A 72,089-nucleotide genomic window follows, 5' to 3' on the forward strand; every position below is an offset into this window, starting at 1 on the left:
CCAGGAAATAATCAAACTGAGGGCTGAAATCAATAAAATAGAAACAAAGAGAACAATACAAAGAATCAATGAAACAAAGAGTTGGTCATTGAGAAAATCAACAAGATAGACAAACCCTTACCCAAACTAAATAAAAGGCAGAAAGAGAATACTCAAGTTAGCAGAATCAGAAATAAACAGGAGGGTAAAACCACAGACACTGAGGAAATCCAAAGAATTATTAGGTCATACTTCAAAAATCTATACTCTACCAAACTGGAAAATCTAAATAAACGGACAATTTTCTCAATTGATGCCACTTACCAAAGTTAAATGAAGATAAGGTAAACAATTTAAATAGACCTATAACTCCTAAGGAATTAGAAGCAGTCATTAAAAGTCTCTCAACCAATAAAATCCCAGGGCCAGATGGTTTTAGTGCAGAATTCTACCAGACTTTCAAAGAAGAACTAATACCAACACTTCTCAAACCCTTCCACAAAATAAAAACAGAAGAAACATTGCCAAATTCATTTTTTTAAAGAATTTATTTATTTATTGTGTATACAACGTTCTGCTTCCATGTATATTGCACACCAGAAGAGGGCACCAGATTCATACGATGGGTTTGAGCCACATTTTGTGGGAATTGAACTCAGGACCTCTGGAAGAGCAGTCAGTGCTCTTAACCTCTGAGCCATCTCTCCAGCCCGCAAAATTCATTTTATGAGGTTATAGTTACCCCAATACCCAAATCACACAGACTCAACAATGAAAGGGAATTATAGACCAATTTCCCTTATGAACATTGATACAAAAATACTCAATAAAATACTCACAAACCAAATCCAAGAACACATCAAAAATATCATCTACAATGATCAATTGGGCTTCATTCCAGAGATACAGGGATAGTTCAAAATACAAAAAAACTGTCAATGTAACTCATCATATAAACAAACTGAAAGAAAAAGCACATGATCATCTCATTAGGTGCTGAAAAAAGTCTTTGACTTTGATAAAAGTCTTGGAGAGATCAAGGATAAAAGGGACATACCTAAACATAATAAAGTCAATATTCAGCAAGCCTATAGCCAGTCCCAAATTAAATGGAAGGAAACTTTAAGCAATCTGACCAAAATCAGGGACAAGAGAAGATTTTTCACTATCTCAATATTTATTTAATATAGTACATAATTTTTAGCTACAGAAATAAGACAACTAAAGTAAATCAAGGGTATACAAATTGGAAAGGAAGAAGTCAAAGTATCACTATTTGAAGATGATATGATAATATACATAAATGACCACAAAAATTTTACCAGGGAACTCCTACAGCTGTTAAACACTTTCAGCAAAATGGCTGTATATCAAATAAACTAAAAAAAAAATCAGTTGCCCTTCTATATACAAATGATAAATGGGCTGAGAAAGAAATCAGTGAAGCAACAACCTTCATAATAGCCACAAATACTATAAAATATCTTGGTGCAATCCTGGCCAAGCAAGTGAAAGATCTTTGCTACAAAAACTTTAAGTCTTTTTAGGAAGAAATTAGAGAAGATATCAGAAGATGGAACGATCTCCCATGCTCTTGGATAGGTAAGATCAACGTATCAAAAATGGCAATCTTACCAAAAACAATCTACGCTTTCAATATAATCCCCATCTAAATCTCAACACAATTCTTCATAGAACTTGAAACAATAGTATTTAACTTCATATGGAAAAACAAAAAACCCAATATAGTTAAAACAATTCTGTACAATAAAAGAACTTCTGGAGGTATCACCATCCCCGATCTCAAGCTCTACTATGGAGCAAAAGTAATAAACATTGCATGGTATTAGCATAATAACAGACAGGGTTATAAATGGAATCAAATGGAAAACCCAGAAGTAAATCCACTCACCTATGGTCACTTAATTTTTGATACAGAAGCCAAAATTATACAGTGAAAAAAAAGAAAGCATCTTCAACAAATGGTGCTAGTCTAACTGGATGTCAGCATATAGAAGAATGCAAATAGATCCATATCTATCACCCTGCATAAAACTCAAGTCCAAGTGGATCAAAGAGCTCATCATAAAATGAGATAACACTGAATCTGATAGAAGATAAAGTGGGAATTAGCCTTGAATGCACTGTTACAGGAGACTAAGATCATCAAGTAACAAATGGGAAGACCTCATAAAACTGAAAGGCTTCTGTAAAGCAATGGACATTGTCAAAAGGACAAAAATGACATCCCACAGAATGGAAAAGATCTTTACTAAACCCACATCTGACAGAGGGCTAATATCCAAAATATATAAAGTACTCAAGAAACTATACATCAAAAATTCCAAAAAAATCCAATTAAAAATGGGGTATAGATGTAAACAGAATTCTCAACAGAAGAAATTCAAATGGCTGAGAATCACTTAAATAATTGTTGAACATCCTTAGGCATCATGAAATGCATGTCAAAATGACAACTGAGATTCCATTGTATACTTGTAAGAATGGCTAAGATAAAAACACAAGTAACAGCTCATGCTGGAGAAGATGGGGAGCAAGGGAACACTCCCCTACTGGTAGGAGTGCAAAGTTATACAGTCGCTTTGCAAATCAGCATGGCAGTTTCTCAGAAAATTGGTAATCAATCTACCTCAAGACCCAGCTATACTACTCCTGGGCATATACCCAAAGGATACCCTAACATACCACAAGGATACCTACTCACTTCTGTTCATAGCACAGGGGAACTTGTTCAACTATGTTCATAACAGCTTTATTCATAGTAGCCAGGAACTGGAAATAACCTAGATGCCCCTCAACTGAAGAATGGATAAAAAAATCATGGTACATTTACACACTTGGATATTACTCAACTGCTAAAAACATTGACATCAAGAAATTTGCTGGAAAATTGATGGAGCCAGAAAAAATCATCTTGAGTGAGGTAACCCAGACCCAGAAAGACAAACATTTTTGTGGAATATTAGTTGAAGATGTGTTACATTTGTTTATGCTGTGGAACATTAGTTTAATGATGCAAAGGTGTGTGGCATTCATTTATATTGCATTTGTTTAACTCTGTGAAGCTGTGTTCCTTTGCCTGTCTAAACACCTAATTGGTCTAATAAAGATCTGAATTTCTAGTAGCTACACAGGAGAAAGGATAGGTTGGGCTGACAGGCAGTGAGAATAAAAATGTTAAATCTGGGAGGAAGAATTCGAGGAGTAAGAAGAGGAGAAGGAGAGGAGGATGCCAGGGACCAGCTACTGAGCCACACAACCAGACATGGAATAAGAAAGAAAGAAAAGATATATAGAATTAGAGAAAGGTAAAACCCAGAGGCAAAAGGTAGATGGGATAATTTAAGTTAAGGAAAGCTGGCTAGAAACAAGCCAAACTAAGACTGGGCATGCATAAGTAAGAATACATCTCATATATTTATTTGGAATCTGGTTGTTGGGCCCCCAAAAGAGAAAAGAGCAAAAACCCTACAAAACATGGTATGCACTCATAAGTGAATATTAGCCACAATATAAAGGACAACCATGCTACAACACACAGACCAAGTGAAGTTTAGTAACAAGGAGAGCTTAAGGGAGGGGGATGCATAAATCTCACTATGAATGGGAAATAGAATGGATATTTCCAGTAGACAGGAGGAGGGGCCTAGAAGGATGATGGATATGGAACAGGATGGATTAGGTTGTAGGGAGAGAGCACTGGAAGAGACAACTGGAATCTGCTGGCATCTCTGGGATGAGCTAGAAACACAGAGCAATGGAAACTCCCAGGAATCTATGAGAGTGATCCTAGCTAAGACTCCTAGCAATAGGTGATGTGGACCCTGAAGTGGTCATGTCCTGTAACCAGGCAAGACTTCTAGGGGAGGGACTGGGACAGCAACCCAGCCAAAATTTGTCCTGCCTACAAGATGTACCAGGGTAAATAAAGATGACACGTAATTGTGGGAATGACCAACCAACAACTGGTTGAGCTTGAGACCCATACCACGAGAGGGAGCCCATCCCTGAACTGCCTGGAGGGCCAGGACCCAGAGGCTGGATATGCCAGAGACCTAGGATAGAACCATATGTGGCAAAAATCAATAAAATGATGCCTAAAATATTCTGCTATACTTATAGATTGGTGCCTAGCTTAGTGGTCATCAGAGAGGCTTCATCCAACAACTGATGGAAACAGATACAGAGACCCATAGACAAACATAAGGTGAACCCCAAGAATCCTACTAAACAAGGGGATGAAAGATTGTAGGAACCTGTGCTGTCAAAGGCACCACAAGGAAAACTACAAAACCAACCAACCTGGGCTCCTAGGGCTCACAGAGACTGAACTAACAACCAGGGAACCTGCATGAGACTGACCTAGGCCTGCTGCATATATGTTACAATTGTGTAGCTTGGTCTTCATATGGGACTCCTAACAGTGAGAGCAGGGACTGTCTCTGACTCTGTTGCCTGCTTTGGGGATCCATTCCTCTTACAAGATTGCTGCATCCAGCCTTAATAGAAGAGGAGGTGCTTAGTCTTACTGCAACTTGATATATTATGGCTGGCTGATATACATAGGAGGCCTGCCTGTATCTGAAGAGAAACAATGGAGGAGGAGTAGATGGTGCAGGAGGTGGGGAGGGGAGAGGGGATGAACTGGGAAGAGGAAAGGGAGGGGAAACTTTGATTGGGATGTAAATAAAAAACAAACAAAACAAAAAAAGAAAACCTGCATCAGAAAGCACCAACAACAGACAAGAACATGTAGAAGAATTATTTTAAGGAGAGATTACAAAGTCAAGATAATAATATACTCAGAGACAGATAAACCAAAAATTAATGAATATATCTTCAACTTCCAAGTCTGAGATACATTCAAGAGACTACATCTAAGAATCATGGGGTAGGAGGAGGATCTGGGGTAAAGAAAAAAATGAATAGACAAGTTATTTAATTATGGTTAAAAATGTCTCACACTTAAAGAAGTTAACACCCAAACACAAGAGGCACTTTGAAATCCAAATAGATATGACAGGAGAAGAACTTCTCCACTATGTATCATACTCAAAATGTAAAAACTACAAAGTAAAAGAAAAGTAGTAATATATGTAAAGGAAAAACATCAGCTCCCATACGGTGGCAGGAATATCAGAGTAACCAGAGCTTGCATTAGTGGCCCCCAAAGCCAGAAATGCATGAAATGATATACTTAAAGTAAGTAACTACCAAAAAGATTTCTATAACCATCAAAGTTATCTTTCAAAATTGATGGATAAATAAGGATATTTCAACAAAAAACAAATTAAGGCAATTCACTATAACCAAGCTAACACTGCAGGAGATTATTAAAGGGATTCTATACAAAGGGAAGAAGACAGCCTCATCTTTGAGAATACATGAGAATATATATTCTATGTAAAGAACACCTGAACAAAGAAGAACTGAGGAATGATCAGTATTACTTAACACAGAAAAGAAAAACAATCCTGTATTAGTTGCCCCTTTGTCACTGTGATAAAACACCATGATTAAGGCAGCTTATAGAAGAGTTTATGTGGGATTATGGTTCAAGAGAAATAAAAATCCATCATAGTGGGGAAGCATGGCAACAAGTGGCAGGCATCATGGAAGGAGCAGGAAGATGCAACCACGAAGCAGAAAGGACATATTGAAGGTGTGTGTGTTACAATACGTCTTTACTCCAAGCCACCCGAGTCCTACTGCCACATTAGCGCTTTCCGACAGGCCATCCAAGTTCCACTCACTGCCACGTTATGGTCCCAAGTATCACACAGAGACTTATATTAGGTACAAATGCTGCTTGGCCAATGACTAGGATTTTTCATCTGCTAGCTCAGTCTTAATTATCATAAATCTATATATTTTATAAGACTTATCTTATGGAGGATGCCTTCCACTGGCGCCCTCTCTTGCTGGCAGACCACATGGCGACTCCAGAGCAGAGACCAGGAGGAAGAGAGAAGGGAACCTTCCTTCTTGCCCTTGCTTTTATATGAGTCTCCCTGCTATGTCACTTCCTGTCTCGATCACCACTTCTTTACTACATTTCCCAGAATCCTCCTTGACTCCTAGTCCCTCCTAACTTGCTGCCTCATTGGCCAAACAGTATTTTATTTGGCATCCAATAAGAAACACATACACAGAAGCACTTCCCCCATCGTGTGTGTGTGTGTGTGTGTGTGTGTGTGTGTGTGTGTGTGTGTGTGTGTGTGTTTAATCTCAAAGTTTCCTCTTTGCCTAGTGACACAGTTCCTCCAGCAAGGTTCCACCACCTAAACCTCCATAAATAGCACCACCAACTCAGAACCAAGTGTTCAAATAACTGACCTAATGGGGGACATTTCTCATTTAAATGACCACAATTCCCAAAATCAATAGGGAAGGGGAGCAGAAATACAATTCAGCCAAACAGAACATCACCAAGCAAAATCAAATCCTTTTCAGTGCTAACCTTAAATGTAAATGTCCTCAACACAATAACAGAAAGACACAGACTGGCTGGATTGGAAACAAGATAAATGGCTGGGGAGTTGGCTCAGTCAGTAAAATGTTTGCTGTGTAGGAGTGAAGATATGTGTTTGGACTTTAGCATTCATGTGAAAACACCAGGCACAGTGGTGTGTGCCTGTAATCCCAGCAAAAAACAGGCAGGTAGACTGATGGAACAGACTAGAGAGCCAGAAATGAATGCACAAAAATATGGATACCTAACATTTGACAAAGGTGTTGAAAAAAAGTACTCTGGAAAAAAACCCATCTTATTCAACAAATAGTTCTGGGAAAACTGGACATCTACCGGCGGAAGAATGAAATTAGATCCCCATTTCTTATTAGTGTGCACAAAATTCAACAAAAAATGCATCAAAGACTAATTTAAGATGAGATATGCAACAGCTAGAGGTAAATACAAGAAGTATACTTAAAGACATAGGTATAGTTAAGAACTCTCTGAACAGAGAACTTTCTGAATAGCAAAAGCAATGACTCTTAGAAGTAACAATTAGGGCAATGAAATGTTAAGTGTCTGCCCAGCAAAGGAAACTATTAGCCAGGTAAAAAGCCCACAGAATGGAAGGAAACCTTTTCCAGTTATACTTCAAGCAGGGTGATAATATCTAGAATATATAAAGAAGTACAGAAATTAACACACACACACACACACACACACACACACACACACACACACACACACACACACACCTGGCAGTTAATAAATGGGCTAATGAATTGAACGGAAAGTTCTCCAAAGAAGAAACAGAAAAGGTTAATAAGTACTTTTAAACTTGTTCAGCATTTAGTTATCAGGGAAATTAAAGTTAAAACTATTTGGAGATCTATCTCCCCTCAGTCAGAATGGCTATCCTCAAGAATTATGACAACAAATTCTGGCAAGGATTTTGGGAAAGAGGTACCCTTATTTACTGCTGGAGAGAGTGCAAGCAAGTGACACAGCAATGAAAGACAGTGTAGATATTCCTCAAAAGGCTGAACCTAGAAATATCATATGAATCAGGTATACTGCTCCTAGGCACACATAACCAAAGGACTCTGTCTTACTGCAGATACTTACTCTTCAACGTTGCATATAAGTTTTCTCTGAAAGCAAAACTTGCCATTCTGGAGACAAGCTCTTTGAGACACAGGATGTTAGAGGAGAGATAAAGCATCATGTCCTGCAGGAAACCTTATTCACATAGAAATCAAACAACTCAAAATGGCTTTAGGAAGTTCTTGAAGCAGATTCATGAGGTCCTTCCCTTCCTAAGAGTATGTAAGCAGGAAAGAGTACTGAGAGTCACTCTCAGACTAACTGAGCTGCTGATAACAGGCTTAGACCAGTGTCCCAGAAGAAACACAGAGCAGCCATGTAGCCTAGAAAAAATGAAAACTAACTGAACTGCCTGGAAGAATCTCAGAACAATTGAGCTGCAGTGTGCTCTGGGTATCCAGCTTTCATGAGCTGTCACCCATGCTGGGGGGCGGCTTTCTTTGGTGGTGTAGCTTTCTTTGAGTCATTTCCACTCCTGTAAGCAAGCCTTCACCCATATACTTATAAGTGACTCCAGTACAATTCACTGGTTTACTAAATTATGCTTTGGTAAATATACTTTGGTCCGTTAGTTTCTTATCTGGGGTGAGTAGACATTTGCTCACGTCTTCCCAGAAATGGTGTCACACAACGCATGTTCATAGCTGTTTACTCATAGCAGCTTGGAAATAGAATCAGATTAGATGTTCATCAACTGGCAAATTTATAATTAAAATACACTACACATAGAAAGTGAAGTTTTATTCAGTTGTAAATAAAAATGAAATGGAATTCTGTGGTAAATGCATAGATCTAGCAAATGTTATATCAAGCTAGGTGACCCAGATTCAGAAAGACAAATACTACATGGTATCTCCCAAATGTGGTTCCTAGCTTCTAACTGATAAATGTGTGTATGTATTGAGGTCAGAGTGTATGTGAAGGCTCCAAAACTAGAAGAAGGCTAGTAAGATGTGAGAAAGGGGCTTTAAAGGAGCATGCTGGGGAAGACAGAATAGAACTCATGAAATGTGGAAAGGGAACACTAGGGGTAGAAAGGTTCAGTGGGAAAAGGAGAACTGAAGAGACTTGGGGTTGAGGAAGTTACCTCGAACTAAGTATGTATGAAATGCTATAAGGAAGCCTGTTATTTTGTAAGACAATAAAAACTCCAAATAAAACCCTAACACAAAATCACAAACATATTTCAACAAAAAGGCAAAGCACAAAAAGAAAAAGAAATAAAAGTATAGGTTACTGCCTCCAAATGCTTCATCCATACAGAAGAAAATAGGTCTTCCTCCATACATAACTTGTTTAGAACTACTTCTATTCCCCCAATTGAGTTATTTGTCACCAGCAGTTAAAGATCTTTGCTCAAACATCATACAGACCCCTGACAGATTCTCTAGAAATAGCTCTTCCTGTGGATGCTTCACCAGAGTAGGGAAATTTTTTGTTCTGTTTTGCCTATAACATTCAGAGTAGTTTCTACCATATGCTACCTCAAGCTAAGTAAAAGTTCAAGATTCAAATTTAATATATGTTTGTTGTCTTAGGGTTTCTAAATTGCCATGAAGAGACACCATGACCACAGCAATTCTTATAAAGGAATACATTTAAGTGGGGCTGACTTGCAGTTTCAGAGGGTTAGTCCATTATCATCATGGCAGGAAGCATGGCAGCATGCAGGCAGATATGGTGCTGGAGAAGGAGCTGAGAGCTCTGCATCTGGATCTACTGGTATCAGGAAGAGAGAGACACTGGCATGAAACCTCAAAACCTGTTCCCAGTGACACACTTCCTCCAACAAAGCCCATGCCCTATGGACCAAGCACTAAGACACGTAAGTCTATGGCAGCTATTCCTGCTCAAACCACCACATTCCACTCCTGGCCTCCATAGGCATGTATCCATAACGATGCAGAAATGCATTCAGTCCAACTTCAAAAGTCCCTATTGTCTATAATAGTCTCAAACTTGTTTAAAAGTACAAAGTTCAAAGTCTCTTTTAGGAATCACGCAATCTCTTAACTGTAATTCTCTGTAAAATCAAAGGAAAAAACAGATCACATATTTCCAACATAAAATGGCACAGGCATCACTGCTCCAAAAGGGTGTAAAGGGAGCATAGCAAGGAAAACCAAACCGGCAAACTTCAAACTCTGTATCTCCATGTCTGATGCCAAACTGCTCTTCAGATCTCCAATTCCTTTCAGTTTTGTTGACTGCAACATACTTCTCTTGGGCTGTTAGCAACTCTCTTTGTCAGGTATCCCATGACTGTCATCTCCATTGTCTTAGGGTCTCCAAGGTAACCCAGGATTCAACTTCACAGGTTTATGCAATGACTGCTCTGGGCCTCCATTCAGGGACACCCCTGACACATGCCTGGCTTCAGCGACTTTCCTTAGTAGAGGAGGGAGATTCCATAACACTTTTCTTATATCCTGGACTCGAAAGCCAGAACCACATGGCCAAAGCCACCAAGTACTGCTGCTTGCTGGGGCTGGAACATCGTTCCCTTGTCCAATTATATCTTCACCCACTTTCTGTATTTCATAGTTTCCTTTACTGCCCAAATGTGGCGGTCCTGAAACTTGCTCTATAGACCAGGTTGGCCTTTAGCTCATTGATATCCTGATTCTGCCTTCTTAGTACTGGAATTAAAGGTGTGTACTACCCTGCCTGTACTTAAACTTTTCTTTAATATCTTTTTACAAGTTGGAAGATTAGCTGAGTGGAGTCTTGTTCTAAGGCCCCTATTATCTTTATTTCATCTAATATCAGGCTTTTCTTTAATCTGTTTATCTCATTAAACACAGGATTTAGCTCCTGTGTGTTCCACTTCCTGGTGCTCCTTTTCTCTTCAACTTGTACATTTTGTATTTTTCTTTTCTAAGTTTGCTCCTTTTCATTACAGCTCTTCATAAGAGTGAACACTAATAACTACACTAATAACAATACTAGGCTGCTTTGAAATTTATTATGTCAATGCAGCTGGTCCAAAACTCTTCAATTCAGCCTGAGGCAGACTTTTTGGGCAAAGACAAAAAGCAGTCACATTCCTAACCAAAATAACACAAGAATGGTCTCTAGATTTCCTGAGGCATCACCATTCCTGACTTCAAGCTCCATTATAGAGCTATAGTCCTGAAAACAGCTTGGTATTGGCACAAAAATAGACAGGTAGACCAATGGAATCAAATTGAAAACCCTGATATTAACCCACACACCTATGCACACCTGATTTTTGACAAAGAAGCTAAAATTATACAATGGAAAAAAGAAAGCATCATCAACAAATGGTGCTGGCATAACTGGATGCTGGCATGTAGAAGAATGCAGATAGCTCCATATCTATCACCATGCACAAAACTCAAGTCCAAGTGGATCAAAGACCTTAATATAAATCCAGCCACACTGAATCTCTTAGAAGAGAAAGTAGGTGGTACCCTTGAACAAATTGGTACAGGAGACCACTTCCTGAACATAACACCAGTAGCACAGACACTGAGATTGACAATTAATAAATGGGACCTCCTGAAACAAAGAAGCTTCTTTCTGTAAGGCAAAGGACACAGTCAACAAGACAAAATGGCAGCCCACATAATGGGAAAAGATATTCACCAACCCCATATCTGACAGAGGGCTGATCTCCAAAATATACAAAGAATGCAGGAAGCTAGTCAACAAAACACCAAATAATCCAATTAAAAAGTGGGGTACAGAACTAAATAGAGAATTCCCAATAGAGGAATCTAAAATGGCTGAAAGACACATAAGAAAGAGCTCAACATCATTAGCCATCAGGGAAATGTAAATCAAAACAACTCTGAAATACCATCTTGCTCCTGTCAGAATGGCTAAAATCAAAAACACCAATGACAGTCTATGCTGAATAGGATGGAGAGATAGGGGGACACTCCTCCATTGCTGGTGGGAGTGCCAACTCATACAGCCACTTTGGAAATTAGTATGGCAGTTCCTCAGGAAAATGTGAATCAGTCTACCTCAAGATCCAGCAATTCCACTTTTAGGCATATACCCAAAAGATGCACATTCATACAACAAGGATATCTATTCAACTATGTTCATAGCAGTGTTGTTTGTAATAGCCAGAACCTGGAAGCAACCTAGATGCCCCTCCACTGAAGAATGGATAGAGAAAATGTGGTACATTTATACAATGGAGTACAACTCAGTAGAAAAAAAAAAAGGAATATTGAAATTCGCATGCAAATGGATGGAACTAGAAGAAGCCATCCTGAGTGAGGTAACCCAGTCACACAAAGACAAACATGGTATGTACTCACTCATATATGGATATTAGACATAGAGCAAAGGATTACCAGCCTATAATCCACACCACCAGAGAAGCTAGGAAACAAGGAGGACCCTAAGAGAGATATACATGGTCCCCAGGAGAAGGGGAAAGGGACAAGATCTTCTGAGCTAATTGGGAGCATGGGGGGAAAGGAGAGGGAGTTAGGAGAAAGAAGGGAGAAAAGGGGAGGAGAGGAGGACATGTGGGAGCAGGAAGATCGAGTCAGGCAAAAAATAGAGGAGAGCAAGAAAAGAGACTCTTTGATAGAGGGAGCCATCATAGGTTTAAAGAGAAATCTGGCACTAGGGAAATTTCCAGAGATCCACAAGGATGACCCCCAACTAAGAATCTAAGCAATAGTGGAGAGGCTGCCTTAAATGCCCTTCCCCTATAATGAGATTGATGACTACCTTATATGCCATCCTAGTGCCTTCATTCAGTAGCTGATGTAATTAGAAGCAGACACCCACAGCTAAACACTGAGCTGAACTCCTGGAATCCAGTTCTAGAGAGGGAGGATAGATGAGCAAAAGGATCAAGACCATGATGGAGAAACCCACACAAACAGCTGACCTGAACAATGGGGAGCTCATGGAACCCAGACTGGTAGCTGAGAAACCAGCATAGGACTGACCCAGGCCCCCTGAACGTGGATGTCAGTGAGGGGACCTGGGCAATTTGTGGGGCCTCGGTAGTGGATCAGTTTCCATTGCTGTAAAGTGACACCATGTCCATGACAACTCTTATAAAAAAACATTTAATTTGGGCTAGCTTACAGTTTCAGAGGTTTAGTACATTATCATCATGGCAGGAAGAATAGAGTTCTACATCTTGATCCACAGGCAGGAGGCAGAGAACTGGGTTGAGTTTCTGAGACCTCAAGGCCCATTCCCTAGTGATGAACTTCGTCCAACAAAGCCACATGTCCTCCAACAAGGCTACACTCCCTAATAGTGCCATGCACAATGGACTAAGCATTCAAACATATGAGTCTATGGGAGCCATTCCTATTTAAATCACCATAGTTGTAATAACAATTAGAATAAGAACAACTGGTATCTTGAACATATTACAAAATTTCTTATAATCATATGAAGACCCTTTCCTAACCTTGTCCTTAAGCTTCTTTTGGACTCTATCATGAGACTTTCCTAATTTCAGAAACATCAAAAATTAATACAATCTGAGGATCAGCACTGAAATAAATCTCCATGATTGCCATCATCTAGAAAAAGGCATAACAAACTCCATACCTTGATTGTCTAATTCAGTGACGAAATACATGGGCAAGTGAAAGGCTCCACTGCAGCGGCCTTGGCTAGCAAGCCATTGAGAAGGTCAGGGTGGAGGGATGGTAAGATAAGTGATGGATCAATGTGCATGTGACTTACTGTGGTATCAGCTTGGCTAAAAGCAATGGTAACCAGTGAGAGATTCAGGCATTAATACTGACCTGCTTGTACCTCTTTAAGAGACAGACCCCACCCCCTGACAATGAGTGGGGCATGCACAGTGACATGCTATGTCATTGCCATGTCACGCGTTATGCATCACGGACCTGCATGAGGACTCTGCACATGCATGAAGCCACACTGCGCATGCTCAGCTTTCCCTTTAAAGCTCGTACCTCTCTCCCTCCCCCTCTCAGTTCATCTTCTCTTCTCTTCTCTTCTCTTCTCTTCTCTTCTCTTCTCTTCTCTTCTCTTCTCTTCTCTTCTCTTCTCTTCTCTTTTCTCTTTTCTCTTCTTCTCTGTTTCCGGTATTCAACCACTAACTCTCCTCTCTTCTTTTTACTCTCTTTTACCTCTTCCCTGCTCTCTGCTCTCTCTCTCTCCCTCTTCCTCTTCTGCATCTCTCGTCTCTCCCACTCCCACTCCTGCTCTCCTCCCCCACCTGTAATAAACTACGGTTACTATATCTCCCATTTTCATGTCTCTTCTTGTGCCTTTTTATATTTTTAAACTTAAAAAAAAAATAACGACAGTTACCCCAAGATATTTTATGTTGTTTGTGGCTATTGTAAAGGGTGATGTTTCTCTGATTTCTTTCTCAGCCCCTTTACTGTCTATATATAATAGGGCTACTAATTTTTTTGGAGTTAATCTTGTATCCTGCCATTTTGCTGAAGGTGTTTACCAGCTGTAGGAGTTCCCTGGTAAAGTTTTTTGGGTCACTTATGTAGACTATCATATCATCTGCAAATAATGAGAGTTTGACTTCTTCCTTTCTGATTTGTATTCCCTTGATCTGCTTTTGTTGTCTTATTGCTCTAGCTAGAACTTCAAGGACAATATTGAAGAGGTATGGAGAGAGTGGGCAGCCTTGTCTTGTTCCTGATTTTAGAGGAATTGCATTGAGCCTCTCTCCTTTTAATTTTATGTTGGCTGTCAGCATGCTGTATATTGTTTTTATTATGTTGAGGTATGTTCCTGTTATCCCTGATTTCTCCAAGACCTTTATCATGAAGGGGTGTTGGATTTTGTCAAAGGCTTTATCGGCATCTAGTGAGAAGATCATGTGTTTTTTTTCCTCAGTCTGTTTATATGGTGGATTACATTGATGGATTTTCATATGTTGAACCATCCTTGCATCCCTGGGATTAAGTCTACTTGATCGTGATGGATGATTTCTCTGATGTGTTCTTGGATTCGATTTGCCAGTATTTTATTGAGAATTTTTGCATCAATGTTCATGAGGGATAAGTGGGGTTTAGAACTAAATAGACAATTCCCAAGAGAGGAATCAAAAATGGCTGAAAGACACATAAGAAATTGTTCAACAACCTTAGCCATCAGGGAAATGCAAATCAAAACAACTCTGAGATACCATCTTACTCCTGTCAGAATGGCCAAAATAAAAAAACACCAATGACAGTTTATGCTGGAGAGGATGTGGAGAAAGGGGAACACTTCTCCACTGCTGGTGGGAGTGCCAACTTGTACAACCACTTTGGAAATCAGTATGGCGACTCCTCAAGAAAATGGGAATCAGTCTACCATGAGATCCAGCAATTCCACTCCTAGGCATATACCCAAAATAAGCACATTCATACAACAAAGACATCTGTTCAATGATGTTCATTGCAGTACTATTTGTAATAGCCAGAAACTGGAAGCAGCCTAGATGCCCCTCAATCTCTTGGACAAATCTGAGAAATCATCCATCGAAGACTGGATGGAGAAAATGTGGTACATTTACACAATGGAATACTACTCAGCAGAAAAAAACAATGGAATCTTGAAATTTGCAGAAAAATGGATGGAACTCAAAGAAACCATTCTGAGCAAGGTAACCCAATCACAAAAAGACAAACATTATATGTACTCACTCATATGTGGATTTTAAACATAGAGTAAAGGATTACCAGCCTACAATATACACTGCCAGAGAAACTAGTCAACAAGGAGGACCCTAAAACAGACAAACTTTGTCCCCTGGAGAAGGGGAAAGGGTCATGATCCCCTGAACAAATTGAGAGCATGGGAAGAGGGGCGAGGGAGTTATGAGAATGAGAAGGGAAGAAGAGGAAGGATGCAGAGGTCATGAGGGAGCAGAAAGGTTGAGTCAGGTATAGATTAGAAGAAAGGATATGCGATAGGTAGGGTTTTAGTTGGGGGGGCTGGTAGGGGAGGAGGGGAGGGAAAAGGGAACTGGTATTGTCATGTAATTCAATCATGTTTGTATCTCAAATAAAAAAAGAAATTGTTTTTATTTCTGGCTATTTTTCTTATGCTTTGTTTTGTCAGAAACAATTTATAGAGCATGAGAAATCAGCTTGTTGAAAGTTTGAAAGACTGAACAGAGAAGGTGGCAAGACAATCTGCTTCTCCTTGCCTAACTTTGAAGATACTTTGAAAATTCTAGTATTTATTGTTAGTGACTTATATGTGTTTTACTCTTCTCTTTCTGTATCATAAAGACTGTCAAATGCACAGGTGTATTATTCTGTTGCATATTATACTTATTTGTATTTATTTTATTATATTTTTCAGTTTTTGAGGAAATAAAAAAATCATACCACCTTCCCCATTTTTTTCACTTTTCCCATTTGATTTCTCTCCTCTACCTCCTCCAATGTATCATCTACTTTCTCTCTCAAATTCATGAACTCAGTTTCTCTAATTGGTCTTTTGTACACTCTGCCCTCTCTCTGTCTCCTGAATATTTACATGCAAAAAGTTCAGTTCACATAATATTAGTTATATATAAGTTTTCAGAGATAACCCATTTGGTACAGGACTGTGCCAATTGGTGTGCTCTTCCCTAAGGGAGACTCTTTCTCATGCTCTCTGCCCTCCTTGATTACCTATAGTTGTTTGTCTAAGGTTGAGGCCTCCTTAGGTTTCCCCTGTCCATGTTAGCATGTTTACTGTATTGTCCTCGTTCAGTTCTTGTTTAGGAAGATATAGTGTTGTAACTTCATGGGTGTGGCTCCTCTGACATTTCTAGGAGAGACAATTTTCCAGCAAACTTCTTGTTCCTCTAGCTCTTATAATCTTTCAACTTCCTTTCCACAATGATCCCTGAATCTTAGGTGCAAGAGTTATGTTTTAGATTGGTCAGTTGGGACTGGTCTCCACAACTCTGAAATTTGATTGGATGTAGTTCTCAGTAATGCTCTCCCCATTTCTAAGAGAAGTTTCCTTGATAAAGTGTAAGAACTACACTTGCCTGTGGATATAAGGCCAAATGTTTAGAATGTAGTTAGGGATTATGATTGTTTATCAAAGTGGCAGTTGTAGATTTTCTTCCAAGGTCCATGACTCCTTTATCCCTGTAGATGGCTAAGATTCCATTATCAGGTGTGAGTTTTCCCTTGTTGAGGTTGAGGTGTTCTTACGTCCAATTAGAGTGATGTTGGTTACCACCATGGTATGCGTGCCACTACCGCACCTTTTCATGACATCCTGGTCATTGTTGTGGTTCATAAGCATCATATCTGAGTAGGATTATTGGTTTCTTTCCCCATTTTTGAAGCTTGCATGACATATTCCAATACCATAAAAGCTATTCCTCATAGAGATAGCTTTCAAATAAGTTCCAGCTCTGCTTCCCTGGGTCCCGTTTCCAAAGTACTTGGTATCTTCAGCAACAGGGGCTTCTTTTTCTTCTCTGAAAGGCAACAAAGGCCAACAGAAATACCCTACAATGTTTCAGGAGTCTCTTGGACAAATCTGAAAAATCAGAAAATGGTGTTGAGGGTTTGTTAGATAGTTTATGGCTCTTGTGGGAAGAGGGCTTGCCATCTCAGACAGAGAAATTTCATTTAAGCTATGTATGCTTATGTATATGCAGACTTAAATGCATTACAGGTATTTTAGTTAGATAGTAGATAGATAAAAATATGATTCCTTATGACTTTTTCAACCATCTTTACTGTTATTTTACCCTCATTTCTCCTGTATTTATCTCATTCACTTCTCCTTAGTTAAACTGCCCCATGTATTTCCCATAGTCCCTTTAGATCACTTGTATCTTGTTTTCTCCTCTCTGTTCTTCCCCTGTGCCAGCAATAGTTCCTTTTTGCTCTCTTGGTTTCTGCAGCGACTCCAGGATTTCTCTGTGTATTTGTTGTTGGTGTATAGAAAAGTTACTGATTTTTGCAAGTTGATTCTGCATCCTGACCTATTACTGAAATTGTTTATGCTTATTAGAAGTTTTCAAGCAGAATTTTTGGGATCTTTTATATATAAAATCATGTCATCTGCAAATAGGGATAATTTGGCTTTTTCATTTCCTATTTGTATTACTTTAATTTCCTTCCCTTCTTTCTGTTCCAACTAGTGCGTTGGGCACCATATAGAAAAGGTATGGGACAGTGGACAGTCCTGTCTCATTCCTGGTTTCAGTGGAATTTCTTTTACTTTTTTCTCTATTTAGGATGATGTTGGCTGTGGTTTTCTTAGATATAGTTTTATTTTTTATTATTGTGTAGCGTTATGTTTCCTCTAACCCTACTTTCTCTAGGACTTTTTGTGATGAAGCATGTTGGATTTTGTCAAAGGCTTTCTCTGCATCTATTGAGAGGATCATGTAATTTTTGTCTTTAAATAGAAAGAGTTTGTGAGCATTCATTGTTTATACATATTTTGAATAGTTTAAAAAGGATTGGTTGTAGATCGTTGAAAGCCTGGAAAAATTCTGCTGAGAATCCATTTGGCCTTGGATTTTTCTTTAGTTGGAAGGCTTGTATTACTACTTCAATCTCCTTATTTGTTATGTTTGTTTAGGTCTTTGAATTCTTCTCTTTTTAATTTTGTTGGTTTGACTGAATCTAGAAATTTGTTGATTTCTTTTAGGTTTTTCAACTTAATGGAGTAAAGAGTATGAAATTATTCCCTTTGACATCCCAAATTTCTTTGGTATTTACGTTAATGTTTTCCTGTTCATTTCTGATTCTGTTCATTTGTGCCCTCCTTTCTTTTGGTGAGTTGGGTCAAGGGTCTGTGAAACTTGTTTATATTACCAAAGAACCAGCTCTCGATTTGTTGATTCTTGAATTGTTTTCTTTGTTTCTATTTCATTAATTTCTGCTCTCATTTTCATTATTTCTTGGACTGATGGTTTGGATTTGGTTTGCTCTTGTTTTCTCAGATTTTTCATTCCATTAGCATCATTTATTTGTGTTCCTTCTGATTTTATAAAATGTAGGCACTGAGAGCTATAAATTCCTCTTGTAGGACTGCTTTAATCTGTACTAGAGGTTTTGTTGTATTGTGTTTTTATTTTCATTTAATTCCAATAAATGTTATTTCTTTCTTCTTTAACACATTTATCCTTCAGTATCAACTGGTTTCTTCTCCATGAGTTTGTTTATTTACTAGAGATTTGTTTGCTTTTAAGTTTAAAATTTATTGCATTATGTTCACATAGGATACACAGTTATCTTTAAAGCTAAGATATGTTTCTTGTAGACAATAGATGGATGAATTTGTCTCTTGATCCATTCAGCCAGCTCGTGTCTTTTGACTGAATAAATGAGGTCATTAATAGTTTAAATTTATTACTGAGAAGTGTGTGTTCACTTCAGCAATTGTGCTGTTGACTTTTGGTGTTGTTACTATGTATCCTCAGTTGCATGTTTGTTCTAGTAATTACAGCTTCATATCTTTTCAGTCTCTTGACTACACTCATTTAACTCTTAAAATGAAATATTGTTTCCTGTATTTTCTTTAGGTTTAGTTTGTTGGATATATTTTTGTACTAACATTACATTCATTTATTATATATATATATTTATTATATATATATTATATATATTATATATATAATATATATATATGTCAAAATTATGAGCTACTTTAAGGCATAAGCAAAATGTTAGTGAACAGAACAAATGACTCATTTTCTTTATCCATACATGACACTGGAATGTGACAATTGATAGAAAGAAGAATCCAAAAGTTACATGTCACATCTTCCTGGCTACTTGCTGTTTAGAAACTACAGATTTCTTCATGTGCAGATGACACACCAAGGATATAATGTTTTTAGGGTGTTCATATTATGAAAAGTTTTTCTTTCTCCTTCAACTGTGGTGGAGAGGTTTTCTGGGTAAATTAGTCTAGATTGTCAATAGTAGTCTTATGACTTGGAATGTATTGCTCCAGGATCTTCTGGCTTTCAAAGTTTCCATTGAGAAATCAGCTGTTAATTCTGATAGGTTTCCCCCTATATGTGACTTGTGTTTTTTTTCTTTTCAATATTCTTTCTTTGTTCTGTATACTTAGTGTTTTAGTTATGATGTGGCCTGGGGATTTTCTTTCCTGCTCTTGTCTGTTTGGTATTCTGTACAGTTCTTCTATCTGTATGAGTGTGTATTTCCTTAGTTTGCAGATGTTTTCTTCTATGATCTTGTTGAAGAACTGGTCATATTTTCATATTATTTACTTATTTTGTTTAGAGCTTCTACTTTCTCTTCAAGTCCTGATGTTCTGTCTTCTGCTTGATTCATTCTATTGGTAAGTTTTGAGTTTTCTAGTTGGTTTATTGGGTTTTTCAATTCCATCTTCATTTCAGTTTGAGTCTTCTTCAATGTTTCTATTTATTTTTAATAATTTTTATTTAAATTAGAAACAAGATTGTTTTACATGTCCCTCTCCCTCCTCCCCTGCCTCCCACTAGCACCCTATCTATCCAATACCATTTCTTCTCCCCAGGGAAGGTGAGGCCTTCCATGGGGGTGTCTTCAGAGTCTGTCATATCCTTTGGGATAGGGCCTAGGCCCTCCCCCATGTGTCTAGGCTGAGGGAGTATCCCTCTATGTGAAATGGGCTCCCAAAGTCTATTCCTATGCTAAAGATAAGTACTGATCTACTACAAGAGGCCCCATAGATTTCTGAGGCCTCCTTTCTGACACCCACATTCATGGGGTCTGGATCAGTTCCATGCTCGTTTCCCAGTGATCAGTCTGGGGGACAAAATCTCCCTCTTGTTCAGGTCAGCTGTTTCTGTGCGTTTCACCAGTGTGGTCTTGACCTCTTTGGTCATCACTCCTCCTTCTATGCAACTGGATTCCAGTTCAGTTCAGTGTTTAGCTGTGGGTGTCTGCTTCTTCTTCCATCAGCTGCTGGATGAAGGCTCTAAGATGGTACATAAGTTAGTCATCAATCTCGTTATCAGGGGAGGGCATTTTCCTTATTGAGCATCGATTTGGCATTTATCCTTTTAAGTGCATTCTGTCTTTGTTTATTGATCTGGCGTGTGTGTGTGTGTGTGTGTGTGTGTGTGTGTGTGTGTGTGTGTGTGTGTGTGTGTTCTTTTTTTGTTAACAGAGTACACAATTTAAAGTTTATTTATATATTTCCATGACTTTTTAGTATGCCTCCTTGGAGAGATTTAAAAGCTAAGATATAATGTATTTACATTTGCACTTCAATAGACAGATCAATCTTTAAAGGCACAAGTTACCATTGTTCTTTTTTAAATTTATAAAACAAAGTCTCTCTATGTAGCACTGACTGTCTTGGACCTCACTACACAGACCAGATATTCTCAAGGTTCCTCATTTTGAAGTCCTTTTATAAAGTTTTTTTATGTTGGGGTGATCCACAACCATAAAACACTTTGCTGGTTTTTTTATAACTGTAATTTCTCTACTGATATGAATCATAATGTAAATATCTGACATGCAGGGGAGGTTCCTGCTGCATCAGACAGGCTTGCAGGTCACTGAGCTGCTGGTGGAGACCAGTGCCGAATGTGTCTAAGAGAGCTGTCTCCCAAGCAGCAGATGTGTCCTTTGAGCTGAAGAAGATCAGGACCTGCTGGGTCAGTTCCTGCAGGACAGAGATGGCTTGAACCTTATGGGTGTGCTGGGCATCCACCTCCTCCAGAGTGTATGCACAGTCACTTCTGTCATTCAGGCAGGAGAGAGGGGAGAGTCTCCTTATTTGTGCCAGGAGTGTCAAGGTTCTCTTGCTCCTGAGGTTGTGAGTCTGAGTCAGGTCACAACCTAGAGAGCAGGTTGATAACTCATCCACACCATGACTGTAAAGAAGTCACAGGCCCTGGCTGTTGTTTTCCAGATGTTGCTTGGTCCTCTGGGTCCTGTGGTCCTGAACTCCCTCTTGGTTCCCTCAAGACCATCTTGTGTTGATATGTCAAAATGGGGAGACACTAATTTCCATTTTTAATGCCTGTAACATGCTTCCCAATTCTCTTATCTTCCTTTCATTCATTCTCTGATTGTGTCTGGGCATTTTTTTTCACATTTTTGCCTTCTTTTTTGCTGTTGTACATTTGCAGTTCATGACTGTTAGGTCAGATGTCAATGGCCAGTTGCTACCTCAGTCACTCCCTCCTTTCCTTCTGTGACAGGTTCTCTCATTTAATCTAGGGTTCATCTTTGCAGTTTGATAGGCTGATCTTGAAGCACTAGAGGCCTGTTGGTATCTCTTCCCAAAATTAGAGAATACAAGCAGGTGCTTCTATGCCGGGCTTTTACATGAGTGCTGAGAAACATCCACTCAAGCATGTACTGCAATAATGTTGAAAGAGAAACATGACACCATTTCCTTTTTTTCACTTTCACTTCAAGCGACATCACAATTTTGGTTCAATACCACAAAGTAACTTCAGTCTCTTCTCTGTTCAGGGGGCCTGGTTTGGTCTTATGCAGGTTCCTGTCTGTTACGATAAATCTTCCCGCCAAAGCCGCCCAAGCCCTACCATCACGTGGGCGGTCTCTGCCAGCCTCCCGAGTTGTGCCTGCTGCGTGAATGGACAAAATAATACATAGACATATTAGGTACAAAGCTGCTTGGCCAATGACTAGGATTCTCATCTGTTAGCTCAGTCTCAATTATCACAAATCTATATGTTTTATAAGACTTATCTTATTGGATGCCTTATTGGCATCCCTCCTTGCCGGTGGATCACATTGTGCTGATGGAGGAAGAGCGGAGGGAAAAGGGCTGTGTATGTGTTCTTTAAACTACTTGAGTTCATTGATGAATTTTATGTTTGTTCTTTTAAATTTTCTGTTCTGTATTTCATGCAGGCATTTGTCATTGACAAACATTTCTATAGAACTGGTGATATTCTTTGGCTTAATCTTTCATATCTGTCGTTTTGTAATGTTGTCTGGGCATGTGGAATTGTTTTGTTATCTTTGTGTCCAGTTAGATCCTGGAGAATGATGTTCAGGGACTAGCTGGGTGGAGGGTTTCTAACTTTCTTTAAAAATATATTCAGGAAAATTGCTTCCAGATCTTCACTTGGAAGCTTGCCCTCTTTTCCGAGTTCTAACTAAAAAAGTGTACCTTTCCTCCTTTTCTGTTTGTATCTTTTCTTTGGATACTAGCCAAAATCCAAAACATGCTTACCCTGACACTCCATGGTGAACCTGTCTGCTCTCTGCCTAACTCATAAGACATGACTATCTTTCTTTTTCTTATCCATCTCTGTCCTCCTACCAGCTGCTGAAATTCACAGATTTTCTGCTCTGTTACTATTTTATCTAAACTCTATTGAAATAGTCTTTAAATTAAAAATCATTTTTAGCAAAATTTTATCTATTTTAAAGATGAAGTCTGTTGTATTTGATTCTAATTAATTTCTGACTTTCTATCATTTTTGTCCCCCTCCTATCCTTCTCTAGTGATGGATATTAAACCAAGGGCCTTGTGTGAGCTATTCAAGCCCTCTACTACAGAGCTAAATTCTCAGCCTTAAGCAGAATCTGTTATTTCTGGAAATCTGCTTTATGTAATAACTCTTACAAGCTGCTTGTCACAGTGAGTATAGTGTTTTGTTTAAATACATGTTTTAGGTTTAGGGTTTCATCATGGTATTTTCATACATATGTGTTATTTTGCTTTATTTATATTCATTTCTTTCCCCCACTATCCTCCCCATGCTCATTGCCTCCTCTAGCTGTTTTCATTAATGCATTCCATTACCCAATCTATTTCCCTTAAGATTTCTTCTTCCTTTCTCATGATTGTCTTTTGGTTCCATAACTTACAAACATACATATGTAAATGCACATATATCTATATGATATGTGTATATATTATGTGTATGTATTCATATAATATTAACACTGTGATCTGCATATGAGAAAAACATGTAGTATTTGTTTTTCTGAGACTGGCTTATTTCATTTAACATAAGGATTTACAGCTGCATCTTTTTTTTTTTTGCAAATGTCATGATTTCATTTTTCTTTGTAGTGGCATAAAATTCCATTATGTATACATACCACATTTTTATATTTGCTCATCTGTTGACAGGCATCTTGGCTGGATATTTTAAGTAGTACAGTGTGAAACATGGATGCGCAAGTATCTCTGGCATGCATTAACTTAGATTCCTTATATGTCCAAGAATGGTATAGCTGTGTCATATCTTAGTTCTGGTTTCAATGTTTTTGAGTAATCTCCATGAAGATTTCTACCATAGTCATACAAGTTTATGATCCTACCATCAGTGAATAAAGGTTCCTCTTGTTTCAAGTCAGTACTTGCTGCCATCTCTTCTTCCTTCCTTCCTTTTTTCTTACCTTCCTTCCTCCTCCCTCTCTTTCTTTGTATTTGGATGATATTCATTCTGATATTTAATACTTTTTTGAATATTTATTGACAAAATTATATTTGTTTTTTGACATTTAGCTTATTTATTAATTGGATAATATTTTGGCATTCAATTTTTTAGCAGGTCTTTATATACCTTATAGATTAGTCCCCTGTATGATGTGTAGTTGGTAAATTTTTTTCAATCATGTAGACTTTCTCTTCACTCAGGTGACTGTTTCATTTGAGAAGCTTCCTATTTTTATTTGTTAATCATTGGTTTTATTTCCTAAACTCTTGGAGTCCTCTTTAGAAAGTAATTGCCTATGCCTATATCTTGAAAGGTTGGATTTGCTTTTCTCTATTGATTTAAAAATGTCAAACTTTGCCTTAAGGTCTTTGATCAATTTTGAGTCAATCCTTGTACAAGTGTATTCTAAAGGGGAAAAATTGGGACTGCTGTAAAAACATTTTATCTGTTACTGCCATTGTCTGCCCCATGAGGAGTAAAGGGGAAACATAAAATCAAGTGAAGAAAACTCACCAGGAAGTGCTGTTGGTTGTTTTATCCTTTTGGGGGGCCCATCACCCAGCTTTTTACCTTTCTCTTACTTCTGTATATCTTACTTTCATTCTTATTTCTTGGCTGGCCATGTGGCTGGGTAGCTGGCCCCTAGTGTCCCCCTCTCCTTGTTCTTGCTCCTTCCTCCTCTCAGATTTCTCCTCCTATTTATTTTCTCTGCCTGCCAGCTGTGCATATCTTTTCCTGCCAAGGTATTGGCTGTTTAGCTCTTTATTAGACCAATCAGATGTTTTAAACAGGCAAAGTAACATGGCTTCACAGAGTTAAACTCATAAGAATGCAGCAATCTTTGCATCGTTAAACAAATGTTCCACAGAATAAATGAATGTAACATATCTTAAAATAATATTCTACAACAAGGAAGATTCTCATGTAATAAAACAAAGCAACACAAAAAGGTATAAGAAGGGGAAAACAAAAGCTGGAGGATGTATCCTTCCAAACACACGTATAAAATACAGCAAAGAAATAAGCAAATCAGAAACAATCACTTTCACCTATAAAAATATTTGTTTTGTTTTCAGTTATGTGTATATGTTTGTGTGGGTTAGTATGTGCACATTAATGCAAATCTTGTGGAGGCCAGAAGGGGGTGCTAGAGTATATGCAGCTGGAGCTAAGGTTTTGAGCTACCTGATATTGGTGCTGGGAACTAAGCTTGGGTTCTCTGAACGAGAAAGATGTTCTCTTAACTGCTTCAGTTCCTTTATTTTCACCTTTAAAATATTCACATATTTGTTTTTCTTTGGCCTAATAATTATATAGAAAAGATTGTTATACCACAATGACGTAGATTCAATAAAAATTATACTTATTTCTTTTCTTTTTTTTTTAGGGATGCACAGTCTAATCAATGTTTTTTGTAATTTTTACAATTTATAAACATTTAGATTGCCCACGACGTCCAAGAGAACAGATCAAACTATACAAATGAAAGTCTGCACCTCCCCTGCTCAAGCCCCCTCTCAGGAGTCATTCGGAAGCCCAAATAGCTTCACAGTCCCAGTTTCCTGACTGCTGTCATATTTGCCATCTTTGTCATTACAGGCAAACGCTAGCAGAGGCCTCTTGGGGTGCCACACCACGGTGAAGGTCAGGGACTCACGCTGCACCTCCCACAGCTTGTCTTCTGTCTCTACTTCAGCTACGTCAATGAAATGATCCTCTGAGGCCGACGCCAGCATTTTCCCATTGTGGCTAAAACTAAGGGTCCTCACAGGCCAGTCCAACCTAGAGAAGCACCGCACACACACTAACCCATCGACATCCCAGAGGCTAACCAAAGCATCTGCGCTTCCTGTGGCAAAATACTTCCCCATGGGGTCAAACTTGATACAGATGCAGTTAGAAGGGTGGGCGTTGATGGACTGCACAGGCTTTAGTTTGGGGTAGCTGAGAATGTTGATAAAATCGTTGCCATTGGTCAGGAAGAACATGTTATTGTCGTTATTCCAGGAGATTTCATTGACCTCAAACTTGAACTGCTCTTCCGCTTTGGAACGGTATGTCTTGGCATCAATAAAAGTCACAACATCATCCTTGTTGCCCACAGCAACAGTCTGCCCATCGGGACTCCAGTAGATATTAATGTTCTCCCCTGGGAACCCAGACACAAGCCATCAGCAAGATCATCCTTGCCCATCCTCCTCTAGACACTTATTCTGCTACCATAGAAAGAAGATCAGAGCTCTCTTCAGTGCTCAAATCACCAAGACAATGGAAGAAAGCTGCTGCTGGCAGCTAAACATTTGTCCAAAAGTACCACGTCATACCACTCCCAGAAACCAGTCTTGTCATCTAAGTCCAGGAGTTGTCCACACTACACACACTAAGTTAAAATGTTCAATTTTATGGAATCAAAAATGCCATTTTTTCACACTTTACTATCTATAGTGCATTTAAAAATCGATCAGAATTTGTTTTGGGAGCTGGGTGGTAGTTGCAGACACCTTTCACTCCAGCACTCAGGAGGCAAAGGCAGAGAGAGGTGGATCTCTGAGTGGATAGCCTGGTCTACAGAGAGAGCTCTAGAATACCGAGGGCTATACAGAGAAACCCTGTCTCAAAAAAGCAAAGCAAAAAGGCTTTGTTTAAAAATAAATAAATAAACAAAAACATTTTTGTTGTGGGGCTAAAGAGATGGTTCGGCACTTAAGAGCACTTGTTGTTTTCCAGGAGACCCAAGTTAATCACCAGCACCCACAGTTCACAACCATTTGTAACTACATTTATAGGGGATAAGATGCTTTCTTCTGGCACCTGCATACATGTGGCACACATACTTGAAAATAAAAAAATCTAAAATAAAAAATAAAAATAATTAAAAAAAAAAAAGAAAAGAAAAAAATCTGGGGCTGGGGAGATGGCTCAGCGGTTAAGAGCACTGACTGCTCTTCCAGAGGACTTGGGTTAAATTCCCAGCACCCATGTGGCAGCTAACAACTGTCTCTAACTCCGACATCTGACACTCTCACACAGACATATATGCTGGCAAAATACCAATGCAAATGAAATAAAAGTAAATAAATTATTAAAAAAATAAAAATTAAAAATATAAAAACAACAAAAATGTTTCTTAAAAGATTGTAGATGACCTCTTAGAGTCAATTATGCTAGACTCAAGATTTACAGGGTATTATATTGTAAGACCCCCGGAAGCTCAGGCCTCCAAGATCTCAGCCCAGGACCGAGGTCACCCCAATCACCAGGCGGAGTTGAAAGCTTGACGAAAACTGCACAAGGTTTTATTGTTGTTTAACGAGCTAACCCCATGTTAGCTCAGGTCTTTTATCCACCCACCATGGTGGATGGCTAGGAAAGACAGCTCGAACTGTCTGCATAGAGATCTTATAGGGCAGTGTAAGGGGAGTGTCTAGGGGTACGCACAGGCTCAGGATTGGTGTTCCTCCAGGCTTGGAGGGTTTGCCCTGTGTTGATTGGCCAACTGGTTGTTATGGCTCATAGGCCCTCCCAGAGTGGTTGCTATGCTCTGTGCTGTGCATTTGTCTGTAAAGCACACCCAGAGCTGTAAAGGGTAGCACCACCAGTTAACTTCTGAATGGTTCCTTGCCACAAGGCAGGCATCTGACTTCCTAGTGACTAAAACATGGTCAGACAAGCATATGTTCGGCTGTTATGGCTGCGGAAATGGGGAGCTGGTCCCTTCATTCCCCCATTTTTTTAAAAATTCCAATCATGGAATTGCTGTCTCTCCAGTGTCCCCGTCAGAGAGTGAGAGATATTGGCATCCCCCATGTAAGGGAGTTCCTTTTGACTTAGCATTTTAACCAGGGAAAATGGGCGATGTATTCATTCCCATTCTACTTCCTGATGACTTTGGGACGAAGTTAGGGACCCCAAAAAAGCTAAAATGCTAGTCAAAGCAAAAATGGGAATTTAGGCAATGGGGATTTCATCAGGAGCTTCTGGTTGGCAGACTCTGTTGCAGAGACAGGGGTTGTCCATATCAGCTGGACTAGTTCACATCCACAGAAAGTTCAGGGTTCGAAATCTACTTAGGAACAGCCTGTAGTCAGCAATTGATACTCAGATGTGTCTGCCAGAAGCAGAAACCTGTTTAAGACATGTTTAAACTGGGAACAGAAGTTAAAACTTATAGCCAGGCATTGGTGGCACACGCTTTTAATCCCAGAACTTGGGAGGCAGAGGCAGGTGGATCTCTGTGAGTTCGAGGCCAGCCTAGTCTCCAGAGCAAGTGCCAGGATAGGCTCCAAAGCTCACAGAGAAACCCTGTCTCGAAAAACAAACAAACAAAAAAATGTATTTACTGAAGCCCACAGTGCAGAAAAAGCAGAAATCTGGATCTGTGCAAACAGTAGGAACATATTTATAACTTTGAGTCCTAGCAAAAATACAGATTTGGTCTAGACGCATGTACATTTTTCTTCTGTCCAGAGAGCTAGGTATGGATTGGACAGAGGTGCCATTGGACTGAAGAAAAGCCCTTTACGTTTATACTTAGATGACAACCAAAATAAACCTAAAAACCTTGAGCTTGTGCCTGAACAGTACTTTATCAGCTAACATACTGACTATAGTCTTGTGGATCTGACTGTCTGTTGCTGTCTAGCTGACAACCATTAATATTTCAGAGATCTGAGAAGGGTATATTTTATACAGTTTCCGAATCTATTAAAAAGCAACAGAAGCCAGTCCATATACAGTTAGCCATACCCAAGTCTCTCCATTATCGCTGGAGGCAGAAGTATCAAAGAACAGCAATCTTCGCCAGGCCTTTAAGGTGAGAGTTTTTTTTTTTTTTCTCTGTGGAAGAGGGACATGGAAAAGACGGACCTTGTTTTGTCTAGGCAAAGGGGTACAATCAATTTTCCAGTGTCTAGAAGCTTTGTCCACAGTCTTGGCCAGGTCCTAGCAGGCAGCAGGTATCACATCTGAGCATCTCAATCACTAGTCCAGATGCAGGAACTGGGGTGACTCATAATCTTCTTTGGAGACTTTGGGTCACTGTCAGGATCTGGCAGTCTGTCTGATATTATAAATTTTTAAAATAACATTTTAAATGCCATATTCTGCAGGTCTCTGAAGCAATAGAGGTCTGTCTGTCTGTTTTAGTTACTTTCCTTAAGCACACATTAAGCACACAGGTGGCTAGATAAGGTCTTATTTCTGTAATTAATTCAGTCTGACTGGCTTTAACTTAGTAAAATACTTGAAACTTAGCACAGCTGAATTTAAAACTGCAGAGAGTTACCTTATATTCCTTAAAAAGTAGCTACATGTACACATTTTAGCTGCTTGCTTAAACTTAACTGCTTTCTGAGACAGGGTTTTTCTGTGACTTTGGAGCCTGTCCTGGAATTCGCTCTGCCGACCAAGCTGGCCTAGAACTCACAAAGATCCATCTGCCTCTGCCTCTTGAGTGCTGGGATTAAAGGCGTGTGCCACCAACCCCCTACACTTAACTTCTGAAAACATAAACTGTAACATCTTATAATAGATTAGCAGCTTTTATAAAACAAGAACTTTACATTGTCAGGCTTTGCTTAAAAATGATTCAAATTGAAGCTCTTTAAGTACAAACATTAATAAAAAAGACATTTAAAAAACATAAACATTTAAAAAACTGGTTTTAAAAAGAAATTTAAATTCCCTTAATATCTTTCTGTAATATATAGAAGCATTAACATTTTAAATCTTAATTGAAAAACTTGTTTCTAAGATGGTACCTCTAAATTCCATGTGTTCATCTTTAGTCAAGATGGCAGTTTAAGTATCTTTTTTCAACTTCAGCAAAATGGCTACCAGTCATTTTGTGCCATGTGGCTGGCTACAAAATGGCAGTGACCTGCACCATTTATTTTAGCTGTATCCTTATAACAGAACTTAGGTTATGCCAGGAAACAGAACATTTTAAAACAAGTATACATAATTTACTTGAGAAATAAACAGGACTTTTAAAGCAGAATTAACTTAATATGGTTAAAATTTTAACTTATATTACCAATTTTTAAAATTTATTATTTGTAGACATGAGAAACCAAAACAAACAGTTTACATTTTTTGTGACTTTCAACAACCTTTTTTTGACCTTCTACTACTTGTTTTAATCTTTTATAACTTTCTATATACCTTTAGTTCATTCCTCTGATTTTCTTAAGACATTCTTAGACAAATTTCTTTTTTCCTTTCTCTCTTTATCACTTTAGTCTCCTACATTTTCTTTCATTTTTCAGTCAACATAAAAATTCTTATTAAAGTCCTTTTTAAGTTTTTTTTTTTAAATAACTTTAAGGCCGTTTTTTTCTTAGAACATCTGGATCAGGCCATGTGCTCAGGGCAGAGACCTGGGTGGGGGGTGCTGGTAATCACAGACCCTCTGCCAAGGCAGGGGTGGGATAAAGACCCCTGTGGTTTCCCTGCATACCACGTGTGTGGAGCACAGAGAAGGCTGGGCAGCCAGGCAGATGGTAGCCTTGCAGCCATGTGCTCAGGGCAGGGAAACTTCCGCTGTAAGCCAGGTCCCATGGCAGGATGGCAGTTGGGGCAGAGACAGCCCCACTTCCCATGCCTCACAGACCAGCAGGTGAGGACGGAGAAACAGACTCACAACGGCCAGACTCAGCTGTGAGGGCTGCAGCAATAGTTGGAGTTCAGAGTAGCAGCCCCAGGGGACTCCAATGCAACACACTCTAACCCATGGCACATGGCAGAAGAACTCCTGTCCCATGCCACGTGCTCAGGGCAGCAAGAAAAGACCCCTGACCCATGCATGCCACGTTCCTGGGCAGTAGGGACAGAAAGAGATGCTTAACAAACACACAGCACAAATGTGAAACTTGGAAAGACAGCACAGTTGGAAGGCTGCTGCCGGAACCTCCGCCCTAAACAATTCATGTAGGCCTACTTACAGATGTCGATAGTGATCCCATTATAGGACCTTTACATTTACAAAATTAACAGAAACAGCAGACCTGAAAACATAAAATTGACACAGCACCGAAAAGCATGCAGGCAGGGTGTGGATTGCAACACATCAGATAACATAGATTACAAACCTGCTCAACTGCGCAGTCACCCAGCCTGTTCCAACCCTCCAGGCTTTACAGAAACCATACAGAAACAAAGACAAAAGAAAGTTACTTAGTGTGGCGCCATGTGACTCAACGAAAGGGGGTGTTAGAACTTTAACTGACTGACTATGGTCCTTAACGTCCGTCCAGTGGTCAAAAGTCAGACCGAGGCGGGGGGGGGGGGGGGGAGGGGGGGGATGGGGTGGGGGGTGGTTACGGTCGGTCCCATCATCAAAGTCACAAATAAGGCAAAACAGTCCAAGACACACAGACAAAGACTAACAGATGTCTGTTTCCACATAGACAGACAAAACCACTCCAAAAATACAGACGGCCGGGAGGCCATATAACTTCCCCAATCCAGGAGAACTATCGTACCCTTACCGGCTCCCAGATGGGAATCTCCCAAGCGTCCCTGAGGTTCCCCCAGACTTCTTGGAACATCTTCCAGGGTGGCAGTCGGTGATCCCCTAGCATGTCTGCTGATCACACTCTGTCTCCTCCCGAGACCAGAGCTCTTGTCTCTTCCCGAGACATGAGCGACTGCAAAGCACAGAACCAGATTTCAGCCAGCACAAAAACACAAAGACAGACAATAGAGGGTACCCACTTACCTCCATGATTGACTCCACTCAGGTGAGGGGTGGTCGCATATCCAGGATGAGCCCTCAAATGTAAGACCCCTGGAAGCTCAGGCCTCCAGGATCTCAGCCCAGGACCGAGGTCATCCCAATCACCAGGCAGATTTGAAAGCTTGATGCAAAACTGCATAAGGCTTTATTGTTGTTTAACGAGCTAACCCCATGTTAGCTCGGGTCTTTCATCCACCCACCATGGTGGATGGTTAGGAAAGACCTACTTGTTTCTTTCTACTGTATGATTTTTCAGAGACAACAATACACTAATATGCTTTTGCCCTTGTAACTTTTGTGCCACATTTAATCATGTTTTGTATGTTAGGGTTAGGGTTTAGAGTTAGGTTTAGGGTTAGAGATCACAGAGCACTGCTCCAGAATAGTGACTGTTCAGATACCAGAAAGTGATGTGTTAATTGCTTGTTGTGAATACAGGTTATGCTGTGGCTAGCTTAAAAATCTTTAATCACTTTACTGTGTAGTAGAACATCCAAACTCTTTCCTCCTAACTGTAACTTTGCTCTCACTGATGTAGGGAAGTTTTCCCCTTTCTTCATCAGTCTCTGGCAAGCAATATTTTTTCTAAACTTCTACACAAATTATTTCTTTAGATTTGAAGTATGAGTGGGGGCACCTTCCAGTGCCCTGCTCAGAGCTGCCTGAGGCCTGGGGACTTTGCACTGGGGATCCCAATCTGGCATCCAGCCCACCCAGAGACTGCTGAGGCCCCAGTAGTAGTCCCACATCTACCCACAAAGGAGGAGTACGATCTGAGTATTGGTCTTGCTTGCACCCACCGGAAGGGAACTTTGGACCAGTACCCACCAGGAAAGGAAGAGACTCCTCCTGAACCCACTGGAAGAAGGGATGGGAAGAAGATAATATAAAAACACATTCAACAACAGAAAAACCAATATGATACTACCAGAGTCTTGGGACTCTACACCAATAAGACCTAAACATCCCAACAGATGGGATGCTTCATTCTTCAGATGAAGCAGAAGACAATGACCTTAAAAAACAAATTTATGAAAATGATAAAGTCCCTCAAAGAGGATATGAGAAAAATCCCTTAAAGAAATGGAAGAAAAAACAAACCAAAAATACAAGAAATCAACAAATCTCTTAAAGAAAGCAAGAAAAGCCAAGAAAACAATGATCAAACAGATGAAGGAAACAATTCAAACAGTCCAAGACATGAAAAGTGAAAGAGACAATAAATAAAATACAATAAATCCCTTACAAAAAATATCCAGAAAATAAGTGACACCGTGAAAAGACCAAACCTCAGAATAATAGGTATAGAAGAAGGCAAAGAAGCTCACCTCAAAGATGCAAAAAACATATTCAACAAAATCATAAAGAAAACTTTCCCAACCTAAAGAAAAAACATGCCAATGAAAGTACAAGAAGCTTACAAAACACCAAATAGTGTGGACCACAAAAAAGTCCCTTCATAACATAATAATCAAACCCCAAACATACAAAATAAAGAAAGAATATTAAGAGCAGCTAAGGAAAAAGGTCAAGTAACATATGAGGACAAACCTATAAGAATTACACCTGAGTTCCCCATGGAAACTCTGAAAGCCAGAAGGTCCTGGATAGCTACTCTACCAACACTAAGAGACCATGGATGCCAGCCCAGACTACTATACCCAGCAAAGCTTTCAATCAATATAGTTGGAGAAAACAAGATATTCTATGACAAAAACAGATTTAAACAATACATATCCACTAATCCAGCCCTACAGAAAGTTCTGGAAGGAAAACTCCAACCCAAAGAAGTAAACGACAACCAGAAAAACATAGGAAATAATAATCCCACTTTACCAATACCCAAAAGAAAAAAAGGGGTGGAAATCCACATACAATTCCAACACCACCAACAAATCCAAAACAAGAATGAACAATCAATGGTCATTAATATCCCTCAATATTAATAATGTTAACTCACCTATAAAAAGACACAGGCTAGCAGAATGGATACAAAGAGAGAACTCATCCTTCTGCTGCATATAAGAATCACACCCCAACTTCAAAGACAGATAGTACCTCAAAGTAAAGGGTTGAGAAAAGACTTTCCAATCAAATGGACCCAAGAAACAAGTGGGGGTGGCAATCCTAATATCAAACAAATTGGACTTTAAACTAAAATCAATCAAAAGAGATGAAGGAGGTCACTTCCTACTCATCACAGGAGTAATCCATCAAGATGAAGTCTCAATTCTGAATATCTATGCCCCGATTACAAAGGCATTCACATTCATGAAAGAAACAGTACTAAAACTCAAATCACACATAAAACCTCACACACTTATAGTGGAAGACTTGAACACCCCACTCTCACCACCAGACAGGACCACCAGACAGAAACCAGCAGCCAATATCAAACTAAATAGAGAGAAACTCAAAGCAATTCCTCTAGAATGAGGAACAAGACAAGGCTGTCCACTCTCTCCATATTTCTTCAATACTGTACTTGAAGTTCTAGCTAGAGCAATAAGACAACAAAAGGAAATCAAGGGGATGCAAATTGGAAAGGAAGAAGTCAAACTTTCACTATTTGCAGATGATATGATAGTTTACATAAGTGACTCCCCCCAAAAAAACTCTACCAGGGAACTCCTACAGCTGATAAACACCTTCAGCAAAGTGGCAGGATACAAGATTAACTCCAAAAAAATCAGAAGCCCTACTATATACAGACCATAAATAGGCTGAGAGAGAAATCAGAGAAACATCACCCTTTACAATAGCCACAAATAACATAAAATATCTTGGGGTAACGCTAACCAAACAAGTGAAAGACCTATATAGCAAGATCTTTGAGTCTTTAAAGAAAGAAATTTAAAAAGATACCAGAAAATAGATAGATGTCCCATACTCTTGGATAGGAGGAATAAATATAGTAAAAATGACAGTCTTGCAAAAAGCAATCTACAGATTCAATGCAATCCTCATCAAAATCCCAGAACAGTTCTTCACAGACCTTTAAAGTACAATTCTCAACTTTATATGGACAAAAAAAGACCCAGAAGTGTCAAAACAACCCTGTATAATAAATGTCCCGAGGCATCACCATCCCTGACTTCATGCTCTATTATGGAGCTATAGTCCTGAAAACAGCTTGGTATTGCCACAAAAATAGACAGGTAGACCAATAGAATCAAATTGAAAACCCTGATATGGACCCACACTCCTATGAACACCTGATTTTTGACAAAAAAGCTAAAATTATACAATGGAAAAAAGAAAGCATCTTCAACAAATGGTGCTGGCATAACTGGATGCTGGCATGTAGAAGACTGCAGATAGCTCCATATTTATCACCATGCACAAAACTTAAGTCCAAGTGGATCAAAGATCTTAATATAAATCCAGCCACACTGAATCTCTTAGAAGAGAAAGTAGGAGGTACCTCAAACGAATTGGTAAAGGAGACCACTTCCTGTACAGAACACCAGTAGCACAGACACTGAGATCTACAATTAATAACATGGAACCTCCTGAAACAGGGAAACTTCTTTCTCTAAGGCAAAGGACACAGTCAACAAGATAAAATGGCAGCCCATAGAATGGGAAAAGATATTCACCAACCCCACATTTGACAGAGGGCTGATTTCCAAAATATGGAAAGAACTCAAGAAGCTAGTCACCAAAACACCAAATAATCCAATTAAAAAGTGGAGTACAGAGCTAAATAGAGAATTTTCAATGGTGGGGTCTAAAATGGCTGACAGACACTTAAGAAAGTGCTCAACATCCTTAGCCACCATGGAAATGCAAATCAAAACAACTCTGAGATACCATCTTACTCCTTTCAGAATGGCTAAAATAAAAAAAAAAACACCAATGACAGTTTATGCTGTAGAGGATGTGGAGAAAGAGGAACACTCCTCCACTACTGGTGGGAGTGCAAACTCATACAGACAGTTTGGAAATCAGTATGGTGGTTCCTGTGGAAAATGGGAATCAGTCAGTCCACCACAAGATCCAGCAATTCCACTCTTAGGCATATACCCAAAAGAAGCACATTCATACAAGAAGGACATCTGTTCCACTATGTTGTTTAGCAGCATTATTTGTAATAGCCAGAAACTACAAGCAACCTAGATGCCCCTCAAGTGAAGAATGGATGGAGAATATGTGGTACATTTACACAATAGAGTACTACTCAGCAGAAAAACCAAACAAAACAAAGGAATCTTGAAACTCATAGGCGAATGGATGGAACTAGAAGAAACCATCCTGAATGAGGTAACCCAGTCACACAAAGACAAACATGGTATGCACTTACTGATATATGGATTTTAGACATAGAGCAAAGGATTACCAGCCTACAATCCACACCACCAGAGAAGCTAGGAAACAAGGAGGACCCTAAGAGATACATACATGGTCCCCCAGAGAAGGGGAAAGGGACAAGATCTCCTGAGCTTATTGGGAGCATGGGGCAGGGGAGAGGGAGCTAGGAGAAAGAGAAGAGGAAAAGAGGAGGTGAGAGGTAGACATGAGAGAGCCAGATGTTCAAGTCAGGGAAAGAATAAAGAAGAGCAAGAAAAGAGATACCATAATAGAGGGAGCCATCATAGGTTTAAAGAGAAATCTGGCACTAGGGAAATGTCCAGAGATCTACAAGTTTTACCCCAACTAACAATCTAAGCAGTGGTTGAGAGGCTACCTTAAACTCCATTCTCCGATAATGAGATTGATGACTACCTCATGTGTTGTCCTAGAGCCTTCATCCAGTAGCTGGTGTAAGTAGAAGACACCCACAGCTAAACACTGAGCTGAACTCTGGAATCCAGTTGCAGAGAGGGTGGTTTGATGAGCAAAGGGGTCAAAAGCAGGCTGGAGAAACCCACAGGGACAGATGACCTGAACATAGGGGAGATCATGGACCCCAGACTGATTGTTAGGAAACCAGCATAGGACTGTTCCAGACCCCCTGATCGTGGGTGTCAGTTAGGAGGCCTGGACATTCCATGTGGCCTCTGATAGTGGATCAGCATTTATCCCTAGTACATGAATTGACTTTGGGGGCCCATTCCACATAGAGGGATGCTCTCTCAGCCTAGACACACAGGGGAGGGCCTAGACCCTGCTCCAAATTACATGACAGACTTTGAAGATACCCCATGGAAGGTCTCACCCTCCCTGGGGAGCAGAAAGGGGATGGGATAAGGTGTTGTTGGGTGTCAGGGGAGGAGGGGAGGGAGAGGGAACTGTGATTGACATGTAAAACAAGCTTGTTTCTAATTTAATGAAAAAAGTTTACTTAAAAGTAGAAATATGGGTCTTTCTATGCCTGACATATGCCTCTTATCACAGTGATCTTTAGTGTCATTCACATTGCTCAAACTGACAGCATTCCTTTATCTTTCATGGCTGGACAGTGTTCTCTTGTGTATAGGTACCACATTTTCTCCATTTATTCAGCTAAGTGATAGATATTACACTGGTTCCATGTCTTTGCTATTGACCTACTGATTTCATTTTTGTTGTGTCCATAATATATTACATTTTTTCAAAGTATCTAGGAAAGGATTTTGTGTGTGACCACAAAGAAATGATGAATGTTTGAGGTGACAGATATTCTATTCACCCCAATTTAATGATTATATAATGTATGTTTATGTTGATATACCATGAGTTACCCTGTAAAGGTGTACAGTTATTATATATCAATTAAAAATAAAACAAAGCCGAAAAGAAGAAAGGTTAGTCTAGTGATAAGCTCGACAATGTTCCAGATTTCCATACAGCCTTGATCTCTTGTGATCTGAGATGAAAAGCTTCATTAAATTCATTTCTCCTGAGTTTGGCTTCACTTATCAAAGAGCATTTTAATGTTGTGATTCAATATTCATAAAATCATGTTGTCTGAACTCAGTTATGTTTTTCCTCTATTTTATACACACGAAATATTATTTAGTGAAACAATTGTTTCATTTATATGTACACTTTGTAATGTAAACCAGATTGATTTCACAATGCCATGGCTAAATGAGTCAAAAAACAGTCCCAGGGTACCAGCTGAAAACCATCTCAGACAGCTGTGAGGATGAAAGGAGATGAGTCAGGTGCCAGCACATCCAGCTGCTGTTAAGGATGACTGCAGGATTTTCCATGCTCAGTGGAAACTGAAAAGCAGAGGCCCATGTTCAAAGAGCTGGAAACATTGCTTTTCCTTCGTGCCTTGCTCTCCATGTGTCCTATTGCTTGTATTTGCTATTTAATGCGTATTTTCTTAGATGTGTATCCTGTGAGTTAATGCAACACTCCTTCACCCCTCACCCAGAGTACATGGGAACTGTGCCCAGGCACTGAGCCTCCACCAGATGCCAGATTGGTCTGTAATATGGCAATGCTTGGAAAGTCTGTCCAGGTATCTCTTCTTCCAGCAGGTCCACTGTACCCCACAGCAGATACAAAAAGGGCATCCTTGCATAGGATTTCTGCACTTGGACTTGCTCTGTACCTAGATGGAGTTGGGAAGGGCTTGGCCTCAAGAGGTGGGTATTGAACCTTCAGGCAGTGCAGTGAAGCTGTTGTCTATGCCCAGAAAAGCCCTGCTCTTGGCCAACTTTAGGAGTGACTCTGGAGGGTTGCAGAAACTATCCAGGGAGATGAGAGACAAGGATGTGTGGTTACAAGTTGCTTCACAATGCTCCATGGTCCTATTTTGAGACAGGATTTTGCTATGCCCTTAAGCTCTTCATCCTCTTGCTTCAAGCTCTCCAGAGTATGTCACAACACCTGGTGATATAGTCTCTTTTTAAATTTAAATTAGAAACAAGCTTGTTTTACATGTCAATCCCAGTTCCCTCTCCCCTCCCTCCTTCCCTGCCCCCCATCTACCCCCTATCTCAACCCCTTTCTGATCCCCAGGGAGGGTGAGACCTTGCATGGGGGATCTTCAAAGCATTTGGAGCAGGGCTTAGACCCTCCCCCATGTATCTAGGCTGAGAGAGCATCCCTCTATGTGGAGAGGGCTCCCAAAGTCCATTCATATACTAGGGATAAATACTGATCCACTACCAGAGGCCACATAGATTGTCCAGGCCTCCTAACTGATACCCACATTCAGGGGATCTGGATCAGTCCTATATTGGTTCCACAGTTGTCAGACTGGGATCCATGATCTCCTCTTTGTTCAGGTCAGGTGTTTCTGTGGCCTTCTCCAGTGTACTCTTGACCCCTTTGCTCATCAACCCTCCCTCTATGCAACTGGATTCCAGGAGTTTAGCTGTGGGTGTCTGCTTCTGCTTCCATCAGCTACTGGATGAAGGCTCTAGGATAACATTTAAGGTGGTCATCAATCTCATTATCGGGGAAGGGCATTGAAGGTAGCCTCATGACTATTGCTTAGATTGTTAGTTGGTATCATCCTTGTAGAACTCTGAACTTTCCCTAGTGCCAGATTTCTCTTTAAACTTATAATGGTTCCCTATATGATGCTATCTCTTTTTTGCTCTCCTCTGTTCTTCCTCTCAGTCAATTTCCTTGCTCCCTCATGTTCTCCTCTCCCCTCCTCTTCTCTACTTCTGGTGATACTTCTTATCTGACTTTAATTACAAACGAAACTCAAAGATAAAATGTAGCATGTCAAGTTGGTGACTCCAGAGCAGTATATGCTAGTTTGGAGCCAAGTTGGGATTCCCCTGTGTTTTGTTTTGTTTCTGAGATAGGGATTGAATCCAGGGTCTCCTACATATTAGACAGGTGCTTTACTACTGGGCTATATCCCCATCCCTATTTTTTAAATTTCTTTTTTTCTTTTTAAAGTTTCTTCTTCTCTGCCTTCTCTTTCTTGTGTGTGTGTGTGTGTGTGTGTGTGTGTGTGTGTGTGTGTGTGTGTGTGTGTTTAAGTCAGAGGATAACTTTGTGCAGTTGGTTCTCTCCTACCTTTATGTAGGTTTGAGGAGTAAAATTCAGGTTTCCAGGCTTGCATGGCAAGTATTTTTAACTACTGAGCCATCTTGCTGGTGCATTTTTTTGAGACAGGTTGTCACTATGTTTTCCAGGCTAGATTTGAACTCACAATCCTATGACTCTGCCTTCCAAGGCACTGAGGTTACAGGGGTATGCCACTGTGCTGGACTAAAATAGCTTTATATGGGTTCTTTGTTGCAGCATTATGAATTGAACCCATGACCTTCTTTGTGCCAGGCAAGTGCACCCACAGCCTGGCCACTCCTAGGTCTGATGATTCACTAAGAGGTGCCACAGTCATAGCTATCATTTATTATAGTCAAAGGCTACAGAGAGCAGCCTGTAGAAGTCTAACAAGAGCAATTTTTCTAAGAGTTTTCTCTCAGTGGAATCACAAACAACTTTCGACAATACATGCCTAAGGCTGCCAACCATAGAAGCTTATGGTGATTTATCATATGGATTTTTATTGGGGTTGGTCACATAGGCACCCCTGTCTGGCACTTGTTCAAACTTCCAGGAGAGCAGATGTTCAGCATAAACCATGCTGATCATATATGTAGTGTTGTCGCAGCGAACAGTCTTGTCAGTGAGGGAAGGGTGGAACCCTTCCCAAAGTCAAGTTCTCAGACATTAGGATCCACCTTGGAGGCAGGTTAAACAATGAGGCTGGCTATATGAGTTCACAGAACAGACTATTTTATGGCTGGGAGGCTGTGTGACACTGCATTGGATCCATACCCATGCTGTGGTCCTGGCCATTGTCCTTGAACACAGCGTTGCAGAGATGAAGCCTTGTTATGGGAACGAATTCAGGAAAGCAGGGAATACAGGCTGTATTCCAAAGGCCATGGACAGAGAAAAGAGTCTAAGTGGGCATTAATATTTGAAACACATAGCCTTTGTTACTTCTTGCAATTAGAGAGCCATCTAGATTTTAAAAGTAGTGAAAAGCTAAGATGACATGTGTTCTAGTTAGCGATTGCATGCAAACCACTCCAGGTGATAGTGGCTGAAGATACTATTTGTCTAATGAGAATGCGGGTCAGTAATCCAGGCTGGGCTCAGCTACACAGTTCTTCTGATAGTCTCAGTTACCCCTGCTAATACATCTGGAGTTGGCTTTGCAGTAACTAGTATGCATCACTTCTTCTCATTTCAAACATCCTGACCTAGAGGAAAACGGAGGCTCCCAAGACCCAGGAAGCTAAGGAAGTTTACAAGTCTCAGGACTTTCAGAAAGTTCCAAGATTCAGGAGCCCTCTTTCCAAACATCAAACAAGTGCTGGGGAGGAGAAGACCCTTTGCTGGCGCTTTCTGCAAGTTGGGTGGCAGAGGTCCAAGAATGGTGCTTTCTCAAGGTATCATCACCCATGCTATGCTACAGTGGGCTTTCTGGTGATGTCTATGAATCAGCCATGCTCCTGTAACTAACCTGGATGTGCTCGTTGGTTCACCAAAACCAGACTTCAGTGGAATCTTTTTTCTTTCTCTTGTTTCCCTCTTTGAAGTGAGCAGATGCTTGCTCATGTATCCCCAGGAAAAGTAGTAGTTAGTGATTCTGTTTCTTGAATGGGCTTGAAGTGGCTGTGGTGTCCTCAGGTCAGGTCTTGTTCACACAAGTACTGGCAAGTTTTCCAAAGAAGCTTTAACATGTAAGTGCATCTGAGTCTCTTGTTTGATGAGTACTAACGTACCATTTGCTAAAGCAAGCCACATGGCCAGCTTGGATTCGACAGAGTAAAGGAAAAAGAGACCCTGTCCCAGATGCAATAATTTGCCATACCATGTTCAGGGATATGCAGGATGAAAGAGAAGAAACTAGCAGTCATCTTTCAAGCTATACACCATGCTGTTAGTTCACTGGGAAAATCCTATCATAGGAATCAAAGTAAAGAACAACCAGTATTATATTTAAACACGACTTTAATGCCACTGTAGGATTTGCTGTTCATTTATTCCTTTGGGAAGACTCTATCATTTATTTTATTTGTTTATTTTGAGAAATGAACTCTCTACATAGCCCTGGCTGTCCTGGAACTCACTCTGTGGACCAGACTGACTTTGAACTCTGAGATATGCCTGTCTCCGTTTTCAGAGCGCCCGGCTAAACTTTGTTATTTTAGTAAGGTCTGAATCAAATATAAGAAGAGCAAGCATCTCATTTTAGGGCAAACCAGCCTGATAACAATAAAATACACACTCACAACCATTGATTTATTTTGAGTGTAAGAACAATGGACTAGAAAGCACGATGGAACTCCTAGTTCCAGAGTATTCTAAATTGTGGAAACCATCATGAGACCTGTGTGTCAGTTCCCTGTCCTTTTCCTTTAACTGCTATTCTTATATTGAATTGTGGGTTGCTGTCTCATCTCATGGCTCAGACACAAAATATAGAGCAAAGGGTGGATTTCTTCTTTTTCAAAACAGCTTTAACAGGGGGACTAACATAACATGAGGTGTGCCCTATGTGTCATTTCTTTGCAGGTGATCCTTGAACTCCTATTTTCCTATTGAAAACACTGATTTTGTAAATATGGAAAAAGGTGATAAAAAGGCTGAAAGCTGCAGAGGGACACAAACAGAGTATAAAGAAAGGGACCCTATGCCACTTTTCAGATTAAAAAACTTCTCTGAGCTTGTCTCTTAGTTTTTTTGGGATTCTCATTCTTGAAAGAAGCTGGCATTCTCTTAGAGACCTTAAAGAACCTCATACAACTAGGTGGTGGTGGTGCATGCCTTTGATCCGAGCACTCAGGAGGCAGAGGCAGGTGGATCTCTGAGTTGGAGGACAGCCAGCGCTACACAGAGAAACCCTGTCTTGACCCCATTTCCCCAAAGAAGCTTATGCAGAGACCATAACCATGACCAGATGCTGAACCCTGGTGCAAGAAGGGATACTCTGGAGACAGGACTTTGTGACATAGGGCTTCCATTCTCCATCCATCTAGGCAATAGATTTAGGAATGAGGAATCCTGCCATGCCTAGAATGAGAGGGACTCTTACACTTCACAAAAATCCTGGCACTCTGTCTCTTTCAAAAGTGGGTTTGGTTCCCAGCATCTCACTCCAGGTAATTTCAGCTCCAGGGCATTTGATGCCCTTGGCAGTCCTCCACAACCACCCACACACATGTGGCATGTACACACAGAGGGACATATAAATAAAATAAAATCTGTAAAAATGGTATCTTTATGATCCTGTTTTCCACAGCTTGCATTTGAGTCAAGAATGGTAACTGTAACAGATCAGAGGCAATCTTGAGGTTCACACTTCTTTCCTCCCTGACAAGGTCCAGTTTAATTTGTTCTCTAACCAAGGTTTGTGTATCCTGTAGCTCATGGCTTTCTTTTTTCTTTTGTTTTCTTAGTTTTTCGAGACAGGATTTCCCTGTGTAGCCCTGGTTGTCCTGGAACTTGCTTAGTAGACCAGGCTGGCCTTAAATGCACAGAGATCCACCTGCCTCTGCCCCCCACCCAAGTGCTGGGGTTAAAGACATGAGCCACCACAGCCCCTTGAAGTCTCATGGCTTCCTATAACTCATAAGGAGGCTACAAATTATTGACCTAAGTACTTAGCATCAAGGTCACGTGGAAAGATGTTCTGGACATTCTAGCTGAGGTTCCAGTCAGGTCTAAAGTGTTCAAGCCAAAGCTCTAGAAACGAAGCAGAGACAAGTTCTCTCCTATTGTTGGTCCAAATTCCTGCCCTGTAAGCTCCCTGCATATACCCAAATGGCTGTTGCTGGACATAACTGTGTCAGGAAGGTTTGATATACCACCGTAATGACTGGAACAGAGTTCCTCTTCATGGTCCAGAATCTGAAGAAAAGGCACACATCTCTGCTAGAGCAGCAACATTGCATGCAGGATGAGCAACCTTCCTGTTTGACAGGGACCTTGATTTCCTGAGAGCTGTGGTTTTCAGAACTGAAATCACAAAGATGAGATGAAGTGGTCACCTGAATGAGGGTCAAGCCTCGGAGGGCATGATGATTTAGTGTAACTATTTTTTTTTTGAGTGCTAGAGATTGAATCTAAGGCTTCACACATACTAGGCAAGTGCTCCACCACCGAGCACTCCCAACTTCTATTGACCTTTTATTTTCAGACAGAGTGTCACTAAATTGCCTAGCTGGTCTTGAATTTATAATTCTCATGCTTCAGTCTCCTCAGTAGCTGAGATTACAGACATATGCCATCAATCCTGGCATGCAATTAAAAAAATTGACAAACTATATTTTTCAATGACAAATGTTCTAGTTTATAGCGAGGCAAGTGAGTGAGAAAGAAGTCCTGTCATTATTTAAAATATTGATATATTCTTATAAGTTTTATCTTATTTATTTATTTATTTATTTATTTATTTATTTATTTATTTATTTATTTATTTAGAGTGTTCTCATACCACATACCACATGTGTGGAGGTCAGAGGACAACTTGCCAGAGTCTACTCTTTCCTTCTGTCCTGTGGGTTGTAGGACCTTTACCCACTGACTCATCTTGTCGGCCCTGCTATATTTATTTATCAGAGATTTGTTTCCCTGCACTGATTTTTTACTTGGGAGAGTAAAACGATGCCCAAATTTACTATTTGCTTAGAGACAGTGCTTTGCTATGGCACTCAGCCTGGTCTTAAGTGATCCTTCCGCCTCAGTCCCCCAAGTGCTGGGATATACTGCCACCTGCTGATATGATTCACCTTTATTGCTGACCTTTTTGGAAAATTTGTTTTTATGTGTAGGGGTGTTTTGCCTGCATGTATGTTTGTTGTGTACCACTTGTGGTTCCTGTAGAGGCCAGAAGAGGGCATCAGATCCACAGGAATTGTAGTTGCTGATGGTTAAGAGCTGCCTGGTGAGTAGGTGAGTGATGAGAACAGAGCAATCAGCAGTCAGCTCGTAACTCTTTGTTCCATCTCTTCACCTGCAATTGTTGATTGCTGAAGATTTTGGTGCTCCCTTCTATTTTTATCTGAGATAGATGCTTCCTCATCCTTGTTCTGGTCCTGGTCCTGGCAAGTATTTAAGAAGTCCCATTTCCTCAGTGTAATGGATCCTGCTAGTGTATTCCTGGTGACTCTCAGACCTGCTTACTTGGTACTGAGTTTCTGCCCCTGTCTTTTATGGCTTTGCCTGAAGACTTACATCCCTGGGGTGACCCTTAGCAAAGATGGACAGGTGAAGAATGAGAAAAGCCCAGTTGGGCTGGTCCCCAGATTTTCCAAACTTTTAAGAGCACTGCTTTCTTTTTAACTTCTTCCATGAGCAGCTGATGCTGTGGTGTCGCCTAAAGTCACAACCTTACATGGTTTCTTCTGCCACTCTCTTCTCACCTTCTCTCGGGGATGCTTCCTTTGCAAACAAGTCCTACCCACACCCTCACTTCAGAAGCTATTTCCAGAAGAAGCTACTGTTGAGCAAAGCCTAAGAGCCCAAACTTAAGAACCCCTGAGAGCTTTGTCTCTGCCTTTTCTTTCCTCCTCCTCCTTTTCCTCCTCCTCCTCTTTTCCTTCTTTTTAAAAAATGGTTCTGCCTGTAAAATCAAGTTTCCTTAGCAACTGTACTCATCACTATAGCAACTGTGGGATATGGTTACCAAGGCAAACTAAACTTTCTGAAAAGAGAGAACCCCACTCATCACTTGTCTTTGTGCCTTTTTGCTTCAGCTCCTTACTTTTTCACTCCTTGGCAGTTGTGCGTGGGCTGTTGGTTTCTTCACTTCTCTTAAAATGGCTGCTTTCAATGAGACTTGTAGGAAGCCAATCAAGCATGTTCTGCACTGCTGTGGAGGCTGAGCTCCTTGTTCCCAGGCTAGGACCAAAAGGCACAGCACTTACAGATTCTCTGACCTCTGTGGTAAGGCCAGGATGTAAAATGGATCCCCAATTTCCCTAGGGCCAATCACTCTGGCCATCACTCTCCCAAGTGCCCGGGAAGGTGGGGTGGGCTAATGAAGTCATAGCCCCTCTAACATACGATATTTTACTGTAATTTCAAGATGTTTCTGTGGGAGATAGAGCTTTCCTCCAAGACACTTGATTTTTCCACATACATGGTTTATTTTCAAGTTAAAAGGATATAAAAAGCAGCTAGAAGCTTTACATAAGCTTCCATCTCATTCCTGGGGCCTGATTTTTGTTTTCTTCTGAACTCCTGTCTCCAAGCTGACACTGGTTTGGCTGATGGGGATGCCTGGTTGATGGCAAGGTACCCTCTTGCCCCTCTGCCATGCAGCCTATTGGCGTCTGTGAAGATCGGTGTGTGGGGGTCAGGGTTGAGAGAATGGAGGTACCTTGTTGGCTTTATTTTTAAAAAGCAACTCATCACACAAAACCCTCTATTATTCTAAAAAGCCTTTTTTCCTGTTCTGCTGTTTCCATGGAAATGGAGCTAGTCACCAACCTTTAAGTCAATGACTGCAACAGTTGGATGCTGCTTTTTGTTCTTTCCTCCATGGAAGGAAAATGCCTTGATTTCTATTTGTCATCGTTGTTAATGGACAAGGTACTGTCATTGTGAAGCCTCCCAGTCAGACACCTGTTGTGAATATGTCCAGCAGAGAGAATTGCATATGTTTTCGAAAGAAAGACCCTCTTCTTCTTCAGTGCTACTGAGTCCATGAATTGGTGCCTTTAGGGAGCAGCAGGAGATTTGTAAGGCAGAGTGGATCCAATTTTCCTACTTGACAGTGTAGCTTGGAGACTCAGGAATGGAGAGGTAAACCCTGCTTCATATTAAACTTTGATTGCTCTCTCAAGGAAGCAATGGCTCAGGGTGGGCCCATATCCCAGCAGAGGAGATAGGTGCTGGTATTCTGTGTACTAATGGCCCTGTACTTGGAGCCCTTCCATTCCCTTTCCTGATGCTGTCATTCCATCCTCCAGGTTTGCAGACTTCACCATCAGTGACTGTCCCCATCCAGAGGGCTGTCCCTGGTCACAAATATCAGCTCACCAAATATCACCTTGCCTCCCCATTCCAGAAGTAGTCCTACTCATATTGTGACTGGAGTTGAGAGCAAAAGCCCATGCTCCAGTAGCTCCAACAGGCAAAGCTCAGCCACCAATCCAGTGCATTATCAGAGATGAGTGTCTATGAATCAGAGAAAGATCATTTCATTAACATGTGTATAGAGAAGTTTGTGTCTGGAGTACTGACATGATCTCTAGGTTTAAATAGAGGAAGAATTGATGTAGTGGGCAGGACGTGCATAGTTAAGCAGTCCCACTCAAGGTGTGGTCTGGTTGGTCATTATCTTGAATTCTGGCTCTAAAAGTTGCTCACGGAAGCCCTTACCATTATTACTGCTTGAGGGGCTCAATATGGTTTCTTTAAGATGCTTATTCCTGTTCCAGGATGTAACCTCACTATTACAGATAACTGTTTACGGTGGGGGTCTGATGTTCTTGTAATCTAAGGTGATTGCCAATTAGGATTTTGATTCACTTTTCTGTCTTTAGCCTCAAAAGGAAATGAGATAGGTTGAGTAGACAGGCACTTCTTGTGTGATGAACAGACATATGCATAGGCAAGCTTGAGTTGGACCTGAAGTAAGAGATACAGACAGTCAATGAAATCAGAGATACCAGACTTGCATTCTGCTTTTACTCACCTTGTGGGCCAGGATTACTTTTCCATTGCTATGATAAAACACTATGACCAAGGCAACCAAGGAATAGAGAGTTTATTTGGCCTATAGTTCCAAGGGGATAGCAGAGAAACATGCCAAGGAATGGCAGGCTTGGTAGCTGGAACAGGAGACTGAAAGCTCACATTCTCAATCACAAACATGAAGCAGAGTGGGGGAACTTGAAGTGGCTCCAAGCTTTAAACTCCAGTGACATACTTCCAGGCTTTGTAAAACTCCCCAAACAGCATCACCAACTGGGGACAAATGATCAAATCCCCAAGTCTACACAGATTATTTCTCATTCAAATTAGCACAGGACCCAAATGAAGAGTCAATGCTTATTTTTAAAGCAGAGTCCCTTATAAGTGTCTATTATTAATATAATATCTGCAAGGAAGGAATGCTGCATGGAGCTTGAGAAGAATCTGAACAGATAGGCCTTGCTGAGTGTGATAGATCCTGTCTATCTGACAAGCTCTAGAGTCACCAAAGAAAGAAACCTCTGGGCATGTGTCTTAGTTATAGCTCCTATTGCTGTGGTAAGTGACCAAAAACAACTAGAAGGAGGAAAGTGTTTATTTCCTCTTATAGCTTGTAGTCCATTATGCAGGGAAGTCAGTACAGCGATCTGGAAGCAGCAATTAATGCAGAGGCCATCGAGGAGTTCTTACTTGCTTGCTCCTCATAGCTCATTCAGCCTGTTTTATTATACTATCCCAGACCAGTCAGTCCCTCAGGAGTGCCATCACACATCCACCATGATGGCTTACCTATATCAATCATCAGTCAAGACTTGTCCATAGACCAGTCTGGTGCAGGGGGTGGGATTCTCAATTGAGGTTCCTTCTTCTAAAATGAGTCTAGCTTGTGTCCAGTTGACTAACAAACACAGTATACACATGAAGGATTATCTAGATTAGCTTAACTGCTGTGGGAAGATCCAGCCTAAATGTGGGTGGCACCATGCTATGTGCTGGGCTGAATAAAATGAAAGAAGGGTAACTGGACTCATCAGTGTTCATCACTGTCTGCTTCCTGGCTGTGAATGCAATATGACTGGATACCTACTGCTGCAGGGGATGCTATAGCCATGCCTGCTTAGGGGCTGGCTACAGGTGTTCCTGACCACGCCCTCCACTGCTCCTTCCACTGTGCCTTTTCTAGCATGATGAACTTAATCCCCTTGAATCATAAGCCAAAATAAACTCTTCTTTCCTTAAATTATTCTTGTTAGGTATTTTGTCACATCAATGAGACACATGCCTAATACAGTTGGTTTCCTCTCTTGGTCTATTGCTGTCAGATCCTCCTTTAGGTCTGATTATGTTTTTAGACAGCTAGCTATCAATACTTCATCAAATTGGGCATAAAAATGGATAGTTCAGTTTTGGTCTTTAGGTCTACCATAAAATGAACTTGTTACACTTTCCTATTGTTAGCCAGTCTTTTGTTATAGGAGTGTCTGTCTTTTATGATAGTCATGAGGAAACTCACCTACCTTTATTACTCCAATAATAGCACTGGTATGCTAGTAAATGTCTAACAATCAACTCCTTAAAAATTCTTTGGAATTCTGGTTTGTAACATTGACTATTTTCTATGGTGTAAATGCATCCACTGTGGCTAATTTCAAGCTATCAATGTAACTAACATTACTGAATTCTTAGCTGGGAATAATGACAAACTGGCAGTTAAGAAGGCCTGGGATTTATACTCTAACTCTTGTCATAATAAGGCAGATAAGCAATAACATAGATATGATAATACAAGACCCTGGTCACTTATCAGCTGTGTCATTTGTGCAACAGATCTCCTTGGGGGAGATCTCAAGATGAGCCTGATATTTCAAATAACATACTGTGGCCTAGATTTCTTCCCCACTTTGAAGTTGTTCATTTATGTTTATTACATTTATCCCTCTTCCCTTTCTTGTTCTGCTTCCTCCAATTCTACCTTACTCAGGGTTACTCTTCTGTAAGTATGTCTGTAAGTAAGTTCTACCTTACTCAGGGTTACTCTTCTGTAAGCATGTCTGTAAGAAGCAACTTGCACATAATTCCTTATCCCATGGTCTGCTTCTAGGGAAAATTGACAAGATACTTTTGACATGTATACTAATTGACATGTATACTTTTATGGGCAGAGAGATCCACTTTTCATTTTTTTTTCTTAAATGTACATAGTGATAAAGGTCCTGGGGAGGATCTGCTATTGTTGTTTTACTAAATGTATGTGTCAATGCCTTCTAAATATTTATATTTATATCCATAGATTATTTCTGGTATCAGCCTTGGTCAGAGCATCTCCTTTTAGCAGTGGGCAGTGATTAATGCAGAAAATATAATTGGTCAAACTGTTGAGAATAAGTGGCTGTTGAGTGCTCATCCCTAAACAGAACACATATTTCACTCCATACAAGAGATAATGTAAGGGATAGGATGAGTGCTGGGCAAGACTGTTTTCTTTGATGTAGCTGTTGGAGCCATGAACATATAGCAGCTGTGATTACTCGCATAAGAATTGCGAAAGACTGGGCCCATCAACAGTTCATCACAGATGGGAAAAAGGTTCATGAGGTCCTACTTTTAGGTGCAGAAAACTTAGCAGTAAGTGGCTGCTGGATAGGGGTATTCATTTTCTTCAGTGGTGTAGGCCTTGAGAGGTTACCAATGCTGTAGTAACTAATGCTGCATCCATGCTCATACAAGAAATTCTAATTATATTCAGTGGGTCACAAAAAATATGTCACAGTAGCAGCAGATGGCATTTGACTTCAAGGGATTGTCCCACGAGGAAACAAAACCATACTGGGTAAATTTGCATAGAAAAGGCCCTGAGACCACAGACTCCAGAATGTCTCTTTCTGGTATCTGGCATGCTGTGAATAAATGTGAGGAGATCCCTACCACTTGTAATGTAGTAATTTTATCTCATGGAAATATCTTGTTCTACTGGGCATTTTTACTGGTGGATTATTATGAAGATGATTTCTTCCTAAGCTGTACTGTCTAACTGATAATAATAATGTTAGTTTGAGTAAGTTTTGAAGATAAAAAAGGAAGTATCACACAGCTACAACACATGAGTTTCTTTTTAAGTAAATTTTTATTTAAATTAAAACAATCTTTTTTACATACCAATCCCAGTTTCCTCTCCTTCCTGTCCCCCCAAGCTCCCACCAATCTCCCATCCCACCCCTATCCACTCCCTATGGAGGGTGAGGCTTCCCATGAGGGATCATCAAAGTCTGACACATCATTTGGAGCAGGACCAAGACCCTCCCCTGTGTATCTAGGCTGAGACAGTAACCCTCCATAGGGAATGGTCTCCCAAAGCCCATTCATGCACAAGGGACAAATACTGGTTTCACTGCCAAAGGTCCCATAGACTGCCCAGGCCTCCTAACTGACACCCACATTCAGGTGGCCTGGTTCGGTCCTATTCTGGTTCCTCAGCTGTCAGACTGGGCTTCATGAACTCCCACTTGCTCAGGTCAGCTGTTTCTGTGGGTTTCCCCAGCATGGTCTTGATCCTTTTGCTCATCACTCCTCACTCTCTGCAACTAGATTCCAAGAGTTCAGCTCAGTGCTTAACTGCTTCTGCTTCCATCAGTTACTGGATGAAGGGTCTATAATGCATTTAAGGTAGTCATCAACCTTATAGGGTAAGGTCATTTAAGTTAGCCTCTCTACTATTGCTTAGATTCTTAGTTGAGGCCATCCTGTGGATTCCTAAGAATTTCCTTAATGCCAGGTTTCTCGTTAGGCCCATAATGGCTCCCTCTATAAAGGTATCTCTTTCCATGCTCTCCTTCTCTGTTCTTCCCACAACTCCACCTTCCTGATCCCTCATGTTCTCCTCCTCCCTTCTCCCCTCCTCTTTCTCCTACTTCCCTCCCCACTCCACCTGTGCTCCCAATTTGCTAAGGAGATCTTGTCTCCCCTTCTCTGGGGGACCATGTCTCTCTTAGGGTCCTCCTTGTTTCCCTGCTTCTCTGGAGTTGTGGACTGTACACTGGTTATCCTTTGCTCTATGTCTAATATCCATTTATGAGTGAGTACATACAATGTTTGTCTTTCTGTGTCTGGGTTACTTCATTCAGGATGATTTTTTCTAGTTCCATCCATTTGCCTGTGAATTTCAAGATTTCATTTTTTTCTGCTGAGTAGTACTCCATTGTGTAAATGTGCCAAATTTTCTTTATCCATTCTTCGGTTGAGGGGAATCTAGGTTGCATCCAGGTTTTTGCTATTACAAAAAATGCTGCTGTGAACATAGTTGAACAGATGTCCTTGTTGTATGAATGTGCATCTTTGGGTATATGCCTAAGAGTGGGATTGCTGGATCTTGAGGTAGACTGGTTTCCATTTTCCCGAGAAACCTCCATACTGATTTCCAAAGTGGCTGTACAAGTTTGCACTCCCACCAGCAATAAAAAAAATCCATCAATTTAATCCACCATATAAACAAACTGAAAAAGAAAAACCACATGATCATCTCACTAGATGCCGAAAAAGACTTTGACAAAATCCAACACCCCTTCATGATAAAGGTATGGAGAGATCAGGGATAACAGGAACATACCTCAACATAATAAAAGCAATATACAGTAAACCAACAGCCAACATCAAACTAAATGGAGAGAAACTCAAAACAATTCCTCTAAAATCAGGAACAAGACAAGGTTGTCTACTTTCTCCATATCTCTTCAATATTGTACTTGAAGTTCTAGCTAGAGCAATAAGACAACAAAAGGAAATCAAAGGGATACAAATTGGCAAGGAAGAAGTCAACTTTCACTATTTGCAAATGATATGATAGTTTACATAAGTGGCCCGAAAAACTCTACCAGGGAGCTGCTACAGCTGATAAACACCTTCAGCAAAGTGGCAGGATACAAGATTAACTAAAAAAAATCAGTAACCCTCCTGTATATAAATGGGCTGAGAAAGAAATGAGAGAAACATCACCCTTCACAATAGCCACAAACAACTTAAAATATCTTGGGGTAACTCTAACCAAACAAGTGAAAGACCTGTATGACAAATCACATGAGTTTGTATTGAGGAGCTATATAGACTGTGGCTTAGTTTAATGTGTAAGAAAAACAATTAAGTTCCAGTACCCAGCTAGATTAAATTCCATTAACCTTAATGTTGGGAGATGTGTTCACAGGTTTCAGAGTCCATCAAGGCTGAAAAAAGCTTTGAAAATAACTTAAAGTTAGACTAATATGTTTTTTTTTTCAAATAGCTTTGAGGTGAAAACCCAAGAAGACAATCTAAAGTTTTAAAAAGGCATATACATAGTTGAATGAGTAACTTGGTGAAGTGTGGCTTTCTTTCTAGGATTGGCTGATGACCAAAGGTATTGATTAATTCCTTATAACCATTTCTACCTTCAATCTCCTGATATAAGAAACTATTGATGAGTGGGTATGCACCCTAAAGATTTAAAGTAGAACTGACTTATTCTTTTTCATAGATAAAAGTTTAGATTTGTGATTCTTTTAAGATTTCTTACAAGATTACCTTTTTAGATAAGTAATAAAGTGATTGGTCCTTTTTTTTGTAGCTGCAAACCTCAGCCTGCCAGTAAAAGAATATCTTGCTTGCCTATACATTGTTAATCTATAACAAGTTTCTGGGGTATGAATGTACATCGGTTCTTGGGATAATTTGTTTTTCACCTGTAATACATAAAATGTTTCATCATGTAAGGGATATGGAAAACATAATGTGTCTTACTTGTATTCACTGCAATCATTCACTTGAAAAACAGAATATAACCACATTGTAATTTTAATATTGCCTGAAAGATTTTGATGGGGTGTATAAGTTGTAAAGGAAAGAATAGAGTTTAAATGGCTTAGAAGGAAAATATCAAGAATGAGAGAGAAGGAAAACATCAAGATTGAAAGAAGGAAATCACCAGGAAAATAAAGATTAAAGAATATGAAAGAAGAATAAAGAAAATGTCTGAAGAAAACCATCAAGAGAGTGTGTGAGTGTCTTCTTCACTTACCCCCCTCAGATAAAAATGTCATAGTGCTTGCCTACTCTCTGTATTTCCATTGAGCACTGAGCTGCTGGAGGCTGGCCCCCAGGCAGTCACAGACATGAAAATGGGAAGGGAACTAGTTGGAAAAAAGATGGGAATTATCCAGAGTGGGGAGGGGATAGTAGAGGACAATGGGAAATGAATATGATCACATAACTATATATGTATGTGGAATTATAAAAATTAACTTAGTTTTAAAAAGCTTTGTAGTGTGATGAACAGGAATATTCCAGTAACTGTTGGGACTTGCATTCAGTGAATTTTATGGTTGTATATATTAGGAATTGGATGCTATAAAGAAAAAGAAAATAATAATAATCCTTGATTATTCTTTGAGTGAATCTTGCCATCACTTAAAAGAATTAATTTTCATATTTATTGAGATGTAATTGATAATTAAAGTTTTCATATTTAAAATACACAATGTGGGTATCTGTATTAATCACCATCTACTGTCAATAAAAGCTTCTCAGATAAGAGTTGAGAGATGCATTGATCTTTACAGGTATTCTAAATGCAGCACACATATCTGAAAATTCTAAGGTAACACCACAGCTCTTGCATATGACTCAGGGAACATGATAGAACAGGAACTGGGATTGTCATGTAAAACAATCTTGTTTCTAATTCAAATAAAAAAATCTGCAAAATGTAATGACTGCATAAATAAGACTGGAACAATAGCAATGTTAAGCGTCATGCTAATGCTGAAGGGGGAAGTTTAGTGGGGTCTCATTCATAGACAAAGAACTACAGACAATATTGAGAACAGGGAGAAGGAGAACTAACTTCTCCTGGGATTGAACGCTCTAATCAGTTGTCCAACGCAGAGTGGTCAGTCCTGAAACCATATACACACAAACAACCAAAATTGATTCATATATATATATAATATATATATATATATATATATATATATATATATATATATTCAAAGAAAAAGAGGCTATCAACTTGAGAGTGGAGGGGTTCAAGGGAGGATACTTGGGAGGTGCTTGAGGAAAGAAAGTGACGGGAGAAGTGGTGTCATTCTATTTCAATTAAGAAAGGTAACAACCACACATGAGAGGAAACATATGACTAAAAAATGCCCAGCCTTAAATGAAACATATATATTCCTCCTTTCCTCCCAAGACTCAGGTTTCATTGCAAAAGAGAAGGAAGAAAGATTGTAGGAGCCAGAGCTGGTAGAAAACTCCAAAGAAACAGTGCCTTTTGGGCACAACAGAGTCACTGCAAGTACGGATACCCAGTGGCTGCAACAGCATGCACAAAACATGTATAAGTACAGGCCAGACCAAATCCTAGCATGAAGATGGGAGTTGGATATGAACCTATCCTTAGCTGTGAATTTATCGGCAATCGTTAGCTGCTGAGAGAGGGAGTAAGACTAATGCCCCAGTGGAATATCACACATCCAAGAACATTTGTGCAGCACAAATTGGTGGTGATGACTTAAAAAAAAAAAGAGACATAGAGTGGGGAGGATAGGGTCACCCTTCCCTGTTCCCACTTGTCTTCCTCTGTTCCCCAAATACTCCCCCTTCTACTTCCATGAGCATGTGTGTGTGTTCCACATGAAAGGAAGATATATTTCTCCTTGAGTTTGGCTCTGGAAAGAGTTGAGATATGATTATGATCAATACATTTATGAAACTCTCAAAGAATTAATAAAATTGTAACATAGTATTTTTCTGCACACATGCATTGTGAATTGATTTCTATTAAGTTACTACATCTACTGTTTCACATAATTACCGTTCTTTAATTATAGTATGGGCTTATTTCAGAGCTTTTAAAACTGTTCCACAAGTCCATTTATCTATTTTTTTTTAGCGGTACCAAACTATTTCAATGGCTGTAACTTTGAAAAATATTTCGATATTGGGAAGTATGATACATTCAGGTTTGTTTGTATTACTTAAGATTGCTTTTGACTATGTGGGATCTTGGTAGTTTCATATGAGTTTTGGTATTTTTCCTATTTCAATGAAAAGTATCTTTGCAATTTTTACAGAGATTGCACTGACTCTTTTGCTTTGCAGAAACCCTGCCATCTATGAGGGTATTCTGGAGAAGTTTTGAGGGCTAATGTTTGAAGAGTTAGGAAGCTGTATGTGAAGAGAAATATATATCTGAAGAAAGGGAGCTTAGTGAGGATGACAAAAGTAGTGAGGACAGGAATTGTTATTTACTGAGCTTACTCTACTTTGAACACATGCTCAGTGCTTTGCAAGCATTATTCATGATATATTTACTTGACAAGTATCTGCTGTGCACTTAGTTCACAACAGGCACCACCAATAACATTAGTGAACAAAACAAATCATTTTGGGGGATGCAGCTCAACACACAGGTGCTATAATATTAATATTTACATAGGTTGACGTCCTTTCTGATAGGGTAGAATTTATATAGAGAGCTGGATAAATAGAAAAGATAATTTATAGTAAGCCATGTGGCTATCAGAAGGAATAAGAAGTGTGAAGGCCCATAGGCAGGAGCAGGCTTGGTAGCTACCAAGAGTATCAAAGAAACTTGTGTTTCTAGGATAGAACAATCAAAGCCAGAGTAGTAGAAGACATTAGCAAGGTAGCAAAGGCCAGTTTCTCTAGAGCCTGATATAGACCTTTGAAAGTCTTTGGCTTTGACTGTGAGTGAGCTGGGGACCATTAGAAGGTTGTAAACAGATAATGGCTGTGATCTGAGACATGATTTAAGAAAGATGTCTCTGTCTGTTTTTTGACAGGGAAAGAACTAAGCATGGACCAGTGAGGAGGCTGGGTCAAGAATTTAGATGACAGATGGGATAGTGTGGCCAGAGTAGTGGCTGGGAAGGTGAAAGGAATTAGGTGAATTCTGGGCTTCATCTGAAGACAGAGACAGAACCTGCTCACTTAATTGTCTCAGCAGCATGAGAAAAGACTAACCCTGATTTTTAGGAAAAGTAAGCCAATGGCCAAGAAGGCTAGCAAACTTTCCCAGAGCCACACAACTGCTGGCAGGATGTAGTGAGGAGCACCTTCACTAGAGGCTTCATGTTCCCCTTTATTCCATCTTTCTGCCTAAGGCTAGGAGCACCGCCAGTGTGCAGAGGATCCTGTAATGGGGGAAAATCCCCACAAAGACATGGCCATTTAATAACACTTAGAACCGTGACTATGATTGGATTTGGAATAAAGGGTTTTAGCTGATTTAATTGTGGATCCTCAAACGGGGAGATTATCTTGGGCTCTATGGGTTTGCGTTAAATCCAGTGGCAAGTGCTTTTGATCAGAGAAGGGGCTAGAGAGATGGCTCAGCTGTTAAAGGCTGGGTTCACAACTGAAAATGTAAGATCAGAGGAGAAGAGAAGGCTGTGAGAAGACAGAGGGTGAAGATTGGAGTAGTGCAAGAGGCTAGGATCAGATTCTCACCTAGAACCTTCAGAGGGAGACAGCCCCATACACACTTTGCTTTCAGACTTCTGATGTCCCAACTGTGGATAATAAGTTCTACTACTGCTACTATTACTATTACTACTACTACTACTACTACTACTACTACTACTACTACTACTGTTAGTTTTTGAGACAGGCTTTCTTTTTGGAGCCCTGGCTGTCCCACAGTTAGCTCTGTAGAGTAGGCTGGCCTCAAACTCACAGAGATCCACCTGCCTCTGCCTCCCAAGGGTTAGGATTAAAGGTGTGTGCCGGCACTGCCCAGCAGGTTTTGTTATTTTAAGTTGCCAAGTTTGTGGTAGTTCATTCAAACAGCTCCAGCATGTTATTAACAGAGTCAGATAAGAAGTGAAGCTCTCATCTTCAACATATGGTGCTGGCATAACTGGATGCTGGCATGTAGAAGACTGCAGATAGATCCATGTCTATCACCAGGCACAAAACTTAAGTCCAAATGGATCAAAGACCTCAACATAAATCCAGCCATAATGAACTTCTTAGAAGAGAAATTGGAGGTACCCTTGAATCAATTGGTACAGGAGACTGCTTCCTGAGCATAACACCAAGTAGCATAGACACTGAGATCAACAATTAATAAATGGGACCTCCTGAAACTGAGAAGCTTCTGTAAGGCTAAGGACACAGTCAGTAAGACCAAACGGCAGCCCACAGACTGGGAAAAGATATTCACCAACCCCACATCTGACAGAGGGCTAATTTCCAAAATAGAGGAATCTAAAATGGCTGAAAGACACGTAAGAAAGAGCTCAACATCCTTAACCATCAGGGAAATACAAATCAACACAACTCTGAGATACCATCTCACTCCTGTCAGAATGGCTAAAATCAAAAACACCAATGATAGTTTATGCTGGAGAGGATGTGAAGAAAGGGGAACACTCCTTCACTGCTGGTGGGAGTGCCAACTCATACAGCCACTTTGGAAATCAGTATGGAGGTTCCTCAGGAAAATGGGAATGAGTCTACCACAAGATCCAGCAATTCCACTCTTAGGCATATACCCAAAAGAAGCGCATTCATACAACAAGGACATCTGTTCAACTATGTTCATAGCTATTATTTGTAATAGCCAGAACCTGGAAGCAACCTAGATGCCCCTCAGCTGAAGAATGGATAGAGAAAATGTGGTACATTTACACAATGGAGTACTACTCAGCGGGGGGGGGGGGGCAATGGAATCTTGAAATTCACAGGCAAATGGATGGAACTAGAAGAAACCATTCTGAGCGAGGTAACCCAGTCACAAAAAGACAAACATGGTATGTACTCACTCAAATATGGATTTTAGGCATAGAGCAAAGGATTACCATTTTACAATCCACACCACCAGAGAAGCTAGGAAACGAGAACCCTAAGAGAGACAAACATTGGTCCTCTGGAGAAGGGGAAAGGGACAAGATCTCCTGAACAAATTGGAAGCATGAGGGGAGGGGAGAGGGAGCTAGGAAAAGGAGAAGAGGAGGGGAGAGAAGCACATGAGGGAGCAGGAAGGTTGAGTCGGGGGAAGAATAGAGGAGAGCAAGAAAAGAGATACCTTAATAGAGCGAGCCATTATAGGTTTAAAGAGAATTCTGTCACTAGGGAAATGTCCAGAAACCTACAAGGTTGACACCAACTAACAATCTAAGCAAAAGTGAAGAGGCTACCTTAAATGCCCTTCCCCAATAATGAGATTGATGACTAACTTACATGCCCTCCTAGAGCCTTCATCCAGTTGTTGATGGAAGCAGAAGCAGCCACCCACAGCTAAACACTGAGCTGAACTCCTGGGATCCAGTTGCAGAGAGGGAGGAGTGATGAGCAAAGTGGTCAAGAGCAGGCTGGAGTAACCCAGAGAAACAGCTGACCTGAACAAGGGGGAGCTCATGGACTCCATACTGATATCTGGGAAACCAGCATAGGATTGATCCAGACCCCCCTGAAAGAGGATGTCAGTGAGGAGGCCTGGGCAATCTTTGGGGCCTCTGGTAGTAGATCAGTATTTATCCCTAATACACAAATGGACTTTGGAGCCCACTCCACATAGAGGGATACCCTTTCAGCCTAGACACGGGGGGGGGTGGGGGGTGGGGGGGAGGGCCTAGGTCCTGCTCCAAATGATAAGATAGAGTCTGAAGATTCCCCATGGAAGGCTTCCCCCCTCCTTGGGAAGCAGAAAGGGAATAGGATAGGGGGTAGGTGGGGGGCAGGGGAGGGGGGAGGGAGAGGGAACTGGGATTGACATGTAAATTAAGCTTGTTTCTAATCTAAATTAAAAAAAATCAACGAGAAAAAAAAGTAGGGAAGCTCTCTTCAGCTTCCTGAGAAGAACCTGGAGGCAAATAGGCTCATATAAATTCCTGGAACCTCATCTCCTCATCTCCACATTACAGGGGGACAAAGTCTTTCTTGATGGGGCCCAGGGAAGAGCCATTTGCATAATGAAACTGGTGAGATGACTCAGAGGTAAAAGTGCTTCTGTGAAGCCTGAGGACCTGAGTTTAATCTTCACAATCCATATGGTGTAAGGAGAGAATCAATTTGGGCAAGTTCTCATCTGCCCCCAGCACATGTGCTGTGGCACTCATGTGCTCCTTCCTGGCCAAAATATAAATAAAGGAACAAATGTAGAAAATACAAAATTCCACATGCTTGCAGTCTTTGCAGGGCTGAAGGACATAGCATTCCAGTTTCGTCAGCCAAGGCTGGGGACAGATGGATATCCTCAGAGGGAAGCAAACCCAATGGAATCAATGTGGAAGGAGTCTTTCTGAGGTTATTTAAACCTCAATTTGTTACTCAGTCACTTTATGCCTCTCATTTCGGGAATACATATGAGTGACATATATTAGTCCATTTAATTATTCTTTCTGAGTTTAGGTAAATTAGTTTACATTTAAGTGAGACTTTTTAAAAATAGACTTTCACTGCTGAGTGAAATTCTCGTGAGCCTGGCATGGCTGTGACTTTGGTGAGGGGAAAGCCTCAGATTTCCTATGCTGGGCTAAACCTCAGAGTCTTAAAAAGTGCTGATAGCTTTTTCCTTAAAAGGTTTCTGCAGGTGGTTGCAGTTTAGTTTGACTGAATAGTTAGGAAGGAAGAAGACTTTCTGCTAAGATGCCATCAGGAGACAGATTGGAGTAGCCTTCTGCTACTTGTGAAGGAATGAAAGCTCTGAGACTGGGCAAGGGGCCGTGTGATGGCTTGAAAACATGTCTGGAAATTCTTTAACTTTCCTCCTGTTGAGAGCAGGCTGTGTCCTGCTTGAAGGGTAAATACATTTTAGAGCATTTGGCTTCGTTTTGCATGCATATGCATAGATAGGGGAACTCTGCACCTTGTGTGCATGTAGACACACCACATGTCCAACACCACTGGCACAGACTGATAAATAACACTTCTAAAAATGAAAAGTACCACTGTATCAACAAATCAAAGTAGATTAGGGCCCTATGAACACAAGAATTTATCAAGGACACCAGACCAAGGAAGGGTGTGACATCCTTATCTGGATTCTATAAAGAGGTGAACATCTAATATTGTGATTGCAACAGCTGCCAAGAGCCTGCCATCGGACCACCCTGTGTGTTCAAGGATCAACAGGCAGAGAACTCCTGCTCATCTTGGAGATTTAGATCAACTCTGTCCTCACTACTTATGTAACTTTTATGAATTTTTTTTTATTTTTGTCCATCCATTCATTCACCTGGATTTGTCCCTCATCTCCTTGGTCTTAAAGTCATACACATCACTTCCATAGCTTCCATGGTTCTATGACTTCCCTCTACAGTTCCATTCAACCCTGTTACCCAGAACTTTGACTTTGAAGTGCCTTTAGCAGCTCTCTAACTAGGTCCATTCCTATCTAAACACTGTAATGACTCTGCATTTTTATCAACTCTCAGCCTCCAGCCACAGTAAGGCCTTTTTGAATTCTTTGCACCTTGATGTAGCCTTTCTCCACTTTTATAGCCATTCTGTGAGGAGAGAGAGTCACACACACACACACACACACACACACACAGAGAGAGAGAGAGAGAGAGAGAGAGAGAGAGAGAGAGAGAGAGAGAGAGAGAGCAAGAGCCTAATTTTCTTCCTCTAGGATAAAGGTAGGCATTTGTTATTTGGTTATTAAGACTAGGATAATGTTACTTTCTAATAAAAGTAAATAAGCTTCTTGGTTCTTTTTTCCTTTGGGCATATACTGAATAATCCCATAAGAAGTTAAACTACTTTGGAGCCACCATATTTAGATCAACCACATAGATATATGGAGAGATTTTAAGAAGATCCAATTATTTTGGGCCCCAGATACAAGAGTCTTTCCAGCCAAGGCACAAATCAATGAATGAAAAAGCTTTTAAGACGATCTCATCTCCAGCCATTGTCTGATTGTAGCTTCTTGGGAGATCTTGACTGAGAAACCAGGGAGCTAAGATCAGTTATTCCACCAAATAGAGACACATAATAAATGATTGTTGCTATTCCACACAACTACATTAAGGGTAGTTTGACAAGTGCAATGGAGGAGTGTATTTGGGTGGTGATGGGAACAATGGAAGGGTTAGGAAAATGGAATGGAGGGTAGAGGATCCTGGGGTATGGTGGATGGTAGTAGTGGTGCTTTGTGAAAGCTGAAGATTCTGATATATTTTATACTAGTTCTTTCATTTATGCATATTTAGTTACACCTTATTTCATTGGATATTCAGTATATAGAAACAAAACCTACCTGTAAAAGGTTCACAATCTAGTAAGTTGTTAACTCAGTGTAAAAAACACACTATTCTAAAGTGTGTATAGTTATGCTTCATTTCCCCATCGTGTTAGGTAGTGTTAACATGGGTGCTGGGATTGTGAAGACCCAACAGGAAGATAATGAGTTGCAGTTACAATTAGTTTGTATTAGCTACAATTAGTTGTGTCTCTGCATAATTAAGGTTTTTTTTTTCAGGCAGGAAAGGAAGATTGTGTGCTTTACTAGATTGCTATGCATTGTTTAGGAGGTAAAAATCTGGATTCTCAGTTTCTGATGTATGGGATAAATTGTAGATAACCGATATCATCACTGTGAAATGATTCTTGTCTAAAGCTACAAATTTTGTCTTATATGATAGAGGCTCAGCTGAATTTCTAAACTACTGTAGACAAAACAGTTTTGCTTGTATTTGCATTTGAATTTCAACATTCTTTCACTCTGCATACCAATTTGCTTTTGTTCTTTTTCTTCCAGTCAGTTATAACATCTGTCCGGGTGCCTGATTGAGTGAGATAAAATGTCTAACTTATGGCTATTTTTATATCAACATGATGAGAGCTAGTTGAAAATTGTCTTTTGACTGGTTTAGAAATCTGCCAAGATACCCAATAGCTTTTAATTTCTTTCTATTAATTTTGTGTTTTGTTTGAGAAGATGATTTATTCCCAGTTGCTGGCAGCAAAGATTGGGAATTTATTTTTATGTATGGCCATTTGGAATGCTTTGTAAATGACTCAGTGATTCATTAGAAGTTCATGGTCAGCTAGGCAGTGGTGGCGCATGCCTTTAATCCCAGCCTTCGGGAGGCAGAGGCAGGCAGATCTCTGTGAGTTTGAGACCAGCCTGGTCTACAAGAGCTAGTTCCAGGACAGCCTCCAAAGCCACAGAGAAACCCTGTCTCGAAAAGCCAAAAAAAAAAAAAAAAAAAAAGAAGAAGTTCATGGTCTTTGTTAGGTGTAAGACACAGAGAAATTGGTAAGTCAGATTTGTTTGTCTATTGCAAGTTCAAATCAGTTAAGAAATCCATGTCCATAGGGAAGGAGAAAAATTCCATAGCTTTTGAATTTTTTTGTATTTCTCATTTTACTCTTGCCCCATGACTGAAATGGTAGAATTAAAACCATAAACATTCGCTGTACCTGCATATTTGTAATTCAGAAAGCTCCTTCTCTTCATTTGGGTAAATGTGTACCTTCCTACCTTCAGGTAGTTTTAATATTAAATTATGAAGTCTCTTGTATTAAAGCTCTGTTCTGTTTTACTTATAAACATTTATGTAAACTGAATATCCCTCTCAAATTCCCAGAAAACCAAGGAAATTGAACTTAGAATAGCCTATTATCTGGGAGAATAAAAATTGATCAGAATCTAACTTTAAAAACACTAAAGATCCAATTACTATCCGGGCACCATGGCACATGCGAGTAATACTAAAACTTGACAGCTGGGGACAAGAAGATCATTACTTTGAGGTCAATCTGAGCTTTGAGTGAGAGACATTGTCTCAAAAATACAATTTCTTTCTTTAAGAAAAAGGTTTATTTTATTTATGGGTTTTTTTTTTTGCTACAAATGTATAGGTTTCAAAAGAGGCCAAAAGAGAGTATCAGATTTCCTGGGGCAGGAGTCACAGGCAGTCATGAGCTGCTTGACTGGGTGCTGGGAACCAAACTTGGGTCCTCTGGGAGAGCAAGAAGTGTTCTAAACTGCTGAACCATCTCTCCAGCTTCCAAATGCTTAATTTAAACAAATAAATACATTTATTATTTTTATCTAAGTATAAGTACATACTTTTACTTAGCTATTATTATGACTGATGTTTACTGTCAATTTGTCTGGTTTTGGAATCATTCAGAACCGACACCTCTGGGTCATTGAGAGTTTCCACAGAGGTGTAACTGAAGAAAGAAGAAAGAAGGTCCACCTTGAATGTGGGTGACACTTAATTTGCTGCAGCACATTGTATATGACTCAACTCTTGTTTAGGATATATATATATATATTATATATATATATATATATATATATGTGTGTGTGTGTGTGTGTGTGTGTGTGTGTGTGTGTGTGTGTGTGTCTTGAATCCAACTCTGTGTGCATATGTGTGTATATACATTTGTGTGTGTATAAAACTTAGATTCTATTATATATGTATGTGCATTGTGTATGTAACTTGGATTCAACTCTGTGTATATGTGTGTGTAACTTGGATCAACTCTGTATGTGTGTATGTAACTTGGACTCAACTCTATGTGTATATGTGTATATAACTTGAATTCAACTCTCATTAAAATGATATACTAGGAAATCACGTTTTAAATAGCAATCATGTGGCTCTCCTCCATCTTGGCCAATGACCTCATAAAGATGTAATCAGCCATGTGTCTGGCAGCCATCTTTACTAAGGTTAAAGAGTACATGCCATGTGATCTAGCCACCGTCTTGGGGTTACCATGTAGCATAGAACAACAATTGTAAACTACAATAGCAAGACCTGAACATCACACCACAGATGAAGCAGAAGAAAATGGCTTTAAACTTCTTAGTCCTAATGTGTGCTTTGTTTATCATTGTATGTAGCTTGATTTTTCTTTGGATAACCAGCTGACAAAAATGACACAGAGACTTATTATTAATTATGAAAGCTCAGGTTACAGCTTAGGCTTGTTTCTAACTAGCTATTATAACGTAAATGAACCTATTTCTATTCATTTACATGCTGCCACATGTTGCGTGGCTTTTACCTCTCCTCCTGCATGTCTTTTCCCCTCTGCATCTGGCTGGCAACCTACATTTCTTCTTCCCCAAGACTTCTCTGGCCCCAGAGGTTCTGCCTAACCTCTTCTTACCTAGCTATTGGCCATTCAGCACTTTATTAAACAATCTCAGTGGTACATCTTCACACAGTATAAATGAGTATTTCATAACAATAGTATATCTTTTTAGACTAAGGGAATAACAACAAGTCTCCAAAATATTTTGGATTAGTATGGATTTTTCTATGATAAATATTTGTTATATTTGCTACAACATACTATATATGTGATTCAACTCTGGTTCAGAATATACTGTATATGATGATAAAAATGTAAGGTTATAAAGGTCTACTAAGCAACTGTAAGACATATATGTTAAAATTAGACCCTGCTACACATAGAATATATACAATCTTGTGGTTTTTGACTTTGTAAGCCTTGGGCTGATAACGGTTAAGTGCTGCAGTCTGGGGACACCCTCATGTAGTCATGATGCAATGAGTATCCAGCATCAGTATTTAATAAAGCATCTTCTTAATTAAAAATGTCTACTCAGATTAATAAAAGCTAATTCAAGGTGTATATCTAACTACTAATGTCATTGCCAACTGTTCAACACTAAGCTGTTAGAAAATTTAGATAAGTAACAACATATGATTGATAAATAAGTTATGACTGATAAGTAAGATTTATAAATTCCTAAGATTCACAGTAATATTAGTCTAGCTTCATAACAAATAAATGAAAGAACCAGAGACTGATAATGGGATTCAAATTTCAAGCTGAGGAGCAGAAAATCGAAGTAGTGGGCTCTTACCACTACCTCAGGCTGAATGGGCTGATCCTGCTGCCTCTCCTCAGTGTGGCTAGAGAATCTTCAATGTGTCTGGAAAATGAATTCTCTTATCTTCAGTGTGTCTGGAAAATGAATTCTCCTATCTTCAGTGTGGCTGGAGAATGAATGCCTCCTACTTAATACTGAAGGCCCTGCTTCTATCTTTTATATCCCTCTAGTCCTGGGATTAAAGACATGTGATCTGTTTCTCTTTTAGACTGATTTAATCTCATGTATCCCTGGGTGGCCTTGAACTCAGAATGATCTGTCTACCTTTTAATCCTGAGTCCTTGGATTAAAGGTGTGTACCACCATCTCCTAGTTTCTGGCTGCTGAGATTAAAGGTGTGTGCCTGGCTTCTATGGCTTGTGGCTGACTTTGCTTTCTGAATCCTCAGGCAAGCTTTAATAAATCATAAATAATATATCACCCCATAGATTCTTTGTCTTTGCTCACCTTGTTAAGACTAAGCTATTTTGATAAGCTGAGTCATGCAAAAAAAAACCCACTATGATATTCTATATTGGTACACTATAAAAGATCAGAAAATTTCCCAGTCTCTCCATGGGCTAAAGTTTATGACATTTATTGTTTATTTTGATGCTAATGTATCTTCAACTCAAATTTTTAAGTCTCAATCTTAACAGGGATAAAGCTATAAGGCCATTATCTTACAAAAGCTACTAACTTATTATAAAGTGTTAAAGATAATGACCTTAAAATAATCAGTCTTTAATGTGTTTAGAACTATACTTGTAGCTATGCTAAATACTAATGCAATTAATTACAGGACTAAGACTTATTTAGCTTCTAGTATATATTTTCAATGTTAAGCCTAAAACAACTAAGTGGAAACAAGCAAAGTTTGCTTAGTTTAGATATGCTTAATAAAGAATGGTTCTCAAAAGTTTTCATAGATCTGCTGAATATGGCATTTAAAATGTTTAATAGAAAAATCTAATGACAGATGAAAGACCCCCTGGAGACTCAGGCCCCCAGGATCTCAGCCCAGGACCGCAGCCACCCCAATCATCATGTGGAGGTGGAAACTTGATGCAAACAGCAAGAGACTTTATTGTAGTTGTTTAACGAGCTAACCCCATGTTAGCTCAGGCCTTTCATCTACCTGCCATGGAGGATGGCTAGGAAAGATGCTGCGAAGCCACTGCATAGAGATCTTATAGAGCAGCGTAAGGGGTGTCTAGGGATATGCACAGGATCAGGATTGGTGTGCCTCCAGGCTTGGAGGGTTTGCCCTGTGTTGATTGGTCAACTGGTTGTTATGGCCCATAGACCCTCCCAGGCTAGTTGCTATGCTCTGCATGTCATTGCTGTGCACTTATCTGTAAAGCACACCCAGAGCCGTAAAGCATAGCACCACCAGCTAACTTATGATTGGTTTCTTGCCACAAGGCAGGCATCTGACCTCCTAGTGACCAAGGCAAGGTCAGGGCAAGCATGTGTTACTGTCATGGCTGCTGAAAGGGGCAGGCATCTGATCTCCTAGTGACTAAGACAACATCAGGCAAGTATTTGTTCCTGTTATGGCTGCCGAAAGGGGCAGGCATCTGACCTCCTAGTGACCAAGACAAGGTCAGGCAAGTACGTGTACGGTTTTTATGGCTGCTGAAATGGGGAGCTGGTCCCTTCAACAGACACCCCCCCCTTCCCCCCCCCCCCCCCGCTCCAAGCTCCTAGTAGTGACCTAAAAGTCTCCAAAGAAGATGACGTGGCACAAAAGATCTTCATCTGGAATTAATGTAGTAGCAAGGCTGGCCACTGGGGAAAAACTGCTCTTCACCTAATCCATTTCCAGGACCCTGTCCAAACTGTGGACAAGCAGGACACTGGGGAGTTAATTGTTGCCCTGCTTGGCCTAGACAAGTTAAGCCAGTCCCCTAAGTTCCTACTCCACAGAAAAGTCTATTGGATCTTCTGGGTCTAGTGGCTGATGACTGATGATCCCCTGGGACTTCTGCCCCCACAAAATCAAGATTCCCATGGAAAAACCTAGGGTGACTGTCCAGGTAGCAGGTAAGTCTTTATCATTTTTAGTAGGTTTTGGAGCTGCTTGGTCTTTACTTCCTGCTTACTCAGGTGAAATTTCCCCTTATCAGATCTCTGTTAGCTTTGATAACTAGGCTAATGATTGCTTTGTCAGTTTAACAGCAGCAGCCAAGGCTTCACCTGCTTTCTCAGTTCTCTTCATATGTAAAAATCAGGCCTCAGATCTCACTTTCCTAGAGCTACTACTAGGTCAAGACACAGCTGACCTTGCTACCAGACTCTAAAAAGAGATAAACTCACAAACCATGTTTCAATGTAACTTTTTACTATCCCTTTATTTAAAGGAACCCAGTTTACACTGACTGCTCTCAGTAATCAACCATCTGTGTCTTATGATATATGATTGGATAGAAAAAGATGTAAAGTTTATGTAAGGTCTGAGGATATGGAAGTTATAAGGGTTTAAAAAGTGTTTTATGTTATGGAAATGCAAAGTTATAAAGGTCTAAGAAAGTATCTTAAGGCGTGTAGATGCAATCTGTAAAGGTGTAAGAAAGTGATTTAGGATACATTTAAAAATGAAACATATTTCAGATTTCTTTCCCTTTCTGTGCTGTTGCTATATGAAGTCTTCTAAAGTTTAGAGTTTTAACATTAATCAAGAGTTCTGATAAACTAGCTCTGTAAGCACTGACTATTATCATAGTCACAAGCTCAAGGTTTTAAATTTCCTTTGGTTGTCTTCTAAGCACAGACCTAAAAGTGTTTCTCATTATGCTGGAAACCTCTGTATAATCTATCTACATCCAGTCTTATGGATAGATGGAAGAGTGGTCATGCTTTTAACCCAAAATTGTTTGGGTTCCAAGGCTTCTATTGTGACTTGAAAGGTCTACTGCCTTTACTACAATGTGAATTCCAGTATGGATTACAAGCAATGCTAATGCTAACATTTAAAACTTACTTTTTTTTTCAAAATTCAAAATCCTTGCAAGCTTTAGGGAATCAACTTGGATCCACTTCTCAGAACTCAAATCTATTCCTTCTCCCTGACCTTGGGACTCCCCTCCCTCAACTGCCAGGACCATGGGCCTAAAAGTTTCATATGTTTACTTCAGAAAAAAAATTCTCCCTAACACCTTAACTTTACCTTCTGTTCCTAATAAGTATTGTTACCACAACCTACAGGCTCCAGGTGTTCTCTCAAAATCTGCATCCCAGACAGTTTCAAATTGGCTAGCCCCAGGTGGTTCAGCCCTACAAATGGACTTGCACTTCCCTATCCCCAGATGGTGCTGCAGAGCCTGAACAGTGAGTGAAACAGCCTGTTTTTCCTGGCCTTGGCCAGCATCCCAGCTTTCTTGGCTCCCCAAAGATGTCAACACTCCCAGAAAGTGGGAAGCTGTCTGAAGAGCATGGCATCCCCATTCTTGCCTCATCATCATCCCCTCCTATTTCCTCACCTTTTATAATAAATAAGAGGGAGGGATGTTGGAAAACCAAGAACCACACGCATTCCAGAACCAGGTGCCCCTCTAGCCCACCTTCAGCAACTCAGCATCAACAGTCACACCATCACCAGCTGCCAAATGTGACAGATTTTCACTGTCTCCATGAGTGGTGTACCCTTTATAAAGCCCATGCCTTCATAGCCTGCTCTCTCTCTCTCTCTCTCTTTCCCTCCCTCCCTCCCCCCTCTCCTTTTCCATCCTTGTTCAGAGGCAGCCTTTTGTGCTCTAACCTCCTCCAATGAATCTCTTGTGTGAGGTCTGTTGCATGGTGTGATCTTGGCCCTCCAATTGCTATAAAACACTAATACTACCCCCAGTGACATATCTCCTCCAACAAGGCCACACCTCCTCATCCTTCCCAAACTGGTTCCATCAACTAGGAACAGGGAATTTAAATGTATGAGCCTATGGGTACCATTCTCATTTAAACCACAAGTAGAAAGGGACCAGACTATATTTAAGAGGTCGTCAGAACTTCCTCCCTACATGACACTGATCCTTCAGGTATGCAAAGTTCAAGAGTTACAAGGTCATGGGGGCTTGCACCAAGGTTTCAGAAAACTGCTGAGACTAAGCAATGTGTGGCAGAATCAGATTACCTTTACAAAGCACCCTTGAGAGACTATTGGATGAAGCTGTGAAGGTGAAACTAAGTAGAAATGGGGAACATGGAGTGCTGGAGATGCTATGACCATGGAACATCTGCCAAGAATAGCTTTACATACAGAGTACAACCAACCAGATGACTGGTATGGTGTTTTTCTTGTTGGGTTTAGTGTGATCATTCCTCAGTATTTTTCCATTTTGGAATATGAATGTTTGCTCTGTGCATTATGTATTAGAAGTATGTAACTATAATTTTTTATAGGTGTTCACAGTTAAGAGATTGCCTGAGGAGCCTCAGTAGAGACTTTGCACTTAGACTTTTGAACAGTTTTGGAACTGTAAGATTTGGTGACTCTTAGAGACGCAAAAAATGCATTTTGCACAATGAGATAAACATGGGACTTTAGGGGACATAAGTGGAAAGTTATGATTTAAAGTGATGTGTTTAGGTGTCAAGTCTTCATTGTCAGTTTGACCAGAATTAGAATTACTCAAGAGACTCCTGTCTCTGTCTCTCTGTCTCTGTCTCTGTCTCTGTGTCTGTCTCTGTGTCTCTCTGTGTCTCTCTGTGTCTCTCTGTGTCTCTGTCTCTGTCTGTCTGTCTGTCTGTCTGTCTGTCTCTCTCTCTCTCTCTCTCTCTCTCTCTCTGTGTGTGTGTGTGTGTGTGTGTGTGTGTGTGTGTGTGTGTGTGTGTGTGTGTTTAGGTTGCTTTCAGAGAAGTTTAACCAAAATAAGACACTCTGAATTTGGGTGTCATGATTTCATGATTTTTGAGTCCTGGACTGAGTAAAAAGGGAACACCTGAAAGCCATCAAAACATCTGTCTGTGCTTCCTGACTACTGATACAATGTGACCATCTGCCTCACATTCTTGCTGCCATTCCTTCCTGTGATAATTAACAGTATTTTTTCTTAAGCCATGAGCCAAAATAAATCTTTCTTCCCTTAAGTTGCTTATATCAGGAATTTTGTCATAGTAAAAGGAAAAGTAACTCATACAGGTTGTTTTGTTTAAATATCCCAAATTTTCACATTCTTCAGACTTATTGGAAATTATGAAGATGGTGTTTGCTGTTTATCTGGGTTGTAGTTATCACCATCATTTCAAAATTGAAAGAAACATTTAAAATATGTGAATATGCACTGATTCATTTGAAGACAGCAATGACAAACACATTTTATATGTAGAAAATGTTTGAATATTATAATTAAATTAGTTGTGATCTTGTAGGAGAACACCCTAAAATGTCAGTCTGTTCCAGAATATATGCAAACTTAGCATAGGAAAGAGCTTGAAAAGTGAAATTTAATTGCCTTAGTTTATAATACTTGAGCTTGAAAAATTGTGAAATATGTTAAAAGCTTAGCAAAGTTTTTTTCAGTTTTGATGGGTGACGTTTCTGATTTATTCTTTGCCTTCACCTACAGTGCAGATGGTTTCTTTTTCTCTGTTTTGCTTAGATAACAATTTTCTGTGCTAAACACTGATTTTATTATGCTTCTGAATATTTCAGAAAATGAACAAAAATTTCACACTTTTAAAGAGCTAAAACTCATTACAATCATGGTAAAATCTATATATTTAAAATGTTTTGATTGTCACCATTACAATTTGGATGTGGATTGTCTTCCAAAGATGTGTGTTTAAGACTTTTTTCTGTCTGAGTGGTCCTATCAGGAGGTGGTAAAACTCTGGAGGTAGGGTCTAGTTAGAGCAATTACATCTCTGACCCCATCTCCTGAGTTTATAGAACTATAATAACAAACAATATAGTACTAGCACAGACATATAGACCAATGAAACTAAATTAAAGACCAAAAAATGTAAGTTTAGCCACTTACTGCTTTACAATGCCATAAACATAAGCTGGAAAAAAGAAAGTATCTTCATCAAATGGTGCTGGGAAAATTGAATGTGCACATGCAGAATAATGAAGTTAGACCCATATCTATCACTTTGTACAAAAGCTAACTCCATATGGGTCAAAGACCTCAATGTGAAGCCTGAAACTGTTAGAAGAAAGCATAAGCAGTACCTTACAGGATTTAGGTGTAGGAACAGACTTTCTCAATAGGACCATTTGCCTAAGAGTTAAGGTCAACAATTGACTATTGGGATCTCATAAAACTAAAAGCTTCTGTACAGCTAATGAAACAATCAATGACAACAAGAAGAAGCCCATAGAATGGAGAACAGCTATACAAAAAAACCCAAACATGATGAATATCCAGAATATACATGGAATCTGAAAAGAAGGTCTCAATAGAATAAGTAAACGTAGCTAAGAAATACACCCCCAGACTAACTGTTAATCATCAGACAACAAATGATGGAGAAGATGTGGAGAAACAACCTAAGTGTATGTTTATAAATACCTTCTCTCCCCCTTCTCTCTCTCACACACACCCTCAAAAGGAGCATGGAAGAGGAAGCGAGGGTGACATATACTTCATTAATATCCTAGGTCCTTCTCAGTTAACCAGGGTGGCAATCATGATTAACAATCACAAGTCTACTCTTTGTCAACTTGATGCCAAGCACTTCTCCTTAAACAGTACCCTCCAAAAGGCTCATGTCCATCTTAAAACACAGATTGCGTTCAACCTACTTGCAATAGTCTTCACGTTTAACAGTTAAAATATTGTGCAAAAGTCTGAGTTCAAAATTGCATTAAGAGAAATGCTTTGTAAAATAAAGCACAGATCACTTACTTCCAGTATACAATAGCAGAAAGTAAATGTTCTCATCCTAAAGGAGAAGAATAGAACAATAGTGAGGAAAGAGTGAGCTAATGCAATGCTGAAAACCATGAGGACAAACACTGTTCTACAGTGTCCATAATCTAGAACTCATTGTGCCATGATGTGAGCTGAAAGGGGATTTTGGTAGCAGAATC

The 72,089-nt window shown here is 40.0% G+C and overlaps 1 protein-coding gene across 1 annotated transcript; it reads right to left on the reverse strand.

Annotated features, from left to right (window-relative positions):
- Positions 1-25,426: 25,426 nt before the first annotated feature.
- Positions 25,427-32,393, reverse strand: LOC100759697 (THO complex subunit 3-like). Its single transcript, XM_027433248.1, has 3 exons — positions 32,282-32,393; positions 31,397-31,555; positions 25,427-26,058 (listed from the first exon to the last, which is right to left on the reverse strand). Exons 1-3 carry the CDS (start codon positions 32,391-32,393, stop codon positions 25,427-25,429), a joined length of 903 nt encoding a protein of 300 aa, XP_027289049.1.
- Positions 32,394-72,089: the final 39,696 nt, after the last annotated feature.

This window comes from Cricetulus griseus, chromosome X (genome assembly GCF_003668045.3).
Source record: "Cricetulus griseus strain 17A/GY chromosome X, alternate assembly CriGri-PICRH-1.0, whole genome shotgun sequence".
In the NCBI taxonomy this organism is placed as follows: Eukaryota; Metazoa; Chordata; class Mammalia; order Rodentia; family Cricetidae; genus Cricetulus; species Cricetulus griseus.

What these genes read in the sequence shown, in the direction of transcription:
- LOC100759697 (XM_027433248.1), bottom strand. Translation starts at nt 32,393, where the DNA reads ATGTGGGACTACTACTGGGGCCTCAGCAGTCTCTGGGTGGGCTGGATG. An exon ending in TCTGAGCAGGGCACTGGAAG is followed by an intron (nt 31,556 to 32,281) that starts GTGCCCCCACTC and finishes TGTGCTTTGCAG; the next exon opens with TCGCTCATGTCTCGGGAAGA. An exon ending in AGATTCCCATCTGGGAGCCG is followed by an intron (nt 26,059 to 31,396) that starts GTAAGGGTACGA and finishes CTGGGTTCCCAG; the next exon opens with GGGAGAACATTAATATCTAC.